General features: G+C 53.1%; 3 protein-coding genes across 5 annotated transcripts in view; 1 reads left to right on the top strand and 2 right to left on the bottom strand.

Moving 5' to 3' along the window:
* Nucleotides 1–10,350: 10,350 nt before the first annotated feature.
* DESI1 (desumoylating isopeptidase 1) lies at nucleotides 10,351–22,351 on the top strand. Its single transcript, XM_078610998.1, has 6 exons — nucleotides 10,351–10,610; nucleotides 12,618–12,639; nucleotides 14,259–14,328; nucleotides 15,379–15,488; nucleotides 17,321–17,443; nucleotides 18,697–22,351. Exons 1-6 carry the CDS (start codon nucleotides 10,532–10,534, stop codon nucleotides 18,794–18,796), a joined length of 504 nt encoding a protein of 167 aa, XP_078467124.1. The 5' UTR covers nucleotides 10,351–10,531; the 3' UTR covers nucleotides 18,797–22,351.
* Nucleotides 22,352–24,969: 2,618 nt separating this feature from the next.
* Nucleotides 24,970–40,045, bottom strand: ALG1 (ALG1 chitobiosyldiphosphodolichol beta-mannosyltransferase). Of its 2 annotated transcripts, none has more exons than XM_078610995.1 (13): nucleotides 38,994–40,045; nucleotides 37,470–37,547; nucleotides 36,447–36,553; nucleotides 35,319–35,467; nucleotides 34,948–35,037; nucleotides 34,327–34,452; nucleotides 31,021–31,133; nucleotides 28,705–28,743; nucleotides 28,194–28,253; nucleotides 27,629–27,739; nucleotides 26,810–26,924; nucleotides 26,008–26,083; nucleotides 24,970–25,842 (listed from the first exon to the last, which is right to left on the bottom strand). In XM_078610995.1, the coding sequence occupies exons 1-13, from the start codon at nucleotides 39,232–39,234 to the stop codon at nucleotides 25,711–25,713; spliced, it is 1,437 nt and encodes a 478-aa protein (XP_078467121.1). In that variant the 5' UTR covers nucleotides 39,235–40,045; the 3' UTR covers nucleotides 24,970–25,710. The 2 variants fall into 2 exon arrangements, with proteins under 2 accessions (XP_078467121.1, XP_078467122.1); XM_078610996.1 differs by having other exon boundaries at nucleotides 39,016–39,095.
* A 16,413-nt stretch (nucleotides 40,046–56,458) lies between these two features.
* Nucleotides 56,459–72,089, bottom strand: part of LOC144730301 (guanine nucleotide-binding protein subunit alpha-12-like) — a 20,929-nt gene continuing 5,298 nt past the window's right edge. For both annotated transcript variants that reach the window (XM_078611000.1, XM_078610999.1), the window contains exons 2-3: nucleotides 70,071–70,121; nucleotides 56,459–57,056 (exon numbers count right to left, since the gene is read on the bottom strand). In XM_078611000.1, coding sequence (XP_078467126.1) covers nucleotides 56,487–57,056; nucleotides 70,071–70,121 — 621 coding nt within the window. In that variant the 3' untranslated portion in view covers nucleotides 56,459–56,486. The remainder of the gene's footprint in view (nucleotides 57,057–70,070; nucleotides 70,122–72,089) is intronic.

The following is a 72,089-nucleotide window of genomic DNA, read 5'->3' on the forward strand; positions in this document are numbered from 1 at the left end:
ACCACCGCTCCCGAACCACGTTGAATAGCTTTCTAATTAATGCACTTGATGCTGACGATATCCCGAATGCTCACGACAACACGTGGGCTGTCGTCGTCGTCTTTCCCGTGACGAGGAGAGGCGAAGGGGCAACGATGAACCACGTGGATGTTTGCGGATGAGCCAGTGGACGGAGTCAGGAGTAGCCCGGTGACTGTCTGCAAACGCTGCCAGCGAACGATCGGCTTCACTTTTGGAGTTTTTCCTGACTCCTCGCGAAGAGTCCCACAGACTCGCTCACTGTGAGAGCGACAAGAGACGCACGCGGAGAGAGGAGCCAAGCCAGTGACGCAGCGGGCAGCCTCGAGAGCGAATGTGTGGGCCGCAGTTTGAGACCTCGATTCACACGAATGGTCCAGAGACTTGCAGACACGTGAAGAATCACGCAGAGACGCGTAGACTCGCGCAGACAAATGGACACACAGACCCATAGGCTCACAAAAGAGACCCATAGACGCACAGAGACTCATAGACTCAGAGAGAGACGCCCCCCTGCCCCACGCAGTCGCATGGAGACACGTAGGCGAGTGGTGAAAATGGACAGTGCCGTTACTGTGTGGTTCGTGGCTTGAGAATGAGGATTGGCAGTCGCGTCCGTGAACTCGCCTTTCATTCCCCATCGGCGTCGGTTCATGCAACGGAGGAGTGGAAACAGAATTGCTACCGCTGTTGTTGAAACCGCTCCCAGGGCCGGTATGGGAGTGACAAAAAGACAAAGATCCCCCATATAGCCTAAACCGGCTGTTGGGGCAAGTGCTGGTAGCGAGCACATATAGAGGCCGGCACGGCACACGAGGGGGTGGGTGGCCAGCACCACGCCCGGCCGCCTTTGTCTCCCCAGTGGCGATGTTTACTACACACCGCACCAGGTACTCATTTGAGGCTGAGTTAACCTAGGTGAGCCCCAGGACCGGTTCAGATATTCGTCACCGGTGTTGGCCGTGAGCGGGTACCGTGCCCGGGTCGCCGGGTTCGTAGCGCAGCGCGCTAACCGCTACACCACCGCTCCTCACTATGGGAGTGACGCACACGCACACAGGACCAGTGGAGTGACACACACGCACACAGAGGACCATTGCAGTGACACACACACTGCAGTGACACACGCGCACACACACACAGGACCAGTGGAGTGACACACACACTGCAGCGACACACACACACCAGACCACTGCAGTGACACACACCAGACAATTGCAGTGACACACGCGCACAGACACAGGACCACGGGGCAAGACCTGAAGCCAGTTATTTTGGTGGCATTGATGATGCGAATGCAAGAGCAGTCCTTGCAGCAGGTCGAGACGTCCACTTAAAACAAAACACGTACGAGCACTGACAAAAGAAAGGAAGCGATGGGGCGGTGGTGCTGGGATGGCAGCAACGGCTTTGACCTTTTGACCTTGGACCTTTAAACCCCCCCCTCCTCCTCCGCCGTCATTGGCGCGGCGGCATCCGCAGATTTCTGTCCAGATACGACCGCAGATTTCTAATCGTTTCTCGATAATTGTCTTTGTTCATCGCTAATTTGCGAGGAGTTAATTGCACGGGAGGGAGGTGGGGGGCGAGACGTCGTGTAGCTCTTAAAGATCATCACGCTTTGGCCGCGGGCGGGGGGGGGGTCGAGCTGAGAATCCCAACCCGCGGGGGAGGCGACGATGCCGCCTTCAGAAGGAAAGTACAGCAAGTAGGACCTGTTCTGGCCTCTTGTATAACCGTTTATGATACATGCGACGATGGCGATGATGATGATAATCGTGCTGGCAGACGACTGAGGCACCCGAAGCTCTGAAATAACGGGTGTGCCAACGTGCCGCACCTGGGCACAAACAAATATTGGAAACGACGACGACGATGATGACGATGATGTTGATGGCAGGATAGGAGCAGCTCGGAATATCACGAGAGCACGAGGAGGTTGTGATGGGTGGGGACACGTGTGCAGGATGGGATGAGGGCAAAGATTCCCCATCCCTCCCCGCTGCCCCCCGATGCAGTGGCAACCCGAAGGGAGCAGACCGACTGAGTTGAGAGGCGGTGCCGAGGGCATCGAGCGTGCGACGAGGACAAGAAGAGCCGAGGCCTCGGATGGCGGTGGTTTTTGTTGACCTTTGAACTTTACTCTCAGAGCTCGGAGGTGGAATGCGGACTGTTCGCAGCGGCGACGTCTGGCAGAAGGAAGGAAGCGATGGCGATGTGCGGTTGCATCGACGGTATTGGCACAGGGTGACCTCTTCACCGTGACCTGGTCAGCCTCTGAAAAAGAAGAAACCCTCCTCCTGCCAAATCTGATCGGCGCCTGGAGTATCCTCTGCCTTTTTTCTGGGCATCGTCAGGTCGAAATAAGTACCATCTTGTTTATGATAAGGTATTGTTATAATTACCGTTGTAACGTTTTAAATCGAAACTAGCTTATCAACGGAGGAAAACCTTTAATGGGGAAGGGATTCGAGCCAGAGAGAGAGAGAGAGACACGCACCGCGGTGACGTCACTGGAGGGCTCTCTAAGGATAGAGGCGCGGCCCTGCAACTGCTGGCACACGCCACTGCTGCCGGCGGAAGAGACTTCCGCTTAGACAGCGCCTTGCCCGTGCCCCTCGAGAGAGAGAGAGGGGATGTTGGCCTGCTCTTCCACGCTAACGCATACGCCTTGGGGGGTAGAAAATGTGGGAGTACCCACACTGCACCCCCACACCGCACAACCGCTTGGTTGTGTGCGTGTGGGTTTTTTCGGTAAAGTCACGTAGGTAAAAAAATGTAATGAAAAAAAGTAAAATAAAAATACAATAAAAATCACGACGTTTCGGAGGCAACACAAGCTTCCGTCTTCAGGTGGAACCGTCACAGCACGATAGCTGTATCGCGCTGTGACGGTTCCACCTGAAGACGGAAGCTTGTGTTGCCTCCGAAACGTCGTGATTTCTATTTTATTTTTATTTTACTTTTATTGATTAATTTTTTTTTACCTACGTGACTTTACCGAAACAACCTAAGAATGTGGGTGTGGGGCTGAGGCTTTTTCTTTTTTTTGGTTTGAACGTGCCAGAATGTCTTCACCGCTGCCGCGGCGGCAGATCGAATCTCTCTAAATCGACGACCTCGAGATTTCAGTTCCGCAACCCCCATAACGGCCACGGCAGCTTGACGACGATTTTTCACGGCACTCTTTTTACGCCGTCCCACCCCCCTCACACCCCCCTTTGTCAAGAGCGAGTATTTAAACCGGCGCGTAGTTACGGGACAAGACGTATGTGTGTTCCTTTTGAGTCGCGTCTTTTCCTTTAACCTAAGAGGGCGTGCGTGGGTGGTGACTACCCCCGCTCCCTGCCGATGCGAGGGGACGAAAAAACCAAACCGAGTCTCGAGAGGATCCATACTTAATTTGGAGCTTTCGTGACTGCAGGAATTACTCTTTGGTTCTTTCGGAAAAAAGTCACGTATAAAGAGAAAGTAATAAATTAAATACTAGCATACGACGTTTCGATTGCAACACAAGCAATCATCAGGTATAAATGAAATAGAAACACAAATATAGTATACTTAGAAATGTAATGTAATACATGTAATGTAATACATTACATTTCTAATACATTACATTTCTAACCGACTCTCTGTTGTATTACATTACATTTCTAAGTATACTAGATTTTCTTGGTTCTTTCGGTAAAGTCACGTAGAATGGAAACAATAAAAATAATAAAATAAACAAAACATAATAAAATAATTCTCACGACGTTTCGGCCACAACGCAAGCAGCCGTCATCAGGTGCGTTGTGGCCGAAACGTGAGAATTATTTTATTGTTTTGTTTTATTTTATTATTTTTATTGTTTCCATTCTACGTGACTTTACCGAAAGAACCAAGAAGATGAATCCCTGCAGTCACGAAAGCTTTAAATCGAAATTATACTAGATTTGTGTTTCTATTTCATTTATACCTGATGACGATTGCTTGTGTTGCAATCGAAACGTCGTATGCTATTATTTAATTTATTATTTTCTCTTTCTACGTGACTTTACCGACAGAACCAAAGAGTAGTCTCGAGAGGGTGGCTAAAGCAGCCACACATTTAGTTTACTTCTCATCTTGTGCTCTGTGTGTTTGTTTGAACTTCATTCGCACCGTACGTAGCCAACCGTGGCTAATCGGAGGTGCGGGGGGGAAGGACAACAAACTAAACGCGAAAAGCAATTTCTAAAGAAATTAGTTTTCAATCAGTCGTTAAGCAGGATGTGAATCCAATCACAGAACTTGATGGGATTCCAGTTGATTTTATTTTATTTGGCACCACTCCAATAGGGTTTCATCTCGGAGTTATGGGCTAAGAGGTCGGGGACTAGTGGTGAGGGTTAGGGGGTTTAGAGGCTCGGGGTTGTGATTTGGGATTCGGGGTGACGATTTCGGTGTAAGAGTTTCGTATTTGGGATTAAGAGTTAAGCGTGCACGATTTAGGGGTTATGGTTAGGGTTTGAGTTAGGGTTATTGTTTAGATGTTATGGTTTAGGGCTAGGGTTCGGTTTAGGATTAGGGTATGGGGTTAGGTGTTAAGAGGTTATGGTTTAGCATTAGGGTATGGGGTTAAGGGTTAGGTGTTAAGAGGTTATGGTGTTATAGGTTTTGGTTTAGGATTAGGGTATGGGGTTAGGGGTTAAGAGGTTATGGTTTAGGGTATGGGGTTAAGGGTTAGGTGTTATAGGTTTTGGTTTAGGATTAGGGTATGGGGTTAGGTGTTAAGAGGTTATGGTTTAGGATTAGTGTATGGGGTTAGGGGTTAGGTATTAAGAGGTTATGGTTTAGGATTAGGGTATGGGGTTAAGGGTTAGGTATTAAATGGTTATGGTTTAGGATTAGGGTATGGGGTTAAGGGTTAGGTATTAAGAAGTTATGGTTTAGGATTAGGGTATGGGGTTAGGTATTAAGAGGTTATTGTTTAGGATTAGGTTATGGGGTTAAGGGTTAGGTGTTATAGGTTTTGGTTTAGGATTAGGGTATGGGGTTAAGTGTTAAGAGGTTATGGTTTAGGATATGGGGTTAAGGGTTAGGTGTTATAGGTTTTGGTTTAGGGTATGGGGTTAGGTGTTAAGAGGTTATGGTTTAGGATTAGGGTTAGGGGTTAGGTATTATAGGTTTAGGATTAGGGTATGGGGTTAGGGGTTGTGGTTCAGGGCGTGGCACAGTCGCAGCTAAGACTCTGCCCTTTCTTGGCACGCATCTGCGGGGATCGTAGTCTCGGCCTTAAGTTGATCTCAAGTTTGCATGACATAACGAGGTTCACATTGGAACCGGCTATAGTATAAACGCTCCACACCTATACATGTGTGCCTATGCATATAGATGTAGCGCGACGTGAACCGCTTATTTAGCGTTATTTTCATCGGGGGTTACTTTTCTAACTCTCTCCACTCTCTCTCTCTCTACGGCGCCGCAGTCTAACGTCATTAAAAAGCAGAGGTCGCAAACGGGTTTTGATTCCCGGCCGCACCAGGGTCGCAAATGGGTATCCGTACCCGGCCGGGTACGGGTACGGGTACCCGTTCCCTACCCGTACCCTACCCGAAATGAGTGACAAACGGTTACTCACCAGTGACTCACGGCCTACCCGTACCCGGCCGCACCAGGGTCGCAAACGGCTACCCGTACCCATACCCGGCCTGGTACGGGTAGCCGGGTATCGGGTAGGGTACGGGTATCGGGTACCCGGTTGCGACCTCTGTTAAAAAGGCATCGGTTCCCAAACTTTCCCAGCGATCAGAGCCGCCACCAACGGCCCTGGCCTCACCACATCTACCAATCACCTCCGTCCAATCCCCAACTCAAGTCGCCGCACGCGCCTGATGCTTGCGAAACACATCCGAACGCGACGCAGAGAGCTCCGATTTCAATTCAAGATCCCGTGTTTTTTTTCTTTCTTTCCGCGTGCGTGTGTGTGCGCGCGTGTGCACGTGTCGCACGTGGACGCAATTGCGATGGGAGATTGCGTGTCTTTGTCTTTGCACGTGTACATCTGGACCTGTTCTGGGCCTCCCCTAGGTCGACTCGGCCTTAAACGAGTACCTGGTGTGACGCGTAAACATTTACCGGTGGGGAGACGACAAAGGTGGGGCCAGGCGTGGTGCTGGCCACCCACCCAACTCGTTGCACAATACCGGCGGCCTGCACAATGTGCTCCCTAACGGCACTTGCCCCGACGGCCTTTCTTCGGCTCTGCAAGGGGGGAATCCTCTGTCTTTGTCTTTGTGTGCGCACGTGTCGTGTCGTCAATTCCGAGGCGGTGTGAGCCTGCGCACCGATCGTCAGGCGTGTGACTCCTCAATCTGTGTTTGGACGGAGACGATTGGTAACCCCCGACTGTCGTGGGTTGCAAGGGCTGTGAGTTTTGCGGTAACCCCCGCGACAAGGATGCGTCATTCTCGCATACACGTGGCGAAGGTGGTGTGGGTTTTGGGTTTTCCTCGTGTCAAAAAAACACTGCCATCGGCCTCACTTTAAAAAAACAACGGGGGGAGGGGGGGGATTACTGGCAGGCACAGAAGGTTTTTTGGCAGAAAGGTCATTCATTACAAGTTCCCTGGAGCTAAAGAAAGAACTTGACAAGTCCATTAAAATAAACCACAACCAAGTATGTGATTTACACTCGGACCAGCAGTGGAACTGGACTCTCACTCCGTGTGTTTTCAACCACGGGTCGAAATTTCAAGTCACTCAGCCACGGCGATTGCCACTTCGTCCAGTTCAATCGGCCTTCTCATTCCGCGTTCCCTCCCTCGTCAGGGATAGTCGTCAACCACGTGGATGGCTGATACCTGCCCCGCCCATGCTGCTGACACACTTGGGCTAGGCCCATTTTAAACCTTTATAAACAGTTTGCCTTTAGAGGCTAACCCCCCTTTTCCTGATGACGACCGCTTACGTTGCGATCGAAACGTCGTAGTTTTTTTGTTATTTTCTTTGAACTTATCTACGTGACTTTACCGAAAGACCCAAAGATCATAACCACACTATCCAACTGGACCATAGCCCCTGGCCCCCAATATTTAACCCCCCCCCCCACCGCATCCTCCAAGTGTCACTCTGGTCAAGTTTCACGAGTCACTGCGATGAACGACAACATTCTCCACTGCTTAATTATTTATTCCGCCTTGTACTGCGTACGTCTGTGTTACTGTACCTTCCGGATGTGTTTTGAGTTTCTCTTCTATTGATTATGAGAAAATAAAATAATTAAGCACCGGCTTATCGTGGCGGCTGCGTGAATTGATTGTGTTTGCGGTGAACGGGTTAACAAGGTTAGTCTCCTCGTGCCTCGCACGCAAGAAGTTGTCTCGGTTCGTCGATTCCCGACTGGGTCGCTGTTGTGTGTGGGATCAGTGCCGGGTTATCCTAGTAGCACAAGTAGCTACACATGTAGCACAAGTAGCTACACATGTAGCACAAGTAGCTACACATGTAGCACAAGTAGCTACACATGTAGCACAAGTAGCTATGCTACGGGCCACGCACTTTCAAGGGCCCCGCGCGAAACGTTTTCAAGCTATCAATTCCGGTTCAGTGATTTTGCACTTGCTCTATTACTATAGTACTATACCGCCTTCAACTTTTATGAACGACTGGGTGTTTAAGGTTAGCGATTTGTCGTATTATTTGGCTGTATAGAAAATGAAAAAATACAATTACTTTTCTGTGCAAGTCAAACATTTACGTTTTTTAATATTTATGTGTTTTTTTATTTATGCTAAAGGCCCTGCACTAGCTTCATCCGCACTGTGTGGAGTTTCTATCCTGTCCCCCCTCCCCCCGTTCTTGCACGGGTTTCCCTTCACGTTCTATGGTTCTCTCCTCCCATAGCTAAACTCTTTTCACACACACACACACATCAGCGTATACCTGGTGTTGGCCAAAACCACATTGCGAAGAAGCTGAGAAAGTATCTGCCAATTAATCAATTAGGATCACACGCAGCAGCAGCATCGCCCCCTACTATGAAAACTAGGCAGGAACAAATGAGTCTTGAGATTCTGGCTTTCATGGGTTAACAAGTATGATAATAAGAGCACCATCTTCATTGACAGCAGTGTTCATCTTCTGGGACAGCGGTGGAAATTCCACATTCCTATGGTAGAGTCTATCCACAGGACAATCACTGTTGGTTGATATCCCCACAAGCTAGTACATATTGCTGGTCGGAACCTCCTGGTTACACCAGCCCACATGGGATTATTGTGTCCGTCCGTCGTGCATACAAAAATGGGAGGGGTGGGGCTGGGTGGAGAGGGGAGGGTGGGGTGCGGCTGGGTGGGGAGGGGAGGGTGGGGAGGGGCTGGGTGGGGAGAGGCTGGTCACCCCGTGGTGCTCTTATAAAACTCAACGTTTAACCTACTCACGCCGGCTTGTGCCCGCCCGCACAGTCGGGCATATTTGCGGAATACACCACGCCGCCGTTGACCCTGGCCATTGACCGAGCAACCCAACGTTCCTACCAGCTCCCTCCACAGCAGGAATGTGTTTTATCTACCCCATATGGATGAGCCATCTGGTCTGTTTGGTCTTCATGAGGAATAGAAATTTGTAAAAAAAAATGAATCGCTACACTGAGATTGCGTGGACACAGAGGCACACATCTACAGAGGAGTCAGGTAAGAAGATGCGCTGTCGCCCATGGCTAATTCACAGCTACATCAGAAGGTAATGTCCAGAACATAACTTGAGTGGAGAAATTAAAACAGAAAAGTGGAGAAATGATGAATTATCCATCTCAGACACGTACGAGCCCGCCGAACAAGAATGCACACAAGAATAATCCACACACACAAATAACACTGGTCAACCAAAAAAAACATTGTTTTCTGGCCTGGACTTTTGCAGCTGTTTTAGACTAATTTCAGGGTGCTGATTCCAAATCTGATCTCAGATTTGCTCTATCACATCTCATTTTATGCTATCGGCATACCCCATTTTCATTGATTTTACCCGAAATTAACTCTGTCACTTATGATTGCAAGTTGTTGCGAGTCAGTGACTGCTTTAGTGTTAAAATATGGTGCTGTATTTTTAGGATAGTGTGTTTATAATATCATTTTATGTAGATATCCACATTTTTTAAATGTTTTTTCTTCTGCAGTTTTTATTGAAAATGCAATATTTGATATCTCAAAAACCTGATGTGATAGACAAAAACTGATACCAGATTTGGAATCAGCACCCCAAAATTACCTTAAAACCGTTGGAATACCTTATGCCAGAAAAAGTGTGTTGAACCGCGGCCTCTCGCGCAAGCAACGAGCGTCGCTTAAATGAGAGATTGACGCAGAGAGAGGGAGGGGGGAGGAGGAGCGCCCGAACTTTGCTGCTGGAACTTCATCTGCCCCCCTTTCCCGCCCACACGCTCTCCCGAATTCTCCCACTTCTCTCTCGCTCGCTCGCTCTCTCGCTCGCTCGCTCTCTCGCTCGCTCTCTCACTCGCTCTCCCGAACTCTCCCACCCGTGACACTGCGATTCGCAGTGGTCTCCAATTCACAAAAAATAACTCAACACAAAAAAACGACTCAACACAATCGTAAATAACACCGTGGCCTTGAAAGGAGAAGTACATGATAGGCGACGTTTCGGGCATTGACCCTTCTTAAAACACGACGAGTCGTCAATTTCTCTCGGGATTAAAAGTCTGCGCTCGCATGGACCACCAACTCCAGGGTAAGTGACTCAGTAACTGACAGCTGGGTAATCGATGTATCGATGTCACCCTTCGTGAATCATCAATACAATCACTTGGGAGCCCGCCGAGAAAGAATGCCACCCTTTAAAATAAGCCGCGCCTGAAAACAACGTTGAGTCGGCGATGATATATTTGTAGCACGATGCAAAACAAAGACACAGACAAAGATCCTTTAACAGACTGTTGGGGCAAGTGCTGTTAGCGAGTACCTATGAAGGCGAGGGGGTGGGTAGCCACCACCACGCTCGACCGCCTTTGTCTCCCCCAGTGGCGGTGTTTTACGCACCGCACCAGGTACTCATTTGAGGCCGAGTCGACCTAGGGGGAGGCCCAGCAAGACCGGTGAAGATCAACCGTCACCGGGTGTTGGCGGCCGTTAGCGGTGCATGCCGACAATCACACGCACGTGGCGATTTCAACGGCAGATTCGAAGCCGACGCACGCGAACCAACTTTTCCAACGAGCCCGCCTGCCAAGAATGCACCGCACTACGCCTCCCTCAGCGAGTCGTCAACTTGAAGAGTTTCCAATCAACGTAGAGTACCGGCAGCGTTATTCGTGGGGAGTCGGCGGTGCATGTCTATGCTCACACGCACCGCCGTTTGTAGTGACGTCACTCGCGAAGTGTCACGCGGCGTCAGCATTCTGCGGTGGTTCTGTAAACTCTCCGTGTCTGTCGGCGTCTTTAAGAATTTCAAATAAATTGGAGTTATTCGCGGTCAGTTATTTTGGATAAGTATCGCGAAACGTTTGTAAAGGACGACAAAAGTTTCGGCCGTCATGGAGAGCTACGACGTGAAGCTGTACGTCTACGACCTGTCCCGCGGCATGGCCCGTCAGATGAGCCTGCCGCTACTGGGTAAGGCGCGCCCTGACCGGCAGGAATTTCTAGGCAAGGCCGGCGCTCTGATCGGACGGAAGGCCCGCGGAGAAAAATGACGAAATTGGAAAATAAAATGTTACATTTAATATTTGTTTTAATGTTTAAAATCGCAACGTTAACTCGGTCGCTATGACCATGATGAGTGAGGAGTGTGAGTTACCTTCGTGATGATGTTAGCCCTGTGGTGGTGGTGTATGAGTGGTGACTGGCAGTTGCTTATGATTCGTACAGTACAATAACGTTGCCCATGAACTAACATTGCCCATCAACTAACATTTCCCTGAACTAACATTGCCCATGAACTAGCATTTCCCATGAACTAGCATTGCCCATGAGCTAACATTGCCCATCACCTAACATTGCCTATCACCTAACATTGCCCATGAACCAACATTGCCCATGAACTAACATTGCCCATTAACTAACATTGCCCATGAACTAACATTGCCCATGAACTAACATTGACCATTAACTAACATTGCCCATGAACTAACATTGCCCATGAACTAACATTGACCATGAACTAACATTGCTCATGAACTAACATTGCCCATTAACTAACATTGCCCATGAACCAACATTGCCCATGAACTAACATTGCCCATTAACTAACATTGCCCATGAACTAACATTGCCCGTGAACTAACATTGACCATGAACTAACATTGCTCATGAACTAACATTGCTCATGAACTAACATTGCCCATTTAACGTTGCCCATGAACTAGCATTGCCCATCACCTAACATTGCCCATTAACTAACATTGCTCATGAACTAACGCTGCACATTCGCCTTGTGTATCCGCATCTATTTCCATATTAGCACAATAGTCGCCCCACATCTCCTTCATGTTTCTGAAGCGTCATTGTTATTATACTGTACTGTGATGAGTCATAATGTTTTCAGCGTCTCGTGGCGACGCAGTTGCTTTTGCCACTTTCTATTCGTTTCATTGGCGTTGGTTTTGCACGTTTTGGTCATCAAGGTCACTTGCAGTTAGTGCACCTTGCTGGTCTCAGGAGTTCTCACCTGGTTCAACAAATAAACTTGAACTCGACTGTTTGAGGTCAGAACTTTGAGTACTAGGAGAAGACAAAGACGGCAGACACTGAGGGCTCCTGTTCCCCGTGTTAATGGGGGTCAGGGTCCCTTCCCTGTCTTTATAGGGGCCCCTTGTGTTTATTGAGCCCGTTTACGGTGTAAAGGCATTTGGTGTTCATGGGATAGGTGATGGGCATCGGGTCCCCTAGCGCCTTTGAGGGTTCCTGTGTTTATCGGGATAGGTTCCTCTTACCCCAGACTCTGAAGTTACCAAATGCACGCCTTGGTTTTTGGCCCGGGACTGCCCCCACGTGCTTTCAGAAAGGTCCCGGTGCCCCAAAGCATTCGATAAACTCGAAATTTCCACCCCCCCCCCCATCCACCCCCCATTCATAAAATGCCTTTGCCTCGTATCTCGGACTCGCGCTACGAGCAGTAGGCGGGGCTATTGAGCGAGTGGGCGTTGTTATTTTATTGTTTCCCTTCTACGTGACTTTACCGAAAGAACCAAGAATATGAATAAGCCTCCGTCATCAGGTAGGACAGCAAGGCTCTTTGGTTCTTATTATTTCTTGATGTGGCTGTCCCACCTGATGACGGAGGCTAGCGTTGCTTCCGAAACGTCGTGATTTAATTGAGTTATTTTCATTATTATTTTATTATTATTTTTATTTTCACCGACGTGACTTTACCGAAAGAACCAAAGAGTAGTAATGTATGCATTGTCTTTGAAACTGATTGGTCCACACCAGAGACAGCTTTCAAAGAAACAGGTGTTCACATCTTAACACAGCTGTTTTGTTGCCAGAAAAAAAGTGGAAAACCTATTCTCATATTTTGGTACTGGCAAAGGAGGTCCCGTGATGTAGGTGTTTTTTCGTTGTCCCTGTTTGTCTCGCTGCGTCACTGATGCCCCTACTCGTGTTCGCTCCCCTCTCTAGGCAAACAGCTGGAGGGGATTTGGTGAGTTGGTGTCCCACACCTCTACCTCAATGCACCTCGCCATGTTCAGCTTCACCTCCAATTCCACATTATTCTTTATAGCCCAGGACCTGCCTCCTGCCTTCCACCCTCCCCCGCCTCCCAACCCCCCTACAGCTCCAGGCACCGGTGCAGTTGCACTGCCTGCGCACTCGATAACTGCACCACTGGGTTGCTCTTCCGTTTGAACATCTGACTGCGTGAGACTCACCACGCCGCTCCGCACTGAAAATCTGAAACCACCCACGGGTGATACAGCCCGCGCGTGTTGCTGTCCATGCTAAACAAGCTGCAGATATTGGCAGCCTCGGATGAGGTTGCCTTCAGACCCTGTGAGCAGGTGTGTGTGTGTGGAACGGTAGTGTAGCGGTTAGCGCTACGCTGCGCTGCGAACCCGGTGACCCGAGTTCGATTCCTGATCACGGCCAACACCGGTGACGATTATCTGCACCGGCACCTAGGCCTCCCCTAGGTTGACTCAGCCTCAAATGAGTACCAGGTTCGGTGTGTAAACATCGCCACTTGGGAGACAAAGGCGGCCGGTCGTGGTGTTGGCCACCCACCCATTCGTGTGCCGTGCCAGCCTTTATTGGTGCTCGCTAACAGCACTTGCCCCAACAGTCTGTTCAGGCTATACGGGGGATCTTTATCTTTGTAATGATTCAGTGTGTGTATGCGTGTGAGGGAATCTACGTTTGTGGGTCGAGTGGTGTTGTTGTGGATAGCACATTACGCGACAAAGCTAGTTATAAATGATTAATAAAACCAAGTATTTCAACCAATTTGTCCTATTTTGAGTCGGAAATAAAGTGTCCACCTTTTTCTTGATCCGTGAGAAATATTAATGAAATACTGTGGTGGCGGACGGTCTCCCACGGTGAGATGGCGGGACGCTGCAATCAGTTTCACGTACGTGTGCAGCCGATTGGATTATTCAAGAAATAAGCCAAATCATATCCCATATATATATAATTATTAGCACGCTTTCGACATTCTGAATGTCACATTTATTTCGCATGGGCCTGTGAAGAACAACATTTTGTGTTGGCTCGATATCTCGAGCGTAGGGATCGATTACACTGGTCAACACACTTTTTCTGGCATAAGGTTATTCCAACGGTTTTAATGTAATTTTGGGGTGCTGATTCCAAATCTTGCATCAGCCTTTGTCTATCACATCAGGTTTTTGAGATATCAAATATTGCATTTTCAATAAAAACTGCAGAAGAAAAATATTAAATAAATGTGGATATCTACATGAAATGATATTATAAACACACTATCCTAAAAATACAGCACCATATTTTAACACTAAAGCAGTCGCTGACTCGCAACAACTTGTAATCATAAGTGACGGAGTTAATTTCGGGTAAAATCAATGAAAAGGGGGTATGCCGATAGCATAAAAACGAGAAGTGATAGAGCAAATTTGAGATCAGATTTGGAATCAGCACCCTGAAATTATTCTAAAACAGCTGCAAAAGTCCAGGCCAGAATTTTTTTTTTTTTGTTGACCAGTGTTATAATTGGTGAATCGACTCATAAGGACCGTACCATTGTTTGTCATTGCTCCGCGCACTCTGCACATGATGGTGGCACAGGCACACAGCCGTGGTGGTGTTTGGCCAGGAGTATTTCTACGGCGGAGGAGGCATCGAGTGCTGCCAGCCGGTGAGACCACTTACATGCACGTGCGCACCCACCCACACACATAAAGACAAAGATCTCCCGTGTAGCCTCGAACTGACTTGGGGCAAGTGCTGTTAGTGAGCACGTCACACGAAGGGGTGGATGGCAAGTGCCACGCCCGGCCGCCTTTGTCTCTCTAGTGGCGATGTTTAGACACTGTACCAGGTACTCGACCTGGGGAAGGAGGCCCAGGACCGGTTTATATAATCGTCACTGGTGTTGGCCATGAGCGGGAATCGAACTCGTGTCGTGGTGTTCGTAGCGCAGCGCACTTACCGCTGCACTACCGCTCCCTGTGCACATGACGTGACATTGCCCTTCATACACGCGGGCACCCCTCCACCAACGCAGCCCCCCACCAGCAGTGTGCTGGTGTAGCCAGCTGGCAGTGTCACCCATAATCAACTTGGTCTTTCCCCAGCATGGACTGCTCCGAGCTCAGTGGAGCACCAGCACAGCCTTCCACGAGCACACCACTCTGCCACCAGCATGGCCTGCCACCGATGTAGCCCGCCACGAGCATGGGCTGCCACTAGCGTAGCCTGCTACCAGCGTAGCTATCCGCCAGCCGTCCCCCACCACCGGCGTAGCTTTCCGGCAGCGTGGGTTAGCAGCAGCAAGGCTGTCATCCGCAGCGACGGACCGCCACCAGCAAGGTCAACCATCGGCTGTACCCTGCCGCTCATCAGAATCAGAATCTTTGTTTACAATGGAGAAATCCGATGAGCTATAAAGCTCTTTTTGGTAGATGTTCAGTAGGTGCCGATCAAAACGTTACAACAACAAACAATACAAAAGCACGATAGAAGTGCAAAGTATTGAAAAGGTTAATAAATCACTGAAAAAAATCTATACAGATAAAACTAAACTATGATTTATCTTACCAGATAAAGCCCACTTGGGTATTAATTTATTTTTCAGAAGCAACCAGGCCACAAACGATAGCTCGACAAAGTTTCTTATCACGCGTAAATGTACCGCAGCAAAATAATAAAAATAACCACCATAGGCGGCACCACCTCTGCGCCGCAGGGAGGAACGGTGCTCGGATCCCCGGACTCGGTGGAGGAGCTGGGACAGACGCAGGTGACGGAAGACATCTTCCTGGAGTACCTGTCGGGGCTCGGCGAGGACGCGTTCAAGTGAGCGCGACGCCCGACACGATTCCCTTCCCCTCCCCGCACGCGCGGGGGAGCGAGTGCCTCCTCCCGTCGGTCAGCCCCCACAACGCTCGCCGCGAACCACGCAACCGATTTTAACGCCAGCCTCCCCCACGCCCGGCGATTCCGTGAATTGTGTAATGTCGGGGGACCGCACGTCTGGGGCCGCACTAAAGGCCACCACCGGGCACCGCCGGTGGCCCGCGGGACCTTGTGTAGAGAAGTCAGAGGTCGCAACCGGGTACCCGATACCCGTATCCTAACCGATACCCGGCTACCCGTACCCGGCCGGGTACGGGTACCCGTTTGCGACCTTGGTGCGGCCGGGTACGGGTAGGCCGTGAGTCACTGGTGAGTAACCGTTTGTCACTCATTTCCCAACGTCTTGTCTCTTCTCACAATTCAAGTTCCTAGAATCAACCCACCCGCTACTGCAACATGGCTTCATCCCAGAGGTCGCAATCAGGTACCCGATACCCGTACCCTACCCGTACCCGACCGGGTACGGGTAGGGTACAGGTACGGCCGGGTACGGGTGCGGGTACCCATTTGCGACCCTGGTGCGGCCGGGTACGGGTACGGGTAAGGAATCAAAACCCGTTTGCGACCTCTGAGAGAAGTCCCCACGGACGCACTCGGAGACGGAGGTATGTTATGGGCTTTCGCCGAGGGTTTATTAAAGGTGAACAATAACACACACAAGGGTACACAACTCCCAGGGGCTAGGGGTCCTACTCTGAGTCCGGGTCCCTGCCGGCTAGCTCCGGTCTCTCTCTCTCATGTCGGATCGTGGACTCTGCCGACTCCACCGACCGGAAAGAGAAGCAGCTCTACGGCTACCACCGGCTTCTCCCCAGACTCCCTATTCGATCCCCTTTCTCTACCCCTGGTTCCCTCTTCACCCTGCTTACTCTACCCGTTCCCACAGTGACCCCGCTTGCGTCACGGGGTCTCCCTTAAGTACCCTAGGAGACGTGACGTCATCGCACTGAACGGCACACCTGACGTCACGTCCCCATTTTACTCCTCTACAAGTAACGAAGAAGAACGCTGCTCCCGAGCAATGCAAGACCACCCTGGTGGGGGTAGCAGACACCACGCGGCGCTCATAAACACTTCGCAGAAGACATCTCCCGGTCCCACCCTGCAGCAGCGCCATTGTAGACAACATTTAATGACAATTTATTTAAATTTTATTTTACCAGATGAAGGCCCGCTGAGCTATTTAGCTCTTTTTTTTCAGAAGTGACCTGGCCACAAATGGTAGCTCAACGGGGAGTGGCTTATCATCACGTGGTCACTCTCCGCGCGAAATACCGAATCGTCCCCACGCAGCCGGTCGCTGTGCGACTGTCTGGAGAGTGTGTGCCAGTGTGGCGCATCCACCAGCGTCCTGCGTGAGTGTGTGTGGGCGGGTACCAGTGTTTGTCGGCGGGTACCAGTGTTTGTGGGCGGGTACCAGTGTGTGTGGGCGGGTACCAGTGTTTGTCGGCGGGTACCAGTGTTTGTGGGCGGGTACCGGTGTGTGTGGGCGGGTACCAGTGTTTGTGGGCGGGTACCAGTGTTTGTGGGCGGGTACCAGTGTTTGTGGGCGGGTACCAGTGTGTGTGGGCGGGTACCAGTGTGTGTGGGCGGGTACCAGTGTTTGTGGGCGGGTACCAGTGTGTGTGGGCGGGTACCAGTGTGTGTGGGCGGGTACCAGTGTGTGTGGGCGGGTACCAGTGTATGTGGGCGGGTACCAGTGTTTGTGGGCGGGTACCAGTGTTGATGATGTTGTTGTCGCGTTATCTTTGCGCCGTGTGTGTTCCGTGCAGCGGTGAGCGCTACCACCTGTTCAAGCACAACTGCAACACGTTCAGCAACGAGGTGGCACAGTTCCTCACCGGCCGCCCCATCCCTGCGCACATCACGGAGCTCCCCGACGAGGTGCTAGCCACGTGAGTCGCATGGAGCCGCAGTCAAGATGCACCCCTGAGCGGTGGCGGTCTTCGCAGCCGTTAGGACACGCGAAACGATCTGGCCCGTTTTTTTTTATTTAGTCGGTGCTACGGCAGGTGGTGGAGGGTTTTATGACCCGAAATTATTGGTCAAATCAGAATTGGTTTATCAATCGTACTGACCTCTTGCGTGCGGGGTTTGTTTGTCAAGCTAACCGTCCAGAGTCTTGGGATACATTCCTAGACTATTAATATTACTCCAGTCAGCTCTCAGTTATCCTTGGGCGGATTATCCGGGTTTCGGATGAACCGGCGCTCGCCGGTTTGACTGTCGGCCGCTCCTCACTCGTTGAGGGTCGGCGACTCTGTGCCCAGGTGATCGCGAGCTCGTCGGCACGCGAACCGATTACTCTACGAAGCAATCTACACACAGGCGCGTGCTACGTAGGTGAACAATAAACATGCTTCTTCTTGGTTCTTTCGGTAAAGTCACGTAGAATGGAAATAATAAAATAATAAAAATAAAACATAATATTATTTCCATTCTCCGTGACTTTACCGAAAGAACCAAGAAGATGAATCCCTGCGGTCACGAAAGCTTTAAATCGAAAAATAAACATGCTGCCAGAGCCCTATACACTACGTCTAACATTATTTATCCTTTTGTTGTATTGGGACTCCCCCCCCCATCTCCCCCATGTCATCCCAGTTAGTTGAAAGTTAATCGAAGTTGGTTTCATAAGTGAGTATTTTTACTCTCCCATTACTTTACAATTGTGCTGTAGATGTCACGTTGTTGCAAGACGACGAATTGTCGTCTGGAAACTCGCGCAGAAAGCAGCGAATCACTCCGTGTTTAGATGGCGCCCCTCTGCAAGACGTTGCCACGGGACTACTTTTGAGGTCCCTCCGCCTGCCTCTAATCCGTACGAGCGGTGCGGAACCTCCCCACGCTTGCGTATGCACACGCAGTGGTCGTTGGGGTGTTACGCTCTTGGCCAACATCGGTGACGAATGTGACCCGGTCCGAGGCCGTCCCCTAGGTTCATATCGGCCTTTGATGAGTACCCAGTGCAGTGTGCGAAGATCGGCGTACCGGGGAAGACAAAAACGGCCAGGCACAGTTCTGGAGCCGTGCTGGCCTTCATAGCTGCTCGCGAACAGCGCTTGCTACGCAAGAGTCTACGGAGAGGCTAAGTGTGGGGGATCTTTGCATCTGTGTTTACCTTGGTTGTTGTTATGTTGGTGCGCAGCCCATTTGGACAGATGATTCTGCCGCTGCTGGAGGGGATGCAGGTGTCGGCAGCCGGGGGTCGACCGGTGGGGACACGTGGCTCCAGCAATCTGCAGTGACATCATCAGCGTCGTCGTCGTCGTCGTCATCGTCGTTGTCGTCATCATCATTGTGATCCGGTTATAACTACGCATGTAGCCATTCATCGTCCCGTCAATTGGAATCGGTTCTCAGGCCCACAACGCACTCGTGCGCAAGAGAATCGATTGCTGACAATTTATGCAAAATGTGATAGAAACTGTAGGCAATTTTCGTTTCGCGCTAACGGAACGGACGTGACACAGCGTGCGATGCAGACAGGATAGACGAGCCGTCATTTCTGCTGTGTGGACCAGAGGTCATGTGGAGCATGGGTCTCGGAGGTAGCTCTTGTATAGCCGCTTCCACGGGACGTTTTCTAACACTCCGGGAGGCATTCCAATGGATTCTCTGTCTCGTGACACGATGCCGAATGTGCTTTCGGGATAAGATCTTGATCTATTAACGACCACAGCAAAATTAGACGGGACAGATCGTACATTCAAGCGGGGAGTCATTTCAGCTGCGTTTGGCTCAAGTTGGTGGTCCGGAAGATATTGAATTCACCCGGCACACCGCCGCACCAGGTAGACATGTCGCTATGGCCGTGGCTGCTACTAGTCACGTGATGCCCCCACTCCAGTCGAGCAGCGACTTGGAAAAACATATTTGGCGACAGGTTAAGAAGCCGTGCGCGCAGGACAAACGGCACGGACAGGACGGACGAGACAGACATCGCGAAAATGACGGGCGATAGAAACGAGCGGGAGGATAGTTGATAGTTTAATCGATCCGTGACCTTGAATTGTGAGATTATTGAATCGCTAAGGAGGGGTGTGGGAGGGAATACATGCCTAGTCATGAGGATCACAGTCGGCAACGTCATCATCATCATCGTTAGTGGTTGTAGATCACATTACCTTAATTTCCATCCTGACGTCGACAGGTTTTTAAATGTTTATAATTGGTTAATATATACTGTAACATACGCACGCGATAACGAGACGAAACTCCAGTCCTTGCAGTCCGTCCTGGGCCTCGTTGACTCAGCACTGGGGAGACAAAGGTGGCCGGGCGTGGTGCTGGCAACACCACCCCTCCCCCGCTTCTCCCCTCCCCCAACTCACGTGCCATGCCGACCTAAATAGTTGCTCGCTCAGAGCACTTGCCCCAACAGCTCGTGTAATCTACACGGGGGACCTTTGTCTTTACGTGTGCAGCCCACGTAATGTGGAGAGTGCCGATTCACGTGAAGACAAAGCTCTGGTGGGGTGGGAGGTGGGGGCGTTGGCTGGAGCCTGTGTGTTGGTCCGCAAGTACTGGAGCGTGGAATCTCCGCTTCCGAGCGACCGTAGGGCTTTGAACCCGTTGGTGGTATTTAACGATGCGTGCGTCTTGCAATAAGCGAATGAAACGTGTTCCTCGAGTCCCCTTCGCCGTTGGCCGCACGCACGCAGCACGCCGAGTGTCGTGAAGGAAGACCCTCCGTGTGCATAGATTCTTCCAATGTTTATCCCGACGCGCACACGCACGCGTGTATTCTTTGCGAGTGGTTCATTTGGGCGGCGCGCGGCCGTCACGTTCTGGCAGCTTTCTTAGCATCCTGAAGAAGCCTCTTCAGCAAAACGTCGGACTTTATGGTGGGGCACGTCATGAAAACCCAGGAGCACAGCCCCCCGCCCCTGGTCTCCAGCAGCTGGAATTGTTCCCGGCCGTGGCTGAGCTGCGTGAGTGTGCGTGTCATGGCACAGGTGGCCCGAGAGATTTGATTTCGATTTCTTTTTTTACTTTTGTGAACCTAATAGGATTTGTTTTGTTAACGTTACGTTTAAACGTCCTCTCTACATATTATATGCACATATAAAAACGTAACATTGTATTGAAATGTGGCTATTCTACAAAGGAGTATGCTCAGCTAGGCCGCTCGCCCGAAACGTCGAGCGGCAACTTTGTACGCTTCCCCGCTTACCGTTGGCGATTTTATTTTTTGTACAAATTCCATGGAGCCCGTCCCGTGGGATGGCCGGCGCAGCGTGCGCACGCGCGGGTTCCGGCACCGGAGTGCCATGCCCAGGCACCGTGAACCTCTCGTGTGCACGGTGCGTTGAACTTCTTCCGCACAGTACGCAGCCAACGAGCTCATCGGAGGTGCGGCGGGAGGGGGGGAAGGACGGCAAACTAAAGACAAAGAGCAGTTGCAAAGAAATGAGTTTTCAATCGAGATGATTTAAAAGTGCAGAGCTCCCAGCAGCTTCCCAATATCGGAAGAGCGTTCCAGACGGCCGCAGAAGCGCCTCTGAAAGCGCCGCGCGATGCGGCATGCCGTCTTTGTTCGATGACTGTGCGGGTGTTGTATCCCCCTCGTGGTGCGTGGGGTTTCTCTGGGTGCTCTGGCATCCTGCTCATGTTCAGGATAATTCCGAAGGAAACCGTCCAAACATGCACAAAACACAGAATCATTCCTCGATAAATAAAGGGAGCTCACAAGAATAATAATTCGTGCAAAGCAACGATCAGGTCTGCAAGTTCAAATCCTGGTCAAGGCGCGACACGGCCTCTCATCCCCTTAGTCTGGTCCCCGGCATAGTAATGTGGAATTTCCACCTAGATTGATGGAGCGTTGCCATGTTAGACGCGAGTGTTGATTCGTGTTCGTCATTGCCAAGGCCCGGCGGGCCACTGACATGCGCCCCCCCCCCCCCCCAACAATACACAACCAGTGAGAACACCCCCCCATCATTATCATCGTGCTGCTGTCAAACCCCCAATTGTTTCAAATGGTGCGGCGGCCCTCGCACGGATGATGTCTTCTTCTTGGTTCGTTCGGTAAAGTCACGTAGAATGGAAATAATAAAGTAATAAAAATAAAACAATAAAATAATTCTCACGACGTTTCGGCCACAACGCAAGCAGCCGTCCTTGCGTTGTGGCCGAAACGTCGTGAGGATTATTTGATTGTTTTATTTTTAGTATTTTATTTCCATTCTACGTGACTTTACCGAAAGAACCAAGAAGATGAATCCCTGCAGTCACGAAAGCTTTAAATCGAAATGTCTTATCGGCGAAAGCGCCCCCCCCCCCCCCCCCCCTCTGAAAATGAGTTTGGCACGTGTTCGTTGCTGTATGGCAGGGTACGGGGAAGTTTGACCCACGTGCCGGACGCGATCCGAGACTTCCATTTCACACAACTCCCGCCGCCACGTGAGGCCAACCCCTTCTCATCCAGCACCCGCATACGACATTTTACCCACCTTCGTCGCGAGCACCTTCGTCGCGAGCATCTTCGCCGCGAGCATCGGGCACTGGGGGGTAAGGAGCATTTTCAACGTGACAACGCTCGTGTTTCTCGTGGTATAAATTCACCGAGTCGCTTGTCAAGAGCCTCCTTGCACGTACAAAATGTGTTATTATATGGTAACGCCAGGCTGTATGTTCATTTATCATTGCCCGCCAAAGGTAATTTGAAAGTCCCAGTTGATTCCTCGGTAAGGAAAAAGGCTCCCTGCCCCCCATGCCTTATCGGTTTCTGCTGCTGCTGCTGTTCCCGTTGTAGCTGTGACATTTCTCTAATAAACTTGTCGTGGGGATGTACGGTGGTGACGAGCGAAAGAGCCGAGTGTTTGTTCTGCTGCTGGCAGGAGACGGTGACGATCGAGTGTCGGATTGAACTGTCGGGTTTGGGTAAAGGTGTAGCCCGGCGTGGGTCGGAGGGGTGGGGGACAGGATGAGGAGGGGGGAGGCAGAGGTCGCAAACGGGTTGTGATTCCTTACCCGTACCCGGCCGCACCAGGGTCGCAAACGGGTACCCGTACCCGGCCGTACCCTACCCGTACCCGGCCGGGTACGGGTATCGGGTACCTGATTGCGACCTCTGGGATGAAGCCATGTTGCAGCTGCGGGTGGGTTGATTCTAGGAACTTGAATTGTGAGAAGAGACAAGACGTTGGGAAATGAGTGGCAAACGGTTACTCACCAGTGACTCACGACCTACCCGTACCCGGCCGCACCAGGGTCACAAACGGGTAGCCGGGTATCGCGTAGGGTACGGGTATCGGGTACCCGATTGCGACCTCTGGGGGGAGGAAGTGATAATTTGCCCACGACTCGCACAAGCGAGGGCCTCAAAGTGGGCCTCTAAGAACCCCTGAGCTGCCCTGTCTGCGATTGTGCAAACGCCACTGCTGGTGGACGGACCTCCACGAAACGGAGCTCTGTCGAAGCCCCGACAGAGTATTTCTGATCTCTTCCACACTGGGCAGAGCTGTGAGGACCTACACTGTGCCCCACCACACGTGACTTTCCGATCGACTCTTGGTGTCCACATTCACACATTGCTGGGTGGTGGTGGTAGTAGGAGGCTGCTGGGGAGCGGAATGTTGAATTTGAGGCGCACCGTCGTTTCAACTGCCACGCTGGGGATAATCGATCTACACCGATGGTACACTCGGCAGCTTTTAAAATAGGCCACGAAAATCGTGTTTCATTATTGAAACTGTAATATCGTCTCTTCAACACCTGAAAGCGCCCACCTGGGGTGGAGCGGTGGCACAGTGCTTGGGCTATGAACCCAGCCACCTTGCGAGTGGCTGGCCACGGTTCCTGGCCACGTCCTTAACACGACAGTGGTGGCTATGCACGTGGCACTCTGTAATCCTGCACTGCGGAGGCAAGTGAGAGTTGGTGGATCACCACACGGATGATGCGAAACCCCCTTCTCGTGGGCGTCGAGGTGCCGTGCCTTGGCTCGCCAGCATAGGGCGGTACAAGTGGACTAATTGCCATCGGTTTCCATCTGTACGGAGGTGGAGCGTTGGCCCCTCGTGCGCGTGAATTTTCTCCGGGTGTTTCCGGTTTCCTCCCACCAGACTGAACAATGATTGGCTGAAAAGATATGAAAATGAAAAACATGCAGGACCCTCCTGAGATTCTCCACGACTCAGCGTGGCTCTCCTGGATAAATAAAGTAAAATATAAGGGTTGACAAAGGTCTGTAAATTGTAACTATTGTTATTTAGCCACCACCCATGTTTCTCAGAAACCTCGATAAAAACCATTCAGGACGATGTGAGCCATGATAATTACTTCCATCACTGTAATTAAATGTATCCGCAATATGAAATTTATTAACCACTTTTAGTCCCTAATTTGGGTTTCTAAGAGCCTTTTTAATCATTGAGTGTTCAGGCTTTTGTCAAATATGATGTGAAAAAGTCAGATTTTAAAAAATAATGCCAACGATTGTGGGCCCTTTTCCCCGTCACACGGCATACTCCTCACACGAGCATCGCAGCGATGTTCTGCTCAAAGTAACTCCGAGGTGGTTGCTCCATCCGTTCACATACATCCGAGTCCGGAGTGTCAATTCCACATTTCTCTGGCAGGGGCAAGTCTATCAATCATACTCGCGACTGTTTACTTAGAGGACGTCCAGATCAGTTTCAGTTACCAATTGCCATCAATGCCACACAACACACAATCACAAATTCATTACAGGTGTAGTGACATAGAACGGTCACTACTGTGTCGGCCCGTACGAGGGCTGGGGGCCCCAAGGGGGTGCCTGGGGGGTCACGTGGTGGAGGGACCCAGACCTTCCCAGAGGTGGGAGAAGGGAGGCGTGGCCTGGGAAGGGAGGCGTGGCCTGGGAAGGGAGGCGTGGCCTGGGAAGGGAGGCGTGGCCTGGGCAAAGCCGGCCACGCCAGAGCAGATATAAGCGTGGTGTGAACGCAGAGCGGGGCTGTTGTACTCCGAAGTGAGGACGACATCGGTTCTCAAGTCCCGGGTCGTCGTCCTGGGCCAGGCAGGCCGTCGCCTGCCTGGTCCACTCTGTGTCGTGTTCCAGAGTGTTAGTGAGTTGAGGAAGGTGGTCACCACCTCATGTACAGTGTTATATTACTTACCGTTTAATAGTGTTGCCTCCAAGCTGCGTGTGTGTGCACCTAATTCGAACCCACTAACACAGGCACCATGGAGTTAATGGGCATATGTGCCACGAGGTGAGTTTGGTTTCCCAGACGAGAAACGTCTTTGAGTGGAAAGCCTTCCCTCATTCACGCTTTTCCATTTCACAAATTAAGTGGCCCAGGTCAGACGATGGTCTGACTGGCTTGACTCAGTCCCAAACGATATGGGGGTTGGATGCGTGGGGTCTAGGCCTCGCCTCGACCATCACGAAGAGCTTGCAGGAAGACTTGTAGTTGGACACTCAACGTCCCAAGGTTCACATTCTGCTGTATTTTACAATAGTGTAACAACATCATGGCTACTGTACAGTATTTATAAACAACATGGGGTGGTTCCACCACAATCATAGTCCATCAATGGGCACCAATATTCCATCGGCATTTGTTTAAAGTCTTGGGCGGGTTTCAACGTCTCCTTCTCATCAGCGGCGTGTGGCCGGGTCAGCGATCACGGATTGGCTGCTGCTGGCTGTTGGAGGTATGAGGGGCCCTCCTTTAGAACCCGAACCCCATTTCGTGCAGGAACACAATATTGACAACCGTAAACAAACGTGTTTACGCATTAACGGTCAACACCTGATGTACCACGAAAACCGGAAGAGGAAACGGCCCGCAGGTGTAGACGTGACTCATCACAAACGGGTCCCCATTGAGCATCCTGATAAAAACACCCAGCGGCAATGACCCCAAAAATGTGGGAAAGCCATTAGGCACAATCCTACTCCCATCACGGCGACCCCCAACTTTGCCAGTTCCATTTCACTCTCGCTGCTCCGTCAGTTGTCATTGGCCCATCGGACATCGCCAGTGGACCCAATCCAACTTCTCCGGTCTTGAGGCCACGACATGACCCTCCTTGCATGCCAGTCGTCCGCAGCACCCCTGGAATAAACTCGGCGGTGCGATGGAAAGACGGTGCTGGACTTTGGCAGGCTCGGCAGTGGTGTTCCCGAATGCGGCGTGGCCGGAACCTAGCACAGCCGGAACGGCGATCACGGCGCCAGCAGCACGGGCAGGACCACCCGCGTCCAGTTCTCGCGCCACCGCTGCTGCTGCCAGACGCGAAGGCGGGCGCGGAAACGAGCCAGCTGGTGCCGTTGGTCGGCAGGCCCAGCCAACAGCATCTGCACACAAGCGACACGAAGACAAAGATCCCCTTGTGTGTAACCTCAAGAGAGGACACCGAGCAGCGTACGTGTGCTGCCTGGGGGCCACTTGGCAAAGGCCTCTGGGGCGTGCCGTGCGAGTGGAACAGAGGGCCCCCCCCCCCAGTGGTTGCCGCGAGTCACCTCCAGCTGCTGGGCGAGTTCCCGCGAGTTCGAGAAGACGAGTCCGTTCTCCCCGTGCTGCACCAGCTCGTGCAGGCTGCCACCGGCGCGCACACAAGCAGAGGATTAAAGCCTGTCAGCAATTGGCCGAAAAACATCTTGATGTATAGAGAAGCGCAGAGCTCGGGCAACTATTGGCTGCTCCCCCTTCCACCGTTAGGTCGGTTCCTCCTCGGCAGTCGTGGGAGGTAATGGCGTGACCCACAACACAATGGATACAAACCATGGGAGAGAAGTGGCACAGTGGATGGGCACACTGCACTAAGAACCCAGTAGCCAGCGTTAAATTCCCACTTAAGGACATCAGTGAGGAACATCTGAACTGGTCCGGGCCCCCCTTAGGCTGACGGCCTTAAGCGAGTTGTACGCAGCCAGCCATGCTAATCGGAGATACTAACGCAGTGTAAAACATCACCACTGCGGAGACAAAGGTAGCCAGGTGTGGTGTATTTCCCTTCCCCCACACCCCCCTCCCACCCCCTTCACCCCCCAAAATGCCACCCCTCAACACACCCCACAACCCACCCCACCACACACCCCACCACACACCCCACCACTCACCCCACCAAACACCCCACCACACACCCCACACCCCACCACACACCCCGCCACACACCCCGCCACACACCCCGCCACACACCCGCCACCAGCAAGCACACCATGCTTGCCCTGCATAGACAGGGTGCTACTCGCCCACTCGCAGGCCTTGCCCCATCAGGCTGTGTGGGCGGCACTGAAGGGCGGCTCCCCGCATGTGGCTCACCACGGGAAGGAGACGGCACACACGGGCAGGCAGCAGCCAAACATGTCCACCACCTTCATGGGCAGGTCGAGCCCACTCGAAGACTTGTGCAGGCACACCCCGAGGTCAGCCGCCCCTACGTGTCACACACACACAAAGGTCCCCCGTGTAGCCTTAACAGACTGTCGGGGCAAGTGCTGTTGGCGAGCAGCACCTATGAAGGCCGGTACGGCACACGAGGGGGGTGCGGGTGGCCAGCAACCACGCCCGGCCCGCCTTTGTCTCCCCAGTGGCGATGTTTACACACCGCACCGGGTACTTATTTGAGGCCGAGTCGACCTAGGAGAGACCCAGGACCGGTTCAGATAATCGTCAGTGGTGTTGGCGGTGAGCGGGAGTCGAACTGCGGTCGCCAGCTTCGGAGCGCTGTGCACTCACCGCTACACTCACCGCTACACCACCATTACACTCACCGCTCCGCTACACTCACCGCTACACTCACCGCTACACTCACCGCTCCGCTACACTCACCGCTACACTCACCGCTCCGCTACACTCACCGCTACACTCACCGCTACACTCACCGCTGCACTCACCGCTACACAATGATAATCGCCGTTCCCCACTAAGTGGCGCCGACGTCACCATGTCAGACTAAACACCGCCACCATCTGGGTCCCACCATCACAAACCACCACTCTCCTGGCAACAACAATAGCACCACCCCCATCACCACTGCCTCAACCACCGCCCCCCCTGCCGGCGAGCCTACGGCTAGTGCCAGGCGCGGTGCAGCAGCAGCAGCAGCAGGAGCAGCAGCAGCAGCAGCAGGCCTCTCACCGAGCAGCCGGGGGTAGTCCTCGGCCTGGAGCCAGGGCGTGCAGAACGAGACGTGGCGCAGGTGGAGAGACGCCATCTCAGCCTCGTAGCGGCTCTTGAGCGGCCCGCGGCCTGCACCGCCACACGCACGCACGCACGCATGCACGCACGCAGACAAACGGCCCCAACCCACACGGCCTTCAGCGTGCTGTTGGGCCAAGTCTCCACTCCGGTGCCCACCGATTTTCGACGCGAGGGGCCGCCGCGCGTTTGAAGCCATCGGGTTTGGCGGCACGATGGGGGAGTTTGCACGTTCGTGCGCTGTCGGGGGTGGGGTCGGGGGGGGGCGCCAGTGACCTGCGAACCTTGCAGTCAACAACTCCGATCTACTCAGTGCACGGAGAACTTGCTTCGTAACGTTAGCGGCCAACCGCGCCAATCGGAGGTGCGAATTATTGCTCTCATTTTTTATCAATTTTGACACTTGCTTCCTCGACCCGTGCCTAGACGGCGGGGGTTCAGGGGTGTGGGATGGGGGTGGGGGGTGGGTGGGGGGGGGGTGGGTGGGGGGGGTTGGCGGACGCACCTGTGATGACACAGAGCAGCGCGGGAAGGGGCGTCCCTTCCGACTTCCTGCGATCGTAGTCTGTGTGGTGGACAGAAAACAAAAATCAGATTCCCAAACGCTCTCCATCCAACGGTGGATCGGCAAAAAGGGCTGCAGGTGTGTAAGGGGAGCAGTGGCACAGTGGTTTGAACCGGTCCTGGGCCTCCCCTAGGGCGGCTCGGCCTCAAATTAGTGCCAGGTGTGGCCTAAACACATCATCACTGACAAAACGGCGGCGGCGGCGGTCGGGCGTGGTGCTGGCCACCCACCCCATCGTGTGCCGTGCCGGCCTTCATAGGTGCTACTCGCTAACAGCACTTGCCCCAACAGTCAGTTGCAGGCGATACGGTGGGAAGGGTCTTTGCGAGCGTGCGCGTGCACGTGTGTGTGCACGTGTGTGTGCACGTGTGTGTGCACGTGTGTGTGCACGTGTGTGTGCACGTGTGTGTGCACGTGTGTGTGCACGTGTGTGTGCGTTCCCAGGCCTTACCTTCCAGCGCTTCGAGCAGGATGGAGAAATCTTCATCCTCTGCGCGATCGAAGGCGGCGTGGATCAAAACGGCAACATCGCAACGACGACAACGAGAGAGAGAGAGAGCGAGCGTCACTCCTCGTTACCGCAACCACACTCAGGCGTTCGCTTCCAGGCCCCGAGAGTTTGGAGTTTTTGCTCGGGATTTTTTTTTTTTTCAAAGTCGAAAACTGCACAGTCCGCGATGACACGAGGCCCGGTTCGTATTTAAACACGTTCGTCAACACCACTGTGTGGCCTCTAAAAGGAAACGTGTACACCAGGCAACGTTTCGGGCAATGGCCTTCATTGGTACTCGCTAACAGCACTTGCGCCAACAGTCTGTTAAGGCTATACGGGGGATCTTTGTCCGACGCCAACAGCGGCGCAATCGGCATGAAAAACATTCAGGCTCAACACAAAGGTCTCCCCCGCCTTCCCCCCACCGTAGAGCCTTCACAGACTGCTGGGGCAAGGGTTGTTTGCTAGCACCTAACCCTGGCCCGTGTGGTTAGCAGCATTGGCTTGTGTGGTCGAGAGCATTTGTGTCTACACGATAGCGGTGCGTGACCGGGCTGGCGTGGCTAGGATTGGGCTGGCGTGGCTGGGATTGGACTGGCGTGGCTACGATTGGACTGGCGTGGCTGGGATTGGACTGGCGTGGCTACGATTGGACTGGCGTGGCTGGGATTGGGCTGGCGTGGCTACGATTGGACTGGCGTGGCTGGGATTGGGCTGGCGTGGCTACGATTGGACTGGCGTGGCTGGGATTGGGCTGGCGTGGCTGGGATTGGGCTGGCGTGGCTACGATTGGACTGGCGTGGCTACGATTGGGCTGGCGTGGCTACGATTGGGCTGGCGTGGCTGGGATTGGGCTGGCGTGGCTACGATTGGACTGGCGTGGCTACGATTGGGCTGGCGTGGCTGGGATTGGGCTGGCGTGGCTACGATTGGGCTGGTGTGGCTACGATTGGGCTGGCGTGGCTACGATTGGACTGGCGTGGCTGGGATTGGGCTGGCGTGGCTACGATTGGACTGGTGTGGCTACGATTGGGCTGGCGTGGCTACGATTGGACTGGCGTGGCTACGATTGGGCTGGCGTGGCTGGGATTGGGCTGGCGTGGCTACGATTGGGCTGGCGTGGCTACGATTGGGCTGGCGTGGCTGGGATTGGGCTGGCGTGGCTACGATTGGGCTGGCGTGGCTACGATTGGACTGGCGTGGCTACGATTGGACTGACGTGGCTACGATTGGACTGGCGTGGCTACGATTGGGCTGGCGTGGCTGGGATTGGGCTGGCGTGGCTACGATTGGACTGGCGTGGCTGGGATTGGGCTGGCGTGGCTACGATTGGACTGGCGTGGCTACGATTGGACTGGCGTGGCTACGATTGGGCTGGCGTGGCTGGGATTGGGCTGGCGTGGCTACGATTGGACTGGCGTGGCTACGATTGGACTGGCGTGGCTACGATTGGACTGGCGTGGCTACGATTGGACTGGCGTGGCTACGATTGGACTGGCGTGGCTACGATTGGGCTGGCGTGGCTGGGATTGGGCTGGCGTGGCTAGGATTGGGCTGGCGTGGCTACGATTGGACTGGCGTGGCTGGGATTGGGCTGGCGTGGCTACGATTGGGCTGGTGTGGCTAGGATTGGGCTGGCGTGGCTACGATTGGACTGGCGTGGCTGGGATTGGGCTGGCGTGGCTACGATTGGACTGGCGTGGCTACGATTGGGCTGGTGTGGCTAGGATTGGGCTGGCGTGGCTAGGATTGGGCTGGCGTGGCTGGGATTGGACTGGCGTGGCTACGATTGGGCTGGTGTGGCTAGGATTGGGCTGGCGTGGCTAGGATTGGGCTGGTGTGGCTAGGATTGGACTGGCGTGGCTAGGATTGGGCTGGCGTGGCTACGATTGGGCTGGCGTGGCTACGATTGGGCTGGTGTGGCTAGGATTGGGCTGGCGTGGCTAGGATTGGACTGGCGTGGCTAGGATTGGGCTGGCGTGGCTAGGATTGGGCTGGCGTGGCTAGGATTGGACTGGCGTGACTAGGATTGGGCTGGCGTGGCTAGGATTGGGCTGGCGTGGCTGGGATTGGACTGGCGTGGCTACGATTGGGCTGGCGTGGCTAGGATTGGGCTGGCGTGGCTAGGATTGGGCTGGCGTGGCTGGGATTGGACTGGCGTGGCTACGATTGGGCTGGCGTGGCTAGGATTGGGCTGGCGTGGCTAGGATTGGGCTGGCGTGGCTGGGATTGGACTGGCGTGGCTAGGATGGCCAGGCCGTGCGTGGTACATGCCGGTCCAGCTGGTGCTGCTAATGAGGAGCGCCGGGCCATCAGGGAGGCGCCGTGTGCCGTCCACGCTGCGCTCGGTGAGTGCAGTCAGCTCCACGCCAGGCTCACTCCGCATCCTGCCATGCACACAGCAACCGCCGGTCACCACTCACCACGTTCCACAATCACCACTCACCACTCACCACAGTCACCACTCACCACTCACCACAGTCACCACTCACCACGTTCCACAGTCACCACTCACCACTCACCACAGTCACCACTCACCACTCACCACAGTCACCACTCACCACTCACCACAGTCACCACTCACCACGTTCCACAGTCACCACTCACCACCCACCACAGTCACCACAGTCACCACAATCACCACTCACCACAGTCACCACTCACCACGTTCCACAGTCACCACTCACCACCCACCACAGTCACCACAATCACCACTCACCACGTTCCACAGTCATCACTCACCACGTTCCACAGTCACCACTCACCACCCACCACAGTCACCACAATCACCACTCACCACCCACCACAGTCACCACAATCACCACTCACCACAGTCACCACTCACCACGTTCCACAGTCATCACTCACCACTCACCACAGTCACCACTCACCACGTTCCACAATCACCACTCACCACCCACCACAGTCACCACTCACCACGTTCCACAATCACCACTCACCACGTTCCACAATCACCACTCACCACTCACCACAGTCACCACTCACCACGTTCAACAGTCATCACTCACCACTCACCACAGTCACCACTCACCACGTTCCACAGTCATCACTCACCACTCACCACAGTCACCACTCACCACGTTCCACAATCACCACTCACCACCCACCACAGTCACCACTCACCACGTTCCACAATCACCACTCACCACCCACCACAGTCACCACTCACCACGTTCCACAATCACCACTCACCACGTTCCACAGTCACCACTCACCACGTTCCACAGTCACCACTCACCACTCACCACAGTCACCACTCACCACGTTCCACACTCACCACTCACCACGTTCCACACTCACCACCCACCACAGTCACCACAATCACCACTCACCACTCACCACAGTCACCACTCACCACGTTCCACAGTCACCACAATCACCACTCACCACAGTCACCACTCACCACGTTCCACAGTCACCACTCACCACCCACCACAGTCACCACAATCACCACTCACCACGTTCCACAGTCATCACTCACCACGTTCCACAGTCACCACTCACCACCCACCACAGTCACCACAATCACCACTCACCACAGTCACCACTCACCACGTTCCACAATCACCACTCACCACCCACCACAGTCACCACTCACCACGTTCCACAATCACCACTCACCACGTTCCACAATCACCACTCACCACAGTCACCACTCACCACGTTCCACAGTCATCACTCACCACTCACCACAGTCACCACTCACCACGTTCCACAGTCATCACTCACCACTCACCACAGTCACCACTCACCACGTTCCACAATCACCACTCACCACCCACCACAGTCACCACTCCCCACGTTCCACAATCACCACTCACCACCCACCACAGTCACCACTCACCACGTTCCACAATCACCACTCACCACGTTCCACAGTCACCACTCACCACGTTCCACAGTCACCACTCACCACTCACCACAGTCACCACTCACCACGTTCCACACTCACCACTCACCACGTTCCACACTCACCACTCACCACCCACCACAGTCACCACAGTCACCACTCACCACAATCACCACTCACCACAGTCACCACTCACCACGTTCCACACTCACCACTTACCACTCACCACAGTCACCACTCACCACTCACCACCCACCACAGTCACCACTCACCACGTTCCACACTCACCACTCACCACGTTCAACGGTCACCACTCACCACCCGCCAGTCACCACTCACCACCCGCCACTATCACCACTCACCACGTTCCACACTCACCACTCACCACGTTCCACACTCACCACTCACCACGTTCCACACTCACCACTCACCACGTTCCACACTCACCACTCACCACGTTCCACACTCATCACTCACCACGTTCTACACTCACCACTCACCACACTCACCGCTCACCACACTCACCACCCACCAGCCGTGCCACGGTCACCGCTCACCACACGCGCCCGTCACCACTGAATGATTGATCGCGAGCAAAGGTGTCTGGGGTTGGCGAGGAGCGATAACGAGCGAGTGAGTCACGGCGGCGAGCGGGGGGGGGGGCCACGCTCGTTAGGGCTGCCCGGGCTCTCTCATCAAAGACGTGGCGTGGGGGGAGGGGGCGCCTCGGGGGGCGGGGGGATCACAAGGGCTCACAAAGGCAAAGATCCCCCGTATAGCCTTCGCAGACTGTTGGGGCAAGTGCTGTCCACGAGCAGCACCTACGAAGCGGAGGGGCTGGGTGGCTTTACGCCACACCCGGCCGCCTTTGTCTTCCCAGCGGCGATGTTTACACGTCGCGCCAGATACTCATTTGAGGCTAAGTCGACCTAGAGGAGGCCCAGGACCAGTTCAGATTTTCGTCACTGGCGTTGGTGGCCGTGAGCGGGAACCGAACTCGGCTCGCCGGGTTCGTAGCGCCGACCACCGCACGCGCACCACCGCCAAGTGGCGGTGACGTCACCACGGTGCTTGTGCCAGGCTAAGTGCACTTTGAGGCCACGTCCAAGTGTCGAAGCCTCTCTGGAGGTCACGGGGCAGACCCCGGTGGCATGCGTTGACCTGCTCAGATGACCGGCGGATGCACCAGCTGTGCTCCCCGTTGTGCCGCCTCGCTGCGTTTTGGCGTGACCACGAGTCGAGAGTGGATAGGGGAGTTAGTGCGGGGGAGTAGAGGGAGGGAGGAGGTGAGTGAGGAGGAGGGAGTGAGTGCGGGGGAGGTGGGGGTGGGAGAGTGAAGTGGGTGGGTGGGTGAGTGAGGTGGGTGGGTGGGTGAGGAGGAGGTGAGGAGGAGAAGGTGAGGAGGAGGTGAGTGAGGAGGAGGAGGTGAGGAGGAGGAGGAAGTGAAGAGGAAGTGAGGAGGAGGAAGTGAGGAGGTGAGGAGGAGGTGAGGAGGTGAGCGTGTTACTGTGAGGAGGAGGAGGTGAGGAAGTGAGGAGGAGGAGGTGAGGAGGAGGTGAGGAGGAGGAGGTGAGGAGGTGAGTGTGTTACTGTGAGGAGGAGGAGGAGGAGGTGAGTGAGGAGGTGAGCGTGTTACTGTGAGGAGGAGGAGGTGAGGAAGTGAGTGAGGGGGAGGTGAGGAGGAGGAGGTGAGGAGGTGAGTGTGTTACTGTGAGGAGGAGGAGGAGGGTGCGAAGGCGGCGTGCTGCAGGCCCAGGCGGGTGAGCAGCTCGTGCTGTTCGTGCAGCGCCGTCTCGCGGAAGGCCTCCGCAGGGCGGTCGTGCAGCGCCACCGCCCTGCGCACCGCACGCCACGCGGGGCGGGGAGGGGCGGTCACAGCGTGCGCTCGCGTGCGGTGTGCGATGGAGGCGGCACGTGTTGCGCGTGCGGTATGTGCGCGGTTGTGGGTGCGTGGCGGTACGTGTGTGTGTGTGTAGACGTGTGTGTGTGTGTGGGGGAGCGGTGGTGTAGCGGTTAATGCGCTGCGCTATGAACCTGGTGACCCGGGTTCGATTCCCGCTCACGGCCAACACCGGTGGCGATTATCTGAACCGGTCCCGGGCCTCCCCTAGGTCGACTCAGCCTCAAATGAGTACCTGGTAAGGTGTAAATATTGCCACTGGGGAGACAAAGGCGGTCGGGCGTGGTGCTGGCCACCCACCTCCTCGTGTACCGTTCCGGCCTTCGTAGGTGCTCGCTAACAGCACTTGCCCCAACAGTCTGTCAAGGCTATATGGGGGATCTTTGTCTTTGTATGTGTGAGATGGAGGCGGTGGGCAAGCGGCACTCACCGCACGCCCCACGTCTTCTCCAAGTCGTGCCGCATTGCGGAGGTCACGCAGAGGTGCGCATCGGCCAGCCGCCCCGCATGGCCCTCGTACCTGGGGGGGGGGGGGGGGGGGGGCATGGGCAGGCGGGGGGCGTGGGCAAGCCAAAAGTGATCAATAGGTTTAAAAAAAAAAACAGCGCTCAAAGGAAGCGTCGTCTCTCTGCGCCAACCGATGGTGTCATCGCACGAGACGTCATCTCGTGTGGCTGAACGCATTACACAAAGCCGATGTTATTGACGGTTAAAATACTTCCAAGGACACGTTTTTGAAAGCGCTAACAAGAATCCACGGCCCACGCGCGATTTTTCTTTGGCGTTTGTAGCGGATCGTACCATCTCGCCACCCGCACGAGGGGGTGCTCCCCCCCCAAGCTCAGCCCCATGATGGTATAGCCGTAGTTGTGCCAGTCGACGGCAAGGCGGGCACCACGCACTCGACAGCAGAACCACGACACCGCCATGGCCGGCAGCCCCGGGGGATTCTGGGAGAAGGTGAAGAGGGGACGGCGTCGGTGAAAATATCACCCGTGAAACGGCAGCAGACACACACATACCGCAAACTAAACTATTTAAACTTAACGACTAAACTATAATTTGACCAGGTAAAGCCCCACTGAGCTACGTAGCTCTTTGACCCGGCCACAAATGACAGTTCAACGAAGTGGCTTATCGCGTGGACATTTACAACAGCCAAATACTCTTAGACGCATGTTGATTCTCAACGTGGAGGGAAAAACCGGAGGACCCTGGGGAAAAATCCCCGCCACCACGGGGAGATCATGCAAACTCCAAATATACAGGCGTCGGGGGTTGGGATCGAACCCACGACCTCCGGCAACATCTCGCCACCGCAACAGTTGAAGCAGCAGATGCGGTAACAGCAACAGCAGCATGGCCATCACACGACACACACGAGGCAGTGCGACACTTTGTCACTTGGCCTGCTACGGAGAGTAATGTTCGTCCCGTGACCGTGAAAACCATCTACTTAATTCTCATTTCGCCAAATCAAGGGACGTTTTTTTTCGTGTCGTCAGCGGTGACCCAGGTCACCCTTGCAAATGGGGCTCCTGTCCCGGTCTCTTTTGAGTTCTTGCCCTGGTTAAACAAAAAATCGACAACTCTGGCTTCATCACGGGTTGACTTAAACCCGGATTCGAACCCAGACCCTCGGCGGTGCCGGGCCTGACGGTCTGGCCTCTGTGCCACAGGTCCACCTCCTCCTCCCCACCACACACACCTGTGCCGACTGCCTGTCAAAGTGCTGTTAGCGAGCACCTATTAAGGCCGGCACGGCGCACGAGGAGGTCGCGTGGCCAGCCTGCGTCTCCTCGGTTCGGCTGCTCGCACACCGAACCAGGTACTGTACTCATTTAAGGCCGAGTCGACCTCGGGGAAACCCAAGACCGCAACCAATATTTTTTTACTGGAGGAATCCAATGAGCTATAAAACTGCTTCACCTGCAGCAGGAGCCACTGGGGCCGTGGTTCGTGCAGCAGCAGGGTGCACGCCAGCTGCAGGGCCTGGAGCAGGACCTTGCTGACGTAGCGCAGCAGGCGGGGTCCAACTAGCAACAACAACAACAACCACAACAACCACAACGTCGATTTCAAGCTTTCGTGACTGCAGGGATTTATCTTCTTGGTTCTTTCGGTAAAGTCACGTAGAAGGGAAATAATAAAATAATAAAAATCAAACATAATTAAATAATAAAAATAAAACACAGACCTGTTCTTCACCTGAGGACGGCTGCTTGCGTTGTGGCCGAAACGTCGTGATAATTATTTTATTATGTTTAATTTTCATTATTTTATTACTTCCCTTCTACGTGACTTTACCGAAAGAACCAAGAAGAACCATAACGTCAACAACAATAGTGCGGTCGTCACCGTGTGCCATTTGGCACCACAATGTCCGACGTTTCCGCTCCACGTACTTGGAGCTTCTTCAGAAAGCAAAAGACCTAAATGTCAGAGAGCTATGCTGTACCGCCATCAACCTAGGGGAGGCCCAGGACCGGTTTAGATAATCGTCACACTGGTGTTGGTGGCCGTTAATGGGAAGTGAACTCGGGTCGCCGGCGTGTTCGTAGCGCAACGCGCCAATCGCTGAGCCACTACTGCCCCGCCACCTACATACAGACAGATGCGTGTCTACAAAGAGAAAAAAAACAAAGATCCCCCGTATAGCCTTAACAGACTGTTGGGGCAAGTGCTGTTAGCGAGCACCTATGAAGGTCAGCACGGCACACGAGGGGGGTGGATGGCCAACGCCACGCCAGGCTGCGTTTGTATCCCCAGCGGCGATGCTTTTACACGTCGCACCAGGTACTCGTTTGAGGCCGAGTCGACCTAGGGGAGGCCCAGAACCGGTTCAGATAATATAATCGTCACCGGTGTTGGCCGTGAGCGGGAATCGAACTCGGGTGCCCGGGTTCGTAGCGCAGAGTAGCCTAACCGCTGCACCACCGCTCCCTCACACACCTGGGAAACCCATCCTCTCGCGCAGGTAGACAATGCTGATTCGCTCATTCTCCAGGAGATGCTGGGCAGGCTTGGCTCCTGGGAGACGCAGACACGTGACAAGCAAACTCAGGGTCATTGTGCGTAGCAATTTTAAAAAAATGCCACGCAAAATCCCAAATCGAGTGATTAACGGGTCATTTTAAAATTTGGCAAAACAATAAGTGGGACAATACATAGTGGCACAATGGCGATCAAGGTCACTCTGCAACGGAGACTCATCCTGGTCTCCGGAGTTCTCACCCGGTTAACCAAAATCAACCTGACACCTGGGTGTGTAAACGCGAGTGTGCGCAGGTGAGGGTAGAAGTGTGTGTACTGAACCGGGCCTGGGAATCCCCTAGGTCGACTCATCATCAAATGAGTACCCGGTGCGGTGTGTAAACATCGCCGCTGTGGGAGACAAAACGGCGGCGGCGGCCGGGTGTGGTGCTGGCCACCCACCCCCTGATGTGCCGTGCCGGCCTTCATAGGTGCTACTCGCTAACAGCACTTGCCCCGACAGTCTGTGAAGGCTACACGGGGGATCTTTGTCTTTGTGTGCGCGCGCGCACCGGGGTGACGAGTGGGGCGTGCCACGGCTGGTGCGTCTGGCAGTCAACTCGGACAACCCGATGATGGCACCTGGGTCTGTACCGTGTGACCTCGTTGCAAGCAGCGAGCATTCCACACTTCCACGTGATGGCCTCAATCTCCACGATTTTAATTTAGAAGTGGCGAAGGGCGGTTGTTGTTGTGCGAGACCAAAATGTCTAGGACTTTGACAGACCGGGCAAGATTTGGGGTGCGTCTCAAACATCTGTCAACCGCTTATTATCAGTGCCTACCTTACTACAGACGAATTCGGACCTTATTGGTCACTCCCTGTCCCATATAAATCTCAACGTTTATCCTACAAAGTCCCATCACAAGGGAGAAACACAAACAAATACACAAACAAATAGTATGTGTTGCCCGTATTGAAACGGCCGTACACCGCAATGACCTGAAAATTAAATTTCCCTGTACAAGAATACGGGGGGGGGGGGGGGGGGGGGTAAACCGCATGGGTTGACAACTTCGCGTCTAATTGTTTTTTTTTACCCTTCTATCTGGCAACAAAACTGACACCTTTTTTTACAAGGAGTCATGTTTGCATTGACCACAATACCTGCAGTCATAATGCAAAAAAAAACATAACTCTGATAATGTATGCACTGTCCTTGAAGTTGATTGGTCCACACCCGAGACAGCTTTCCTTAGAGCCTCGTCTCACATGGGTTGGTCCAGATGACGCCAAAAGGCGCACAACTCAAAGACAATGCACCATCAGAGTATGAGAGCTCGGGGTAAGCATTTACACCATTGAAAAAAAAACCAATTATCATATTTTTTTACTGGCAAATGAGGTTCCAATGGTGTAAAAGCTTCGCGTTTTTTTAATCCGGTACCCCCCCCCCCACTCCTCCCGCTCTTGCTTAAACAGAGACGCAAACTCGTCGTCACCTCTGTAGCCGAGTAGTCGAACTTGGAAGCCGTGCTCCGCTAGGGAGAGCGCGTGGTAGGTCATGCGGGGACTGCGACCCACGTCTCCCAGCACGAGGACGCACACGAGGGGGGGGGACCCGGGCCCCACGGCCACTCGGGACCCGCCACGAACCACGGACACCAACACCGCCACCATCAGCAGCAGCAGCGCCGCCAGCGCCGCTGCGAGGAGGAGGAGGGAGGGAACCCCCCCGTCCATTGCCGAGAGAGGGAGAGCAGCGAATTCTGCACCGCTACCACCACCTGCTGATGATGCTGGTGGTGCTGATGATGCTTCTGATGTTGATGGTGCTGCTGGTGATGATGATGCTACTGGCGATGATGATGCTTCTGATGTTGATGCTGCTGCTGTTGATGCTGCTGCTGTTGATGCTTCTGATGTTGATGGTGCTGCTGGCGATGATGGTGCTGCTGGCGATGATGATGCTGCTGGCGATGATGATTCGGCTGGTGATGATGTTGATGCTGCTGTTGATGCTGCTTCTGATGTTGATGGTGCTACTGGCGATGATGATGCGGCTGGTGATGATGATGCTTCTGATGTTGATGCTGCTGCTGATGCTGCTTCTGATGTTGATGGTGCTGCTGGCGATGATGATGCTACTGGCGAGGATGATGCTGCTGCTGAAGATGCTGCTGTTGATGCCGATACTGAGCCTGCCGATGAGGATGTTGATTCTGCTGTATCCGCTGTTATCGATCACACTGTTGCCGCTATTGCTTTTACTCTTGCTTATAAATCTCAACGTTCACCCTACAAAATCCCATCACAAGAAAGAAATACAAACAAATTGACATAATCATTTTTTTGCCCGTATTGAAACGGCTGTACGCGGTATCGACCTGAAGACCCCCCCCCCCTGTAAGAGAAGACTGTACGGAGTAACCCGTATTGGTTGACAGGTATGCTAATGCTGATACTGATTATATTGCTGCTGCTGCTGCTTCCTGATCAACTGCTCGCCTCCACGTGTCACGCCGCCGCTTCCGCCTTCTCTACGGGAGCCCGAGCGCCCAGCTGATGGGAGGGATTTAAAAAAAACGCGATTTAAAAATACAGGCGTCGGGGTGTAATCCACGTGGACATCACGGACAGTAAATACTTCAAGAGCCGCAAAAGCAATGCGGCGAATATGAGACGCGTTTTCTTGGGTTTTTTCGGTAAAGTCACGTAGGTACAGCAATCGTGCTGTGACGGTTCCACCTGAAGACGGAAGCTTGTGTTGCCTCCGAAACGTCGTGATTTTTATTTTTTATTTTTATTTTATTTTACTTTAAAAAATTTTATCTACGTGACTTTACCGAAAAAACCCAAGCATATGAATCCTTGCAGTCACGAAAGCTTCAAATCTAAAATGAGACGCGTTGGCTCCTGAATAAAATCACGCGGCCCCAAGCAACAAAATCAATTTTAAAGAGTCGTACGCGGATTCCGAGCCGCAGGTTGGCACAGTTGGACTGCACTGCCCTCTGCTGGAAAATTCGCGTTACAACCATCGCCCGCCCGCCCGAAATGATTGTTTCAAGTTTTCAAGTTCAAGTTCATGTGAGCCATTCGGCTCTTGAATCGGGTGCAACCGCAACAAACAAAAAACAAAAACATGAACCAGAAAACATCTTAAAGTGAATATGTGACTAAGTGCAAACAGAAAATCCAAGGAAAGACAGCAAAATATTGCAGAAAAAAGCACCGTACACCAACGCTGTGTGCAGAAATCACAGTGGGATGCAAGTCAAACAACAACAACCATAATTGTGACGAGGACAAATGATTTGGTGCCTTTCGGCAGCTACGTTTTCTAAGGGGCCGTCCATAAATGACGTCACGCGATTTTGGACGATTTTTGACCCCCCCCTCCATCGTCACACGGCGTCACAAAAGTCAAACCCCCCCCCCTCAAGTATGACGTCACAAAGCTCTGCCCCCCCCCAAATTTTTTTAAACATTTTTCAAATCGCTTTAAACTATTGTCATTGTAGTGCGTATTTAATGCGGCGTTGCACTCTGATGCCGTAGGAGAAAACATTTATTAAAAAGTCTATTTAATTAAGTAGAACGTGTTGTCTATATTTATTTAAAGTTGCGCATTTTGATGTGACGTCACATTTCACAACCCCCCCCCCCCTCGTCACACATCGTCACAAATGTCTGACCCCCCCCCCTAGGTGCGTGACGTCATTTATGGACGGCCCGTAAAGGCGCGTTGTTGATTCTAAATGTGGGAGGGAATAATCGGAGGAACCGGTGAAAAAATTCACGCGATCACAGAGAGAGAGAGACCCATTCCGAATTAACATGACCATGGGGAGTAACGTTTACCGGAGTAATCCTATGAACAAGGAATCATCAGTATCATAACACAATTAGGCAAGATGTACCTATTTCGATTTAAAGCTTCCGTGACTGCAGGGATTCATCTTCTTGGTTCTTTCGGTAAAGTCACGTAGAAGGGAAGTAATAAAATAATAAAAATAAAACATAATAAAATAATTCTCACGACGTTTCGGCCACAACGCAAGCAGCCGTCCTCAGGTGAAGAATGAAACACCACCAAGCTTGGAGCGTATATTTAAGCTGGGTTGGAGGGGGGAAGAAGAGCGTCTTGACAAAATAATTTGCATATCAAGAGGAATTTATCATATTTATGGGAAATGCGTAGGAGGTGGGCGGGGGTTTCAAAGTCATATTATTTTATTTTTATTATTTTATTACTTCCCTTCTACGTGACTTTACCGAAAGAACCAAGAAGAAGATGTACCTATGTTTTTGCACTTCTTTCGCACCGTACGTAGCCAACCTTGGATAATCGGAGGTGCGGGGGGGGGGAAGGACAACAAACTAAACGCGAAAAGCAATTTATAAAGAAATTCGTTTTCAATCACTCGTTAAGCAGAATGTTAATCCAATCACAGAACTTGATGGGATTCCAGTTGATTTTATTTTATTGGGCACCACTCCAATAGGGTTTCATCTCGGAGTTAGGGGTTAAGAGGTCGGGGGTTAGTGGTGAGGGTTAGGGGGTTTAGAGGCTCGGCGTTGTGATTTGGGATTCGGGGTGACGATTTCGGTGTAAGAGTTTGGTATTTGGGATTAAGAGTTAAGCGTGCACGATTTATGAGTTACGGTTAGGGTTTGAGTTAGGGTTATTGTTTAGATGTTATGGTTTAGGGCTAGGGTTCGGTTTCGGATTAGGGTATGGGGTTAAGGGTTAGGTGTTATAGGTTATGGTTTAGGATTAGGGTATGGGCTTAAGGGTTAGGTGTTATAGGTTATGGTTTAGGATTAGGGTATGGGGTTAGGGGTTGTGGTTCAGGGCGAGGGATAGTCGTAGCTAAGACTCTGCCCTTTCTTGGCACGCATCTGCGGCTTAAAATAAATGTTTTCCCCATCAAGGAGAAGCGTTCCATGGTTCGATGGCCGAGCCAAAATCCGCTGCCGCTGCGAGCGTGCCCGGAGCTGGCGTGGTCGATGGTCCATGGGGTGGATGAGACGTCGCCAAAAACCAAAGGGCGTAAAGGACGTCCCCGGACAGTCCCGGCTGAGATGCAAGCGCGTCCTTTGCTTCGTAAATACATCCCAGCCAACGTTGGTTGGAAACCGTTGGGCCAACGTTGTTTTAGATTTGAAGCTTTCGTGACTGCAAGGATTCATACTCTTAGGTTTTATCGGTAAAGTCACGTAGGTGAAATAAATAAATAAGTAATAATGAATAAATTATAAAAATAATAGAAATAATAATAGAAATAAAATAATAAATCATGACGTTTCGGAGGCAACACAAGCTTCCTTCATCAGGTGTAAAAAGGCACAGCGAAATAACTGTAGTGGGAGCTATTTGTGATGGGACATTATTATTATATAGGGGAGGGGTGTCCAAACTTTTTGCAAAGAGGACCACATTTGATAAAGTGAAGATGCCCGGGGGCCAATAGTTCCTTCTGGCATTGTTTTAACCACAAAAGTTACGTGGAAACACACACACTGTTATAAAACAATTTTCATTGTCACAATTACCTTTATTTTTCAAATGACAATGTAACCAAATATAAGCCACTCAGGCAGACGGGAACAACTCTAAAACGCAATTCTGCCTTTCATTCAGTCAGATAACATTGAACAAACTGTATAGAATACCTTACATTTTCATGAGTTTTATGATGTATTTATTCTGACAGTGCTGGCGAGCCATAACTAACACATTATAAGACCGAAGCTGCGGGCCGTATGAAATCTGCCCGCGGGCCGTGATTGGCCCGCGGGCCGGACTTTGGACATGCCTGATATAGGGTAAGAGGAGGGGGGAGGAGCCAAGGAGGACGGGTGTGGGTGGAGCCAGGAAGGTGATCCTCGAGTTGAGGGGGGGGGGGCTTGTCTGATTGTGGCAGCCAGGATGATGGTCCTCTGGAGCGGGGCTAAAAGAGAACAATGGTGCACATCGGCTCATGGTTGTTAAGCATGGAAGTAAGCAATGCTGGTAAACGCTGGGGATGTCAACACTCGGTACTATTCTATTTATATTATTATTATTAATATTAGAAATTTATTATTATTTATTTATGCGCACCTACGTGACTTTACCGAAAAAAACATAAGAGTATGAACCAACGTTGTTTCCCAACGTTACGTCAACGTTGTTTCCCAACGTTACGTCAACGTTGTTTCCCAACGTTACGTCAACGTTGTTTCCCAACGTTACGTCAACGTTGTTTCCCAACGTTACGTCAACGTTGTTTCCCAACGTTACGTCAACGTCGTTTCCCAACGTTACGTCAACGTCGTTTCCCAACGTTACGTCAACGTCGTTTCCCAACGTTACGTCAACGTCGTTTCCTAACGTTACGTCAACGTCGTTTCCCAACGTTACGTCAACGTCGTTTCCCAACGTTACGTCAACGTTGTTTCCCAACGTTACGTCAACGTCGGGCCGAATGTTGTGCACGTGAACCGGGGCGATCTGCTTGCCGCTCTCATAAAGGATTCCGACCGCGCCCTACGCCGACCACGTGGTGGCCTTTAATTGCTCCCACGTGACGCACCGGAAACACGTGGGGCACATCGAGGTGATTGTAACCGATGAGCGGCGGCAATGATGTCACGCTTTTTCTGGAGTCCTTCCCGCGTTGACTGGCGGGAGAACATCTGTGGGGACATGGGGGTTTACCTGGAACACACCTGTGTAGCTCACCTGGACTCAGCCACCCCCTCCCCCCCACTGCACTGCACCACTTCCACTCATCAAACATGCGACTTACCTGTGCCTTATTTCACCACCACCACCGTATTTACAATCACCACAAACACATCACAACCAACCACCCTCCCCAATTACAATCACCACCACCATCTTCTCCATCAACACCTTATCACCACTGATTCATGCGTTATTTTATTTCACGGTTGCAGAGCCCAGGGCCCACGTGGCCAAAATTACACAGGTGGGTGCGTGAGTGTATTGTTGTGACGTGCAGTGTGGCGAGTGGCTATGTGAGTGAGTGTGAGCAAGTGGGTTAGTGAGTGTGTGTGTGGGTGAGCACGTGGGTTAGTGAGTGTGTGTGTGGGTGAGCACGTGGGTTAGTGAGTGTGTGTGTGGGTGAGCACGTGGGTTAGTGAGTGTGTGTGTGGGTGAGCACGTGGGTTAGTGAGTGTGTGTGTGCGTTGCCGTCATCTGCGGCAGCGTGGTAAGGGAGTGGGGTAAGCGAGAATACGCATGCGAGTTTGCCTCCATGTGTCCTTCCCCGCACATCTGATTTGCACGGTTGGCTACGTACGGCGCGAAAGAAGTTCAACATACATATATCTGCGCGGGAATGGATTACCGCGGATTTTCTGTACGCCGTCAGCGGAATGCTTGAGCGTGTTACATCGGGCGTGCGTTTTGTCGTAATAATAAAAAAAAACATTTCACAAAACACAAAACAATCTACAGCCATAAGAAAACCGTGAAAATAAGTTGCGCGCGTGTGTGTGTGTGTGCAACGACATTTCTTATTGGGATAAAATATACATACCGTCAGCAAAACAAAAATATAAATACCCCTCCCCCCCCCCCAATAGGTGTGGTAGCAGTACGCACAGCGCGTCACACCGGCGTGCAGAGGGGCACGCGCGGGCAAAGTCCGCTCGTCGATCCACTGCTAGATGTGAGTCGCACCAACCTTACCATAATAATAAAAAATTAACCCGTAAAAACTAAGTTTTTCACTATAAATCCTTTATATGCGTGGCGGCTAGAGTCCTCTCGTCCTCTGGCTTGAGATGGCTGCCACCTATGGGTCAGATGATTGCCTGCCACCATTAAGCAATTGGTAATTACATATAAAAAAAAAAATCCTAAAACGTGTAAAATTGTGGAATTTTTTTTTCACGAAAATACATTGTCTGTGCAAAATGTCAGCTCGATTGGATCACGGGAAGTGGGTAAAAAGACGACCGAAAGATTTGCACGGAAGCAAGTGAACTTAATATAAAGGATTAAAAAAGGGGGCCTGTCCTGCCTCCCCCCTCAACCAGTATATATATACGGGGTAGTATCTCTTGGAATCTCTCATTTACTTGATACAGCTGTCGTGCTGTGACGGTTCTACCTGAAGACGGAAGCTTGTGTTGCCTCCGAAACGTCGTGATTTTAATTTTATTTTAATTTTACTTTTATTAATTTAAAATTTGTTACCTACGTTGAGGTGAAGCCAGCTGGGCCTGAACTTGTAAACGCGTTTCTCGTAAACAGAAGTTGGTGGTGGTGGTGGGGGGGGGCAAATGTCATTGCACATGAATAATTATGATTCAATAAAAACCCGCCTTGTAGTCTGATTTGTAGTATTATAATCATTATATGGGTTATTTTATTTCAGTCCTAGTCTTTAGTCTTCTCGATGGCAGCCTGTGGAAGGTTTGTTTTTATCATGAAGGGCCAGTGCCCGAAACGTCACTTATTTTATCCTTATTTATTGTAAGGCCACACACACACAGTGTTGTTGACGAACTGTGTTGACTGTTGTTGTTGTCGACTGTCCTTGTGTACCACCACTGCCTCCGGTCAGCACGGTGGGCTACGTACGGTGCGAAAGAAGTTCAACATACACTGGGCCAACGCAGCTGGAGTAGCTAAGCCGGCAGCAGCAGGAGCATCACCAACAATTTGCCGCTCGCTGCCCAGTCGGGCCTCGAGTCTGTGAATCACTCAGGGAGTGGTGAGTCTGTCGAACGAGTCTGCTTGACTGCAGCAGTTCGGCATCGAGATCAATCGATGTCACCAGGAGCGCTACGAGGTCATCCGTCATAACTCCGTGTGAAATTTCGTTCTCGTCGCTGGCGGTCGTTGTTCAAATGCTTGGTGGGTAGATGATGCTCATGATAGTGGTGGTGGTGGTTGATGGTTGTGGTGTTGACGATGTTGATATTGGTGATGCTGGTGACGATGGTGGTGGTGGCTACGAACCCGGCGACCCGAGTTCGATTCCCGCTCACGGCCAACACCAGTGACGATTATCTGAACCGGTCCTGGGCCTCCCCTAGGTCGACTCGGCCTCAAATGAGTACCCGGTGCGGAGTGTAAACATCGCCACTGGGGAGACAAAGGCGGTCGGGCGTGGTGCTGGCCACCCACCCCCTCGTGTACCGTTCCGGCCTTCATAGGTGCTCGCTAACAGCACTTGCCCCTACAGTCTGTTAAGGCTATACGGGGGAACTTTGGTGGTGATGGTGATTGTGGGGAGCGGTGGTGCAGCGGTTAGCGCGCTGCGCTACGAACCTGTTGGCCAGAGTTTGATTCCCACTAACGGCCAACACCGGTGACGATTATCTGAGCCGGTCCTGGGCCTCCCCTAGGTCGACTCAGCCTCAAATGAGTACCCGGTGCGGTGTGTAAACATCGCCACTGGGGAGACAAAGGCGGTCGGGCGTGGTGCTGGCCACCCACCCCCTCGTGTACCGTGCCGGCCCTAAAAGTTGCTCGCTAACAGCACTTGCCCCTACAGTCTGTTAAGGCTATACGGGGGATCTTTGTGTGTGTGGTGGTGGTGATAATGATTGTGGTAGTGGTGATGTTGATGGTGGTGGTGGTGACGGGTAGTCGTAGTCATCATCACGGTCGGTAATTTTCGTTCACTCGTCATTCGTGACTAAAATATAAAAAAAACACAGACGCACAGGAATATTTCTGTCACTAATTTCCATCACGAATGTAACACTGGGTCTGTGGGCGAGGAGTCTTAACGTCAGAGAAGGCTGCACACAACTGTTGCACTCTGACGGGTGTGGGTTTTCCACGTGTCGGTGGCAGGGCCCAGGATGTCCAAAGGTCAGCAGCAGCAGCAGAAAGGCAGCAACCACTGCGGTTCGTTTTCACCCACATCCGGCCAAGGAGTGATAGTGATGGCGGTGATGATGGCGGTGATGATGGTTATGATGGCGGTGATGATGGTGGTGGTGATGATGGTGATGATGATGGTGGTGGTGATGATGGTGATGATGGCGGTGATGATGGTGATGATGGCGGTGATGATGGTGGTGATGGCGGTGATGATGGTGATGATGGTTGTGATGATGGTGATGATGGCGGTGATGATGGTTATGATGGCGGTGATGATGGTGATGATGGCGGTGATGATGGTGATGATGGCGGTGATGATGGTGATGATGGTGGTGATGATGGCGGTGATGATGGTGATGATGGCGGTGATGATGGTGATGATGGCGGTGATGATGGTGATGATGGCGGTGATGATGGCGGTGATGATGATGGCGGTGATGATGGCGGTGATGATGGCGGTGTGATGTTATACCACTTGATAATACTTCGTTGGTCACCCTTCCAAGCACTGTACAGGTTCAGGGTCTGCTCAGCTTACTGGCATCTGACGAGATAGTGATTTGGTCGAATGTTTGCCTGCGTGTTTCAACAGAATACGTGCATTGAATCTGTGTGTGTGGGTGTGTGTGCGACTGTGTGTTTGTGGGGAGCGGAAATGTAGCGGTTAGCGCGCTGCGCTATGAAACCGATGACCCGAGTTCGATTCCCGCTCGCGGCCAACATAGGCGACGATTTTCCGACCCGGTCCTGGGCCTCCCCTAGGTCGACTCAGCCTCAAACGAATAACCTGGTGCGGTGTGTAAACATCGCCACTGGGGAGACAAAGGCGGCCGGGCGTGGTGCTGTCCACCCACCCCCTCGTGCACCGTTGCGAACTTCTTGAGGTTGCTCGTTAACTGCACTTGCCCCGACGGTCTGTCAAGGCTACACGGGGGATCTTTGTCTTAATCCCTCTTCCCCGCTGACGCCCCGCCCCCTGTGAGAACAGACGCCGTCCCTCTGTATCTCCTCTCTTCCCGGTCCTTTCTTTTGTTTTTTCCCCCCATTGATGACATCCTCGACTCGAACCTGCTTGCAGTGGCGGGTGCTCACTGCGACAACAGTTTTACTTGGAACATCTCAACTTATCATAGCAGCAAACACAAACAAACGGTTCATCTTCTTGGTTCTTTTGGTAAAGTCACGTAGAAGGGAAATAATAAAATAATAAAAATAAAACATTATAACATAATTCTCACGACGTTTCGGCCACAACGCAAGCAGCCGTCCTCAGGTGAAGAACAGGTCTGTCGGAAATACCATTATTTCCCTTCTACGTGACTTTACCGAAAGAACCAAGAAGATGAATCCCTGCAGTCACGAAAGCTTTAAATCGAAATAAAACAAACAAACGGATTAAACACACCGACAACAACAACAGCGACAGTAAAAGACGTCCGCTAATAATTATTTCAAAATATATTTAGAATGAACACAAGCTGTGACACTGTAGCAAGCAGCGACACCAACAATAACAACGAAAACGATCTCACGTCATCTTTCATTACACTGGTCAACACACTTTTTCTGGCATAAGGTTATTCCAACGGTAATAAGGTAATTTTGGGGCGCCGATTCCAAATCTGGCATCAGTTTTTGTCTATCCCATCAGGTTTTTGAGATATCGAATATTGCATTTTCAATAAAAACTGCAGAATAAAAATTTTAAATAAATGTGGATATCTACATAAAATGATGTTATAAACACACTATCCTAAAAATACAGCACCATATTTTAACAATAAAGCAGTCACTGACTCGCAACAACTTGCAATCATAAGTGACAGAGCTAATTTCGGGTAAAATCAATGAAAATGGGGTATGCCGACAGCATAAAATGAGATGTGATGAAGCAAATCTGAGACCAGATTTGGAATCAGCACCCTGAAATTAGTCTAAAACAGCTGCAAAAGTCCAGGCCAGAATTTTTTACAGGTAGGAACAATGTTCCACACTGCCCACCAGGGATGTATTGTCTGTCTGTCGTGCATAAATAAATATATAATACACACAGCTCTTTGATTGGTGGAGACCTACTGCCGGGTACGGAGAGGGGAGGTGCCTAAGGGAGGCGGGTCAGGGGAGGGGCCTAAGGAAGGGGGGAGTCAGGAGAGGGGCCTGAGGGGGGGGGGGGGTCAGGGGAGGGGCCTAAGGGAGGGGGGGTCAGGGGAGGGGCCTAAGGAAGGGGGGAGTCAGGAGAGGGGCCTGAGGGGGGGGGGGGGTCAGGGGAGGGGCCTGGCCTAAGGGAAGGGGGTCAGGGGAGGGGCCTAAGGGAGAGGGGGGGCGATAGTTCAGGGGGCTGGCTGCCTGGCTGGCTGCCTGGCTACCTAAAGTCAAGTTATATTTTATACACACAGGTAGGAACAACAGGTTCCACACTTGCCCACCAGGGATTATTTGTCTGTCTGTCGTGCACGAATGCGCTGTCCAACCAAGTTCCTACCTGCCCACTCCGAAGGAACGTGTTGTTGTTGTTGTTGACCAGTGTTATCAACCGTGGGCCCATCCACTTGCTGGATGAAGGCCTCCACTGAGCCGTCTCCACCTCTCTGGCGATGCCGTCGTCGCTGAAGAATTATCGGAAGCAGTAACAGCGGCGGTCACGACGGACGCAGAAATAAATACGGTCAGCCTGTTCTCCGGTATCGCGGTTGTAGCTGCGTTCCCGAAGAACATCACGTTGTGCAACAAACATCGCGTTGTAATAAATAATAGACAATATAGGTGGGGTGGTGGGGGGGTTAAACCGGAGTCCGCGATGACATCCAGAAGCTTCCAGAAGCATCCAGCAGCATCCCGCTGCCCTGTGCGACGACGCCGTTCCGTTCGCTCGGTGCGCGCTACATCCCAGTTCGCGTTATGAAAAAAACAACAAGAAACTGCGTTCCCCACAATGCGTTCATCGCGTTATATCGAAACCGCGTTGTGAAAACACGCGGTGTTATAGGAGAACGGACCCGTACTGTTATACCTGAAAATCATTTACTGGGATGTCTGACCACGTGTTCCGTAGAAAGCACTCGGTAAGGGACATCGAAGGCAGTGTCCTACTTGCTGTACTACCATTGGCTCGCGATACGACGTGAACTTTCGCGATGCGGTGTTCATCGGTTTTCCTGCACCGTTCCAATTCACATCCTTATTGTATCGTTTCGGGTTTGCTGCACTCCCAGTAAACGTGGAACGTTGGGCCCAACGTTGAGCCAAGAGTTCTAACCACATGCCAACGTTGGACAAACGTTGACCCAACGTTGAGCCAAGAGTTCCAACCACATGCCAACGTTTACCCAACGTTGAGCCAAGAGTTTCAACCACATGCCAACGTTGACCCAACGTTGAGCCAAGAGTTCCAACCACATGCCAACGTTGACCCAACGTTGAGCCAAGAGTTTCAACCACATGCCAACGTTGACCCAACGTTGAGCCAAGAGTTCCAACCACATGCCAACGTTGACCCAACGTTGAGCCAAGAGTTCCAACCACATGCCAACGTTGACCCAACGTTGAGCCAAGAGTTCCAACCACATGCCAACGTTGGACAAGCGTTGGACCAACGTTGGACTCACGTTGACTCAACGTCGTTGGACCAGGGTGTGGGGGTCGGCATCCAATATCATACGGAGAGACATTTTTCTTTGGATTCGACCAAACAATTCAACAATTCAAGAGCCGCCGATGCAGCTCCCCGAGGAGCGATCACGACGCCCGTGGAAGCACACAGGCAGACAGTCACACACAGTCAGTCACACAGTCACACACAGTCACACACAGTCACACAGACATACACAGTCACACACTCACACAGGCCGACAGTCACACACTCACACAGTCACACACAGACACACAGTCACACACTCACACAGTCACACACTCACACAGGCCGACAGTCACACACTCACACACTCACACAGTCACACACTCACACAGTCACACACTCAAACTCCGAAGATTTGACGCTGGGGCGTGGGGGGTGGCACGCGTTCGCGAACGGTGTCGTCCCCCACGCCGCTTCGCACGTGCGCTGACGGGCAGCAGGGAAGGGCAAGACGAACAAAACAACTACCACGGGCGAAAAAAACACCACGACAAAAAAATACAAAATCATGACATCGGCAACGGTAATCGCGAAATTCCTCAGACGGAATTATCGTCGAGTCCCCACATCGCCGCACGATACAAAACAAATATCTCGCAGCATCGAAGCGGCGTGCATCGTGGGAGAGCCCTGGGCGAGTTTGGTGGCTTTAAAAGCGACAGAAGCAGACCGCGTGCGAATCGGAGATCGTGCGGAGATGTTAGCCAATCAACAACAAGAAGGGGGCCGTGTGGTGTGGTGTGTGGTGGGTGTGTGTGGTGTGTGTGTGTAGTGTGTGTGTGTGGTGTGTGTGTGGTGGTGTGGGGTGTGTGTGTGGTGTGTGTGTATGGTGTGTACGTGTGTGTGTGTGTGTGTTTGTGTGTGGGGCGTGTGTGTGTGTGTGGTGTGTGTGTGTGGTGTATGTGATGCGTATGGTGTGTGTGGGGGGTGTGTTGCGTGTGGTGCGTGTGTTTGGGGTGTGTGGCGTGTGTGGAGTGTGGTGTGTGTGATGTGTGTGGGGTGTGTGGCATGTGTGTGTGTGGAGTGTGTGTGGTGTGTGTGTGGCGTGTGGTGTCTGTGGGGTGTGTGTGGCGTGTGGTGTGTGGGATGCGTGTGGTGTGTGGTGTGTGTGTGTGGTGTGTGTGTGTGTTGTGTGTGTGTGGTGTGTGTGTGTGGTGTGTGTGTGTGGTCCGTGTGTGGTGTGTGAGGAGCGGTGGTGTAGCGGTTAGCACGCTGTGCTATGAACCCGGCGACCCGAGTTCGATTCCCGCTCACGGCCAACACCGGTGACTATTATCTGTACCGGTTCTGGACCTCCCCTAGGTCGACTCAGCCTCAAATGACTACCTGGTGCGGTGTGTAAACATCGCCACTGGGGAAACAAAGGCGGTCGGGCGTGGTGCTGGCCACCCACCCCCTCGTGTTGCCGTTCCGGCCTTCATAGGTGCTCGCTAACAGCACTTGCCCCAACATTCCGTTAAGGCTACACGGGGGATCTTTATTTCACACGACGCTATACTAACCAATGGGATTACTCGATCCATATGGATCGCTTGCCCATGGAATCGACGCGGCGATTAAAACCCTCGACGGATCGACACTCGAACGTGGCCTTCGTATCGAGCCGTGAGCAGAGTCGATTGGGCCAGACGCCAAATCCACCAGGGTATGGGGCAGAGGTCGCAAACGCGTTTGATTCCTTACCCGTACCCGTACCCGGCCGCACCAGGGTCGCAAACGGGTACCCGTACCCGTACTTGGCCGGGTAGCCGGGTATCGGGTACCTGATTGCGACCTCTGGGATGAAGCCATGTTGCAGGCGCGGGTGGGTTGATTCTAGGAACTTGAATTGTGAAAAGAGACAAGACGTTGGGAAATGAGTGACAAACAATTACTCAGCAGTGACTCACGGCCTACCCGTACCCGTACCCGGCCGCACCAGGGTCGCAAACGGGTACCCGTACCTGGCCGGGTACGGGTAGCCGGGTATCGGGTAGGGTACGGGTATCGGGTACCCGGTTGCGACCTCTGGTATGGGGGCCACAGACACGCCAATTCCCTACGGGGTGCGTGGGCTGATGGCACACTTGCCCCCCCCTCCCTACCTTATTACAGACCAACTCAGAGCTTACTGGTCACTCCGTGCGCCTTATACATCTCAACGTTCATCCCGCAAAGTCCCATCACGAGGGAGAGAAACACAAACGAATAAGACACATTGCGCCCGTATTGAAACGGCTGTACGCCCGTATGGACCCGAAACGCTCAATTTCCCTTTGCAAGAATACGGGGTGTGGGGTGGGGTGTGGGGTGGGGCGGGGTCAACCGCATGGGCTGACAGCTGTGCCATCGGCGATCACGTGATTTCGTCGGGTGACCCCCGATTGTGTCGTATCACAGCGCGTCACAGCGCGCCCCACGTGACCCACGCGTCGTCACACGTGACGCCCGCGCCGCGACTCTGGCGATCGTCGACCGACAAAATACTAAATCTTGCGCTCGTGTCAACATTTTTCTCTATGAGTTACCCTCTACGCAAATGTAATTATCGTACCCTAATCACAATCATCATCGTCATCATTATTACATCAACTTGAAACGCTGCTCCGCCTTCGCTCTCGGGAGGAGGAGGAACCACAGACGAGCCGGGGAGGCAGCCAGGCAGGGAACCGACGCTGACGATAATTGCCCAAGCTCTGAGGTCCTCGACATATTGAGGTGTTACCGGCCAATGAATGGGTGCTGACATTACACACGGGAGGGAATCGGAGCGCCCGGACAAAACCTGCGCGGAACACGTGGGGGTCCCACGCTCTCGCTGCGACGCCTTCCCCTGACACAGTCAGGGCACGGGCTCACCCCCCCTTGACGCCAAACGGACAGGTAGATGGAACAGATGGAGACTAGTCCACACTTTGCTGCACCGCCTTATCCTGCCCAGCCGGTGTGTAGCTCCTCCTTGACGCATCACGGGAGGGAGATGGAACGGATGGAGATTATCTTCTTGGTTCTTTCGGTAAAGTCACGTAGAAGGGAAATAATAAAATAATAAAAATAAAACATTATAAAATAATTATCAGACTCTGTCTTCTCGATAGACCTGTTTTGCACCTGAGGACGGCTGCTTGCGTTGTGGCCGAAACGTCGTGAGAATAATTTTATTATGTTTTATTGTTATTATTGTATTTTTTCCATTCTACGTGACTTTACCGAAAGAACCAAGAAGATGAATCCCTGCAGTCACGGATGGAGATTAGTCCACACTTTGCTGTACCGCCTTATCCTGCCCAGCCGATGTGTAGCTCCTCCTTGACGCATCACGTGAGGGAGATGGAACGGATGGAGATTAGTCCACACTTTGCTGCACCGCCGTCTCCTGGCAGAGTCGGGCTACAGCTCCTCGTCACCCACCCACGGCTACCATCCCAGTGTGATTCACCAACCCCTCGCTCCTGCTGCCCACAATGCAGTGCCGGATTTACAGGCTGCTGCTGCCACGTGCAGCAGCGTAGCCGTAGCCGGGGGGGGGGGGGGGGGGGTGCGCCCTCTTAATCCGGGTGGCGCCGTGTCTGAAGGAAGTCCTGTGGGGGCCGTTCATAAATGACGTCACGCGATTTTGGACGATTTTTGACCCCCCCCCTCGTCACAAAAATTCAGACCCCCCCTCAAATGAGGTCACAAAGCTCTGCCCCCCCCCCAAATAAAACATGCTTCAAATCGCTTTAAACTATTGTCATTGTAGTGCGTATTTAATGTGGCGCTGCACTCTGATATTGTAGGAGAAAACATTTATTAAAAAGTATATTTAATTAAGGAGAACGTGTTGTCTATTTTTATTCAAAGTTGCGCATTTTGATGTGACGTCACATTTCTCAACCCCCCTCCCCCCCTCGTCACACATCGTCACAAATGTCTGACCCCCCCCCCCCCTCAGGTGCGTGACGTCATTTATGAACGGCCCCCTGTCGCGGTGTTCGTCACTCGCAGCGTCTCGTCCGCAGAGTCGGTGACGTTCGCCTCCTCGACACGTGGCAGGTCACCGGCGTTCCTGCAAGCGAGCCCGACTCTGCTGATGAGAGACTGAACGTCGAAACCGAGCCGGACGTTTCCTTGTGCTCGGCCAGTGTTCTTCGCTCGTTTTCAGAGGGGCAGCCACCTTCGCCGATAAGACATCGTCGGTGCGAGGGCTGCCACTACACCATTTGAAACCATTGGGGGGAGGGGGGGGTGGGTTTGACAGCAGCACGATGCTGCTGTGCGGGCCACGGAGAGAGGACTTCATCAGGGAGAGGATTTCATCAGGGAGAGAGGATTTCATCAGGGAGAGGGCTTCATCAGGGAGAGAGTTCGCAGTCGTTGTCGCTATTCTTCCTCCTTTTCCGTTGAAGGGGCGCAGACCAGTGGGGTTACTGCGCAGTCCAAAGCGTTGGGTTGAAATCGCACCACGTCTGTGGATTATATTTCAGTATCTCTGTGTGTCTCTGTATCTCTATGTGTGTCTCTATGTATCTCTGTGTGTCTATGTACCTCTATGTATCTCTATGTGTCTCTATGTATCTCTATCTGTCTCTATTTCTATGTGTCTCTATGTATCTCTATGTATCTATGTGTCTCTATGTGTCTCTCTGAGTCTCTATGTGTCTCTATGTGTCTCTATGTATCTCTATGTGTCTCTATGTGTCTCTATGGGTTTTCTCTATGGGTTTCTGTGTCTCTATGTGTCTCTATGGGTTTGCTCTATGGTTCGTTAGGGTTTCACAGCCGCAGTTGCACCACCGCCGTGTCTTGTGTCATTCATTCTCCGTTTGCGAAGGACACGTGCTCACAATCTCCCCACTCTCGCTCAAACGTCGTCGTCGTCATGAGCCGTGGTCAATCCACTGCTGGATGAAGTCCTCCCCAAGCCGCCTCCACCCTCACAGTTCCGCGATGAAACAAACCGCCCAGCAGCTGCACGCGAGCTGATTCCATTGCTCCATCTCCGTGGAGGACGATTTTCCTCCCTCCATCTCCCCCATCTTGTCGCCCATCACATCTGCAACCCGCTCTCCGCAATCTCCCATCACAATTCTAGCCCCATTTCCACACTCAACCTCTCATTACATCTCCCACCACATCACCAACTCGCTCTCCGCTCAATCTCTCATTACATCTCCCACCACATCGCCAACTCACTCTCCGCTCTCAACCCCCATCACATCTCTCGTCGCATGCCCGTTCACATCTCCAACGCCCTCTCCACTCAATCTCTAATCACATCTCTCATCGCGTCTGCAACTCCCCACTCCACTATCAATATCCCATGCCCCACATCTCCCATTAAACCTCCAACTCCCTCTCGACTCTCAAAGCCCCCCACAACATCTCTCATCGCATGCCCCGTCACATCTCCCATCGCGTCTGCGACCGCCTTTCCACTCTCAACCTCCCAATCACACCTCCCTACTCCGCCTCCCAAACCACATCTTCAACCCCCCCACCCCACAGCCCCCCCCCACGCCCCCCACCACCCCAATCCCCTCCGCGTCAGTTGAGCAGCAGCTGCTGGATGTTGTTCTGGATGATGGTGTCCCGCACGGCGTTGAACACCACCTTGATGTTCTCCGTGTCGATGGCCGTGGTGAAGTGGTGGAACAGGGGCTTCGTCGAGTCCCTCCTCTTCGCGCGGAAGCTGCGCACGAGGAACTCCTGGACGTCGCCAGGGCAGCGCGGGTCCCCGCGGAACTCGGGGAACGATTCTGCGATGCTCACGGTGGCGATCTTCTCGAGCAGGAGGTCCGTCTTGTTGAGGAAGAGCACCACGGACACGCCGGCGAAGAAGCGGTTGTTGACGATCGTGTCGAAGACGGCCATGGACTCGCGCAGACGGTTCGTGACGCCGTCCTCGGCCAGCGCCTGGTCGAACTCGCTGCACGAGGCGAGGAAGAGGATCGAGGTGACGCCCTCGAAGCACTGGAACCACTTGTGGCGCTCGGAGCGCTGGCCTCCCACGTCCACCATGCGGAAGGGCACGCCGCGGATCACGAACTCGTGCTCGACGATGCCCTTGGTGGCGCGTCGCGCAAGCAGGATGTCCTGGCGTGACGGCGTGTACAGCTGGGGGGGGCGGGGGGGCGGGGTGGGGGGGGGTTAGAGAATGTGGGTGGGAGACGTAACGATGATGTGGAACGTAATATCTGACTCGGCTCGGGCGTCTTGTAGAACAATCACGCGCCCCTACAACCACACGCCCCTACAACCACACGCCCCTACAACCACACGCCCCTACAACCACACGCCCCTACAACCACACACCCCTACAACCACACACCCCTACAACCACACACCCGTACAACCACACGCCCCTACAACCACACACTCCTACAACCACACACCCCTACAACCACACGCCCCTACAACCACACGCCCCGACAACCACACGCCCCTACAACCACACACTCCTACAACCACACGCCCCTACAACCACGCGCCCCTACAACCACACGCCCCTACAACCACACGCCCCTACAACCACACGCCCCTACAACCACACACCCCTACAACCACACACCCCTACAACCACACACCCCTACAACCACGCGCCCCTACAACCACACGCCCCTACAACCACACGCCCCTACAACCACACGCCCCTACAACCACACACCCCTACAACCACACGCCCCTACAACCACACACCCCTACAACCACACGCCCCTACAACCACACACCCCTACAACCACACACCCCTACAACCACACACCCCTACAACCACGCGCCCCTACAACCACACGCCCCTACAACCACACGCCCCTACAACCACACGCCCCTACAACCACACGCCCCTACAACCACACGCCCCTACAACCACACGCCCCGACAACCACGCGCCCCTACAACCACACGCCCCTACAACCACACGCCCCTACAACCACACGCCCCGACAACCACACGCCCCTACAACCACACACTCCTACAACCACACACCCCTACAACTACGCGCCCCTACAACCACACGCCCCTACAACCACGCGCCCCTACAACCACGCGCCCCTACAACCACACACCCCTACAACCACACGCCCCTACAACCACACGCCCCTACAACCACACACCCCTACAACCACACACCCCTACAACCACACACCCCTACAACCACACACCCCTACAACTACGCGCCCCTACAACCACACTCCCCTACAACTACGCGCCCCTACAACCACACACCCCTACAACCACACACCCCTACAACCACACACCCCTACAACCACACACCCCTACAACCACACGCCCCTACAACCACACACTCCTACAACCACACGCCCCTACAACTACGCGCCCCTACAACCACACGCCCCTACAACCACGCGCCCCTACAACCACGCGCCCCTACAACCACACGCCCCTACAACCACACGCCCCTACAACCACACGCCCCTACAACCACACGCCCCTACAACCACGCGCCCCTACAACCACGCGCCCCTACAACCACGCGCCCCTACAACCACACGCCCCTACAACCACACGCCCCTACAACCACATGCCCCTACAACCACGCGCCCCTACAACCACGCGCCCCTACAACCACACACCCCTACAACCACACACCCGTACAACCACACACCCCTACAACCACACACCCCTACAACCACACACCCCTACAACCACACACTCCTACAACCACACGCCCCTACAACCACACACCCCTACAACCACACGCCCCTACAACCACACACCCCTACAACCACACACCCCTACAACCACACGCCCCTACAACCACACACCCCTACAACCACACGCCCCTACAACCACACACCCCTACAACCACACGCCCCTACAACCACACACCCCTACAACCACACGCCCCTACAACCACACGCCCCTACAACCACACACACCCCTACAACCACACGCCCCTACAACCACGCGCCCCTACAACCACGCGCCCCTACAACCACACGCCCCTACAACCACACACCCCTACAACCACACGCCCCTACAACCACACACCCCTACAACCACGTGCCCCTACAACCACACACCCCTACAACCACACGCCCCTACAACCACACACCCCTACAACCACACACCCCTACAACCACACGCCCCTACAACCACACGCCCCTACAACCACACGCCCCTACAACCACACTCCCCTACAACCACACACCCCTACAACCACACACCCCTACAACCACACTCCCCTACAACCACACACCCCTACAACCACACACCCCTACAACCACACGCCCCTACAACCACACTCCCCTACAACCACACACCCCTACAACCACACGCCCCTACAACCACACTCCCCTACAACCACACACCCCTACAACCACACGCCCCTACAACCACACTCCCCTACAACCACACGCCCCTACAACCACACACCCCTACAACCACACGCCCCTACAACCACACGCCCCTACAACCACACACCCCTACAACCACACGCCCCTACAACCACACACCCCTACAACCACACACCCCTACAACCACGTGCCCCTACAACCACGCGCCCCTACAACCACACGCCCCTACAACCACACACCCCTACAACCACGTGCCCCTACAACCACACACCCCTACAACCACACGCCCCTACAACCACACACCCCTACAACCACACACCCCTACAACCACACACCCATACAACTAGACAACAACCAGACTACGACCACCCTCTGAATCCCTCCCCCGCCCTCCCTCCCTCTGCCCGCTGCAGCTGCCGCCGCCCACTATGAAAACAGACGCCGTGGCGAGGTCCCCCTGGTGCTGCAGACTCCTCCACCTCTCTGTCCTCATCTCTCCAAACGCAGAAGATCGTCTGGGGTCTGATGCTCCCCGACGAAGCTACTCATGGTCCACCCCTAAAGCGCATCCACTGCACAGACCATGGCAGCAGATGCGGGATAACCCCCGCTGGACGATGCACAAATGGAACATTGCAAAACAAGCATAACCCGTAAAAACAAAGTTTTTCACTCTAAATCCTTTATATGCGTGGCGGCTAGAGTCCTCTCGTCCTCTGGCTTGAGATGGCTGCCACCTATGGGTCAGATGATTGCATTGCACCATTAAGCAATTGGTAATTAAATACAATATTTTTGTCCTAAAAAGTGTAACATTTTCAGGAACATTAATTGTCACGCACAACGAGTCTGTGTGGAAAATGTCAGCTCGATTGGATCACGGGAAGTGGGTTAAAAAACGACCGAAAGATTTGCACGGTCGTAAGCAAGCAAGCAAGCGCGCAAGTGAACTTAATATAAAGGATTTAAAAAATACCTCTCGAGCAGCGGTGCAACCGTGGTCATCCAGAACAGAACGTGCGACGGATAACGACGCAATGCCCGATCCGCGAATGCGACGGAGACATCACAGCGGCGATACAACCCCGCCGCTTGCTCCCGACGCGGTTATCTGCTGGTTTGACCACCTGGATGTGACATCGTAGTCATTTCGATGTAAAGTTTTCGTGACTGCAGGGATTCATCTTCTTGGTTCTTTCGGTAAAGTCACGTAGAATGGAAATAATAAAATAATAAAAATAAAACATAATAAAATACATTTCGATTTAAAGCTTTCGTGACTGCAGGGATTCATCTTCTTGGTTCTTTCGGTAAAGTCACGTAAATAATAAAATAATAAAAATAGAACATAACAAAATACAATTCTCACGACGTTTCGGCCACAACGCAAGCAGCCGTCCTCAGGTGAAGACCAGGCCTGTCGGGGAGACACCTGATGACGGCTGCTTGCGTTGTGGCCGAAACGTCGTGAGAATTATTTTATTATGTTTTATTTTTATTATTTTATTATTTCCCTCCTACGTGACTTTACCGAAAGAACCAAGAAGATCGTAGTCTTTGCTCTGCGTCTACATCAGCCGCACAGAAGAAGACGCTCACTCTCAATCCCTTGCTGCCGCTTCTCCGTTCCCTTTTGCATCTTTGTCCTCCCATTCCCTCCGCTCTCTCTCTCTCCTCTTCTCTCTCTATTCCCCTTTCAGCGGGACATCGACTCCGCGACTCTGCTCACCCTCCCTCTCCGTGTGTTGAACTTCTGTCGCGCCGTAACGTAGCCAACCGCGCTCATCGGAGCTGCGGTGAGCACGGTTTGGCTACGTGCGGCGGCAATCTGCGCCCGTGGCCAGCGTCGACCTCCTTGAACCCAGAGATTTGCCGTAGAATTTAAAAAGCGACGTCGTTATCATCATCACATCCGGGCCCGCGGGCTGTACAGCCTTGAACCCAGAGATTTGCCGTCGAATTAAAAAAGCGACGTCGTTATTATCATCACATCCGGCACGCGGTAGTGGTGGACGTCTGAAGCGAAAAACAATTTCCCCGTCAATAATGTGATGATCAAAGTTTGGCGAGATACGACGCACCACTGCCACCACTACCACCACTGCCGCCACTGCCACCACTACCACCACTACCACCACTACCACGACTACCACAACTACCACCACTGCCACCACTATTACCACTACCACCACTGCCGCCACTGCCACCACTACCACCACTACCACGACTACCACAACTACCACCACTGCCACCACTACCACCACTACCACCACTACCACCACTACCACAACTACCACCACTGCCACCACTACCACCACTACCACCACTACCACCACTACCACGACTACCACCACTGCCACCACTACCACCACTACCACAACTGCCACCACTACCACCACTACCACGACTACCACCACTACCACCACTACCACAACTACCACCACTACCACGACAACCACCACTACCACCACTACCACCACTACCACAACTGCCACCACTGCCACCACTACCACCACTACCACGACTACCACCACTACCACCACTACCACCACTACCACCACTGCCACCACTACCACCACTACCACAACTGCCACCACTGCTACCACTGCCACCACTACCACCACTACCACCACTGCCACCACTACCACCACTACCACCACTACCACAACTACCACCACTGCCACCACTACCACCACTACCACCACTGCCACCACTGCCACCACAACCACCACTACCACCACTACCACGACTACCACCACTACCACAACTACCACCACTGCCACCACTACCACGACTACCACCACTACCACCACTGCCACCACTACCACCACTACCACCACTACCACAACTACCACTGCCACCACTACCACGACTACCACCACTACCACCACTACCACCACTACCACCACTGCCAGCACTACCACCACTACCACCACTGCCACCACTACCACCACTGCCACCACTACCACCACTACCACCACTACCACAACTACCACGACTACCACCACTACCACGACTACCACCACTACCACCACTACCACCACTACCACGACTACCACCACTACCACGACTACCACCACTACCACCACTACCACCACTACCACGACTACCACCACCACTACCACCACTGCCACGACTACCACCACTGCCACCACTACCACCACTACCACGACTACCACCACTACCACCACTGCCACCACTACCACCACTACCACGACTACCACCACTGCCACCACTACCACCACTACCACGACTACCACCACTACCACAACTACCACCACTACCCCCACTACCACAACTACCATCACTGCCACCACTACCACCACTACCACGACTACCACCACTACCACCACTACCACCACCACTACCACCACTGCCACGACTACCACCACTACCACCACTACCACGACTACCACCACTACCACCACTACCACGACTACCACCACTACCACCACTACCACCACCACTACCACCACTGCCACGACTACCACCACTACCACCACTACCACCACTACCACGACTACCACCACTGCCACGACTACCACCACTACCACCACTACCACGACTACCACGACTACCACCACTGCCACGACTACCACCACTACCACCACTACCACGACTACCACCACTACCACCACTACCACGACTACCACCACTACCACAACTGCCACCACTGCCACCACTACCACGACTACCACCACTACCACCACTACCACCACTACCACGACTACCACCACTGCCACCACTGCCACCACTGCCACCACTACCACCACCACTACCACCACTACCACGACTACCACCACTACCACGACTACCACCACTACCACAACTGCCACCACTGCTACCACTGCCACCACTACCACGACTACCACCACTACCACCACTACCACCACTGCCACCACTACCACCACTACCACCACTGCCACCACTACCACCACTACCACCACAACTACCACGACTACCACCACTACCACCACTACCACCACTGCCACCACTACCACCAGTACCACGACTACCACCACTACCACCAGTACCACGACTACCACGACTATCACCACTACCACGACTACCACCACTACCACCACTACCACAACTACCACCACTGCCACCACTACCAAGACTACCACCACTACCACCACTACCACGACTACCACCACTACCACCACTGCCACCACTACCACCACTACCACAACTACCACCACTGCCACCACTACCACCACTACCACGACTACCACCACTGCCACCACTACCACCACTACCACGACTACCACCACTGCCACCACTACCACCACTACCACCACTACCACAACTGCCACCAATGCCACCACTACCACCACTACCACCACTACCACGACTACCACCACTACCACCACTACCACGACTACCACCACTGCCACCACTACCACCACTACCACCACTACCACAACTGCCACCACTACCACCACTACCACGACTACCACGACTACCACCACTACCACCACTACCACGACTACCACCACTGCCACCACTACCACCACTACCACAACTACCACCACTGCCACCACTACCACCACTACCACCACTGCCACCACTACCACCACTACCACGACTACCACCACTGCCACCACTACCACCACTACCACCACTACCACAACTGCCACCACTGCCACAACTACCACCACTACCACCACTGCCACCACTACCACCACTACCACGACTACCACCACTGCCACCACTACCACCACTACCACAACTGCCACCACTGCTACCACTGCCACCACTACCACGACTACCACCACTACCACAACTGCCACCACTACCACCACTACCACGACTACCACCACTACCACCACTACCACCACTGCCACCACTACCACCACTACCACCACTGCCACGACTACCACCACTACCACCACTACCACCACTACCACGACTACCACCACTGCCACAACTACCACCACTACCACCACTGCCACCACTACCACCACAACCACCACTACCACGACTGCCACCACTGCCACCACTGCCACCACTACCACCACTACCACGACTACCACGACTACCACCACTACCACCACTAACACGACTACCACCACTGCCACCACTACCACCACTGCCACCACTGCCACCACTACCACCACTACCACGACTACCACCACTACCACCACTGCCACCACTACCACCACTACCACCACTGCCACCACTACCACCACTGCCACCACTACCACCACTACCACGACTACCACTACTACCACCACTGCCACCACTGCCACCACTACCACGACTACCACCACTGCCACCACTGCCACCCCTACCACGACTACCACGACTACCACCACTACCACCACTACCACGACTACCACCACTACCACCACTACCACCACTGCCACCACTACCACGACTACCACGACTACCACCACTACCACCACCACTACCACCACTGCCACGACTACCACCACTGCCACCACTACCACGACTACCACCACTACCACCACTACCACCACCACTACCACCACTGCCACGACTACCACCACTACCACCACTACCACCACCACTACCACCACTACCACCACTACCACGACTACCACCACCACTACCACCACTACCACCACCACTACCACCACTACCACCACCACTACCACCACTGCCACGACTACCACCACTACCACCACTGCCACGACTACCACCACTACCATCACTACCACCACTACCACGACTACCACCACTGCCACAACTACCACCACTACCACCACTGCCACCACTACCACCACTGCCACCACTACCACCACAACCACCACTACCACGACTACCACCACTGCCACCACTGCCACCACTGCCACCACTACCACGACTACCACCACTACCACCACTACCACGACTACCACCACTGCCACCACTACCACCACTACCACCACTGCCACCACTACCACCACTACCACGACTACCACCACTACCACCACTGCCACCACTACCACCACTACCACAACTACCACCACTACCCCCACTACCACAACTACCATCACTGCCACCACTACCACCACTACCACCACTGCCACCACTACCACCACTACCACGACTACCACCACTACCACCACTGCCACCACTGCCACCACTACCACGACTACCACGACTACCACCACTGCCACCACTGCCACCACTACCACGACTACCACCACTACCACCACTACCACCACTGCCACGACTACCACCACTACCACGACTACCACCACTACCACCACTACCACCACCACTACCACCACCACTACCACCACTACCACGACTACCACCACTACCACCACTACCACCACCACTACCACCACTGCCACGACTACCACCACTACCACGACTACCACCACTACCACAACTACCACCACCACTACCACCACTACCACCACTACCACGACTACCACCACTACCACCACTACCACCACCACTACCACCACTACCACCACTACCACGACTACCACCACTACCACCACTACCACCACCACTACCACCACTACCACCACTACCACGACTACCACCACTACCACCACTACCACCACCACTACCACCACTACCACCACTACCACCACCACTACCACCACTACCACGACTATCACGACTACGCACAGCGACGCGGCGGGACAAATAACGGAGGGTCAAGCCGCCGCGTCACCGCATCACTCCGCGTGCTGCGTCCATACCTGTCAAGCCCTCATCAGTGCCCGCTACCTTATTGCACACAAACTCAGACCGTAGTGGTCACCCCGTGCCCCTTGTGAACCGCTACGTTCATCCTACAGAGTCCCATCACAAGGGAGAAACACAAAAACACAATTTTAGTTGCCCGCATTGAAACGTCTGTACGCCCGTATGGACCTGAAAACTCAATTTCCGTGCACAAGAGAATACGGGGAGGTAAACCGTCTGGGTTTGACAGCGATGCGTATCACTACACCAGCCTCAGCCCAAGAAAGTAGTTCGTCGTCGACCGCTCAGAAACGGCGTTATAACGAGGCGCACGTCATAACGGGACGCGCGTTCCACGTTGCGTGCAGTGTTCCCGAATGAAAGAAGCGCGTTCTAGCGAAAAACGCGCTGCAAGTGTGAACACCACGCGTTAAGCGAGGAACCCCCACCGTCTTGCCGTAGAATTCAAGAGACTCATCATCATCATCATCACCATCACATCTGAGCTCGCCCAAGAAAGTAGTTCGTCGTCGACCGCTCAGAAACGGCGTTATGCTGCATGCTGTATGATGCATGCTGCATGCTGTATGCTGCATGCTGCATACAGCATGCTGCATGCAGTATGCAGCATGCTGCATACTGCATGCTGAATGATGCATGCTGCATACTGCATGCTGTATGCTGCATGCTGCATGCTGCATACAGCATGCTGTATGCTGCATGCTGTATGATGCATGCTGCATACAGCATGCTGTATGCTGCATGCTGTATGATGCATGCTGCATACTGCATGCTGTATGCTGCATGCTGTATGATGCATGCTGCATACTGCATGCTGTATGCTGCATGCTGTATGATGCATGCTGCATACTGCATGCTGCATGCTGTATGATGCATGCTGCATGCTGTATGCTGCATACAGCATGCTGCATACAGCATGCAGTATGCTGCATGCTGTATACTGCATGCTGCATACAGCATACTGCATGCTGTATACTGCATGCTGCATACAGCATGCTGTATACTGCATGCTGCATACAGCATACTGCATGCTGCATACAGCATGCGGTATGCTGCATGCTGTATACTGCATGCTGCATACAGCATGCAGTATGCTGCATGCTGTATACTGCATGCTGCATACAGCATGCTGTATACTGCATGCTGCATACAGCATGCAGTATGCTGCATGCTGTATACTGCATGCTGCATACAGCATGCAGTATGCTGCATGCTGTATACTGCATGCTGCATACAGCATGCTGTATACTGCATGCTGCATACAGCATACTGCATGCTGCATACAGCATGCTGTATACTGCATGCTGCATACAGCATACTGCATGCTGCATACAGCATGCTGTATACTGCATGCTGCATACAGCATACTGCATGCTGCATACAGCATGCTGTATGCAGCATGCAGTATACAGCATGCTGCATACAGCATGCTGTATACTGCATGCTGCATACAGCATACTGCATGCTGCATACAGCATGCAGTATGCTGCATGCTGTATACTGCATGCTGCATACAGCATACTGCATGCTGCATACAGCATGCTGTATGCTGCATGCTGCATACTGCATACTGCATACAGCATGCATCATACAGCATGCTGCATGCTGTATGATGCATACAGCATGCAGCATGCTGTATGCTGCATGCTGTATGCTGCATGCTGCATGCTGCACACCGCTGCTTGCGGTGGAGGGGGTGGTGAGGTTTGGCCCCCCCCCCACCTCACCCCAACCTCATCTCCCCCCCACCTCACCCCAAACTCATCCCCACCACCACCACCACCTCACCCAAACCCACGCACGGCCCCGTCCGGTGCCTCTATCACAGGAAGCCCCCACCGGTTGTGCTGGAGCGCGATAACAAAAACCAGCGGCCACGTGGGGCGAATTACCCCCCCCCCACCCCTCTCTCTCTCTCAACGACTCACCCACAGCTTCTTGGTTCTTTCGGTAAAGTCACGTAGAATGGAAATAATACAATAATAATAAAAAAATAATAAAATAATTCTCACGACGTTTCGGCCACAACGCAAGTAGCCGTCCTCAGGTGGAGAACAGATCTGTCGAGGAGACAGCGTCATTCAGGTCTGTCGAGGAGACAGACCTGTTCTCCACCTGAGGACGGCTGCTTGCGTTGTGGCCGAAACGTCGTGAGAATTATCTTATTTTGTTTTATTTTTATTATTTTATTATTTCCATTCTACGTGACTTTACCTAAAGAACCAAGAAGATGAATCCCTGCAGTCACGAAAGCTTTAAATGGACTCACCCACACTCACCACTCTCACGCGCCAATGCTGTCCGCTGCTAATTGGTGAGCAGCGATTTGATTAGCTCACCGGTGACGTCTGACCAACTCACCACCATCCCCCCCCCACACACCAACTACCGTCCCCCCGAACCGACTCACAAAGACAAAGATCCCCCGTATAGGCTGCCTTCTGGAACAGGGCTGTTGGGGGCAAAGTGCTGCTTTAGCGGAGTAGCAACAGCAGCAGCAGCAGCTACGGAAGGCCGGCACGCCACGCCCGGCCGCCTTTGTCTCCCTCGTGACGATGCTTACTACACACCGCACCAGGTACTCATTTGAGGCCGAGTCGATCTAGGGGAGGCCCAGAACGGGTTCAAATAATCGTCAGCGGTGTTGGCCGTGAGCGGGAATCGAACTCGGGTTGCCGGGTTCATAGCGCAGCGCGCTAACCGCTACACCACCACTCCCCACTCACACAACCACACACCCCTACAACCACACACCCCTACCAACCACACACCCCTACAACTACACCTGGGACGTGCGGTAAGGGGAGGCAGGGGAGGCAGAGCCTTACCTGTCATACTCCAATGCAAACAGCTGTTACGAAAAGTAAAAAAAAAGAATTATCAAATGAAATAAATACTAAGATTTTCCACTGATCTGTGTTATAAATGTCATTTCTGTACGATTCCAATAATTTTTATGGTAAAAATCGCCAAATTTGCGGAGCTCCGCTGCAAACACAGGGAGAGACGAGAGGTGAGGCAGCGACGAGCTCAGCCTCCCCTCTGATTGCGCAACCCCTCAGTAACTGGATGGAGCGTGGGCAATAAGCGCATGCCTGTTACTATCTCAGTGTTTCAACCAATGTAATGTTTGTCGACCCCTTCATTTCATGTCCTCGCCTTCCATACTCCAGGTAACTTATTTCACACATGTGTATAAAGATATTTAGGCTCGCTGGTCTCGTCATAAAACTGCAATGAAAAAGCACCAGGGGAGGCAGCGATCACATCTGCCTCACTGAGGGGGATGTGTCTAACACGCCCCCTCAGTGAGGACACGCCCCCTCAGTGAGGACACGCCCCTCAGCGGACACGCCCCCCTCAGTGAAACACGCCCCCTCAGTGAAGACACACCCCCCTCAGTGAAGACACACCCCCCTCAGTGAAGACACATCCCCTCAGTGAAGACACGCCCCCTCAGTGAAGACACGCCCCCTCAGCGAGACCACGCCCCCTAAGTGAGGACACGCCCCCTCAGCGAGGACACGCCCCCTCAGTGAAGACACGCCCCCTCAGTGAAGACACGCCCCCTCAGTGAAGACACGCCCCCTCAGTGAAGACACCCCCCTCAGTGAAGACACACCCCCCTCAGTGAGGACACGCCCCCTCAGTAAAGACACACCCCCCTCAGTGAAGACACACCCCCTCAGTGAAGACACACCCCCCTCAGTGAAGACACGCCCCCTCAGTGAGGACACGCCCCCTCGGCGAGGACACGCCCCCTCAGTGAAGACACGCCCCCTCAGTGAGGACACGCCCCCCATCAGTGTGTGAATCTGGCTCCGACACTAGCCAATGCCTCCCTAGCCATTGACCTCACCGCACGTCACTGAACCACACCCCCCTAACAACCACACCCCCCTAACAACCACACCCCCCTAACAACCACACCCCCCTAACAACCACACCCCCCTAACAACCACACCCCCCTAACAACCACACCCCCCTAACAACCACACACCCCGACAATTCTAGCCTGCCCCACCCCTGTGCCACCCTCCGGCACGTGACCCCTGCGGGGTGACACCGCCAGCGGAGTGGCACCGCCTGCGCACTCCGCTAGAGGTCTTCCGCGCGGAGCACCGCCGACTCCCAAACTCACCGGCTCAGAGATGCGCTCCAGGTTGTCGAGGAAGAATTTCAGGGACTCTGCCTGCAACGTAAACAAGACCACCACCACCATCATTGCCGTTGTAGCCATCACAATTCCTCAATCGTCATCATTAGTATCATCATCATCATCGCCGCATGTTGAGCAGGGTGACTATAGCTAGCATCAAATGAACTTGAACTTGAATCATCCATTATCATCATCATCACCAGCAGCATTGTTCAGGTTCTCAACGAGCGAGACGATACATACGAGACAATACAAACGAGAGAGACAATACAAACGAGACAGACAATACAAACGAGACAATACAAATGAGACACTGCATACGAGACAATACAAACCAGACAGACAATAGTAAAGATACACACAGAAATTGGACAGACAATAGATATGAGACAGACAATACAAACGACAGAGACAATAGTAATGAGACAGACTATGTATGTTTGTATGTAAGTTGAACTTCTTTCGCACCGTACGTAGCTAACCGTGCTAATCGGAGATGCAGGGGAAGGACAACAAACTAAACACGAAAAGCAGTTCTAAAGAAATACATTTTCCCTCTAGATGATTTAAAAGTGCAAAGCTCCAGTGGCTTCCGAACATCGGAAGGAAGAGCGTTCCAGACAGCCACAGAACCGCATCTGAAAGTGCCGCGCGGTGATGCGGTGAGCTCCGTCGTTGTGCGATGGCCGAGCCAAAATCCGCCCAGTGCCAGATTATCCTCGTAGCACAAGTAGCTACACGTGTAGTAGCTTGTGCAGCTACTACATGTAGTAGCAGCTACTACATGTAGTAGTAGCTGCTATTAGCTGCTACTACTACATGTAGTAGCTGCTACTACCACCCAGCCCCACCCCTCCCACCCCCCACCCAGCCCCACCCTCCCCACCCAGCCCAGCCCCACCCCACCCTCCCCACCCAGCCCGTCCCCACCCTCCCCTCTCCACCCAGCCCCACCCCGCCACTTTTTTTGATGCACGACGGACGGACACAATAATCCCCTGTGGACTGGTGGAACCAGGTGGTTCCTACCAGTATAAAAGGTTTGACCCTTTCTGGCAATGACACAGGAGGTGTTAAGATGTTAAAACACCAAAACCGAAACCCTTTGCAAGGAATCATGTCACTGCGTTAACAACACACGGTGCTTGTGATGAACACGCAGCGTCTCGTCCGCAGAGTCGGTGGCGTTCGCCTCCTCGACACGTGGCAGGTCACCGGCGTTGTTTCAAGCGAGCCCGACTCTGCTGATGAGAGACTGAATGTCGAAACCGAGCCGGAAGTTTCCTTGTGCTCGGCCAGTGTTCTTCGCTCATTTTCAGAGTGGCAGCCACTTTCGCCGCACCTTTTGAAACCACTGTGGGGTTTGACAGCAGCACGATCATGATGGGGTGGGGTGGAGGGGGAGGGGTGTTTTCACTCTGTGTAATGTCGAGGGCCGCACTCAAGACCACCCAGGGGCCCGGCAATGGGCCACGCAGCCTCGCAACGAAGAACACCGCATTAAGCCAACGTTGCCGGCCGATAGGATGCGTACAGAAATAATCATTAATTCATTCTCTTAGGTTTTTTCGGTAAAGTCACTTAGGTAAAAAATGTAAAATTAATAAAAGTGAAGTAAAATAAAAATCACGACGTTTCGGAGGCAACACAAGCCTCCGTCTTCAGGTGGAACCGTCACAGCACGATTGCTGTATCAAGTAACCTACGTGACTTTACCGAAAAAACCTAAGAACATGAATCCTTGCAGTCACGAAAGCTTCAAATCTAGAATTAATTCATTCGTTTTATGTTGGGGGACAAATAGGAGGTGTATTATCCACTTGATAATGTCGGCTCTGTGAAGCCAATAGGGCCGATGTCGAGGCAGGACAGGGCGGTGGTCCTGCCCGCATTTGTTTTCATCTCAAAATGCGGACGATTGTTGTGGGGTGGGGAGGGTGGTGGGGAGGGTGGCGGGGGGGTGGTGGGGAGGGTGGGTCATGTCATGTTGCAGAGGGGGGC

The sequence above is a fragment of the Lampetra planeri genome, chromosome 35, assembly GCF_965212315.1.
Source record: "Lampetra planeri chromosome 35, kcLamPlan1.2.h2, whole genome shotgun sequence".
Classification (NCBI taxonomy): Eukaryota; Metazoa; Chordata; class Hyperoartia; order Petromyzontiformes; family Petromyzontidae; genus Lampetra; species Lampetra planeri.

Coding starts and splice junctions, on each gene's coding strand:
- DESI1 (XM_078610998.1), top strand. CDS start 10,532: ATGGAGAGCTACGACGTGAAGCTGTACGTCTACGACCTGTCCCGCGGC. Junction 14,329..15,378: donor GCATCGAGTGCTGCCAGCCG/GTGAGACCACTT, acceptor TCTGCGCCGCAG/GGAGGAACGGTGCTCGGATC. Junction 17,444..18,696: donor CCCGACGAGGTGCTAGCCAC/GTGAGTCGCATG, acceptor GTTGGTGCGCAG/CCCATTTGGACAGATGATTC.
- ALG1 (XM_078610995.1), bottom strand. CDS start 39,234: ATGGACGGGGGGGTTCCCTCCCTCCTCCTCCTCGCAGCGGCGCTGGCG. Junction 28,254..28,704: donor CCTGCTCGAAGCGCTGGAAG/GTAAGGCCTGGG, acceptor TCCACCACACAG/ACTACGATCGCAGGAAGTCG. Junction 26,084..26,809: donor TGTGCCGTCTCCTTCCCGTG/GTGAGCCACATG, acceptor CGCCGGTGGCAG/CCTGCACGAGCTGGTGCAGC.